General features: G+C 43.9%; 2 protein-coding genes across 2 annotated transcripts; one reads left to right on the top strand and one right to left on the bottom strand.

Annotated features, from left to right (window-relative positions):
- The first annotated feature begins 49,628 nt into the window (after positions 1-49,628).
- On the top strand, positions 49,629-54,655 carry LOC123404813. Its single transcript, XM_045098760.1, has 2 exons — positions 49,629-50,616; positions 54,142-54,655. The coding sequence occupies exons 1-2, from the start codon at positions 50,001-50,003 to the stop codon at positions 54,456-54,458; spliced, it is 933 nt and encodes a 310-aa protein (XP_044954695.1). The 5' UTR covers positions 49,629-50,000; the 3' UTR covers positions 54,459-54,655.
- A 36-nt stretch (positions 54,656-54,691) lies between these two features.
- Positions 54,692-56,677, bottom strand: LOC123404812 (RNA exonuclease 4-like). The gene is made up of 7 exons (XM_045098759.1): positions 56,602-56,677; positions 56,296-56,447; positions 56,049-56,179; positions 55,731-55,900; positions 55,407-55,616; positions 55,219-55,299; positions 54,692-55,122 (listed from the first exon to the last, which is right to left on the bottom strand). The coding sequence occupies exons 1-7, from the start codon at positions 56,634-56,636 to the stop codon at positions 54,894-54,896; spliced, it is 1,008 nt and encodes a 335-aa protein (XP_044954694.1). The 5' UTR covers positions 56,637-56,677; the 3' UTR covers positions 54,692-54,893.
- Positions 56,678-72,089: the final 15,412 nt, after the last annotated feature.

Below are 72,089 nucleotides of genomic sequence, written 5' to 3'. Positions count from 1 at the left end.
GCGATGGCGTCATCCCCGCTGAGCGCGCGGTAACCTAAATTTGAGGATCCCGGGAAATCCGCCGCTGTCAGTTGACTGGTCACGTCAGAAGATACCACGGAAGCACTCGGTTTCCGACAGTTTGTTTCGCAACTACTCCACTCGAATCATTGGTTAGAAAAGATAAAATGGATCGAGGCAAGCAACGCCAAAGTTACATCCGTATCAGTCGGGTCCGAACTTCAAGCATCGCTTCGTCGTTCCAACCCCAATCCATTCGGGGACTAATGATGGGGTTATAGTCCTAGGGTAGGGTCATAGGCCTGCCCTATAGGCCCTACCCAAGGACTACCCCTCATAAGGGACAAGGCCCTTAGTCAGTTCCGACTGAACTAAGGAGTTCCCATCGTCCAGTCGGTAACAGGTCCTCGACCATCCAGTCGGAGACTAGCATTCGGAGCGTATCAAACTAACCGACTGGATTCCACTCTGTGCATCGTAACCTCCCTAGAGGGAAACGGTCATATGTTTCCACGTGCCTTTATTAGCATTTAAGATGTACGTTACCTGTAACGTAGGCATTTAATCGCCACTACTCCACCCTTGTACACCAGACCGTTGTGGAGGGCAGCGCACTCTATATAAGCCACCCTCCCGCCACTGGTGCGGGGGTTAGCAATTCACTGTATTCTATATTCCACTCGACAGCAAGCTCCCTGAGCACTCAGACGTAGGGCTATTACCTCCACCGCAGAGGGGCCTGAACTCATACAACCTCGCCGTAGCTAAGGCTCTGCCAATCCTTTCGTACCCTACACATCTACTGTCAGGCTTAAACCCACGACACCATCATTGGAATATACAAGCCAAGTTATATAATAAAGATTCCCACTAGAATAAGGTGGTGACAAAACGAGAGGCTCTCAACCATGAAGAACATGGCGCTATTATGAAGCACAAGTGTGGAAAGAGATAGTAGCATTGTCCCTTCTCTCTTTTTCTCTCTTTTTTTTGTTTGGGCTCTTTTGCCTCTCTTTTTTCTTCTTTTTTTGTTTGTGGGCAACTTTGGCCTCTTTTTTTTATTTCCTCACATGGGACAATGCTCAAATAATGATGATCATCACACTTTTATTTACTCACAGCTCAAAGCTTAGAACGGTGATGACTCTATAGGAAATGCCTCCGGTAGTGTACCGGGATGTGCAACGATCTAGCTTGGCGTATGACGTTGAAACATCCCGCTAGCTATCTTACGATCATGCAACGGCAATATGAGAGTGATGGCACAAGTCATGAGATAGAACGGTGGGTGTTGCATGGCAATATATCTCGGAATGGCTATGAAAATGCCATAGTAGGTAGGTATGGTGGCTGTTTTGAGGAAGGCATATGGTGGGTTTGTGCACCGACGAAAATTGCGCGGTACTAGAGAGGCTAGCAATGGTGGAAGGTGAAAGTGCATCTATACCATGGACTCACATTAGTCATGAAGAACTCACATACTTGTTGCGAAAGTTTTTATTAGTAATCGAAACAAAGTGCTAAACGCATACTCCTAGGGGAAGGGTTGGTAGGTGTTAACCATCGCGCGATCCCGACCGCAACACAAAGGATGACAATCAATAGATCAATTATGCTCCGACTTCCTAACATAGCGGTTCACCATACGTGCATGTTACGGGTATCACTAACTTCAACACAAGTATTTCTAGATTCACAACACCCTACTAACATAACTTTTAATATTACCGAATCCACGTCTCAAAACTAATTGAGAGGAATCAAACTTCTCTTTCTACTCAATGCACATGAAGATGGAAGATTCATTGTATCCTCTTTGGGTACCTATCACCTTTGGTAATACTTTCATAGCACAAGCCAACTACCAAGTTACACACCGCCGTGCTGTAAAAGATCTAAGTGAAGCACATAGAGCAAAAAATTGTCTAGCTCAAAAGATATAAGTGAAGCACAATGAGCATTCTAGCAAAATCACGATGAGTGCATGTCTCTCTCAAAATGTGTGCAGCAAGGATGATTGTGACACAACAAAAAGAAAAGACTCCTATGATTCAAGACGCTCCAAGCAAAACACATATCATGTGGTGAATAAAAATATAGCTCCACGTAATGCTACCGATGGATTGAAGACGAAAGAGGGGATGCCTTCCCGGTGCATCCCCAAGCTTAGGCTTTTTTGTGTCCTTGAATTTGGCTTGGGATGCCTTCGGCATCCCCAAGCTTGAGCTCTTTCCACTCTTTATCCCTTTGTCCATGAGAACATCACCCAAAACTTGAAAACTTCACAACACAAAACTTAAACAGAAACTCATGATATCATTAGCACAAGAAAACTAACTACCACCTCTTTAGGTACTGTAGCAATCTTGATTTCTATTTATATTGGTGTTAGATTACTGTATTCTCACTTCTCCATGGCTAGTACCCCCGATACTATCCATAGTTTCATCAAAACAAGCAACCAACACAACAAAAACATAATCTGTCAAAAACAGACCAGTTTGTAGCAATCTGTATACTTCGTATACTTCAGGTACCTCAAAAATTATGAAACATTACGACAGCCTGGGAAAAAGGCATATAAACCAGAAGCAAAAAGAATCAACTCAAAATATCTTTCTGGATAAAAATGAAAAATAATTTCGTGAGCGAAAAGTTTCTGTCTTTCTCCAGCACGATCAAACAAGCAACACCAAACTAGTCATAAAGGTTTTGCTTGGCTCAAACACAAAAAGAAACACAAAAGACACAATCATAACAGAATTATGATGGTGTGGACACAACAGAACAGAAAGCAAAAAGCAAATATAAATTCATTGGGTTGCCTCCCAACAAGCGCTATTGTTTAACGCCCTTAGCTAGGCATTGATAATTCAATGATGCTCACAAAAAAGATAGCAATCGGACACGAAGAGAGCATCATGAAGCATGTGAAAATCACATCTAAGTCTAACATACTTCCTATGCATAAGCATTTTATAGGAAAACAAATTATCAAGACAAGCAATAACTGCCAAATGCAAGGAAGAAGAAAGAGACAAGAGCAATCTCAACATAACGAGAGGTGACTTAGTGATATGAAAGTTTCTACCACCATATTTTCCTCTATCATAATAATTACATGTGGGATCATATTTGAATTCAACAATGTAACTATCACATAGGATATTCTTTTGATGATCCACATGCATGGAAAGTTGACGCTCTTCAAAAATAGTGGGATTATCATCAACTAAAGTCATGACTTCTCCCAACCCACTTTCAATAATATTGCAAATATCATATTCATCATGAGGCTTAAACAAATTTTCAAGATCATAAGAAAAATCATCACCCCAATCATGATCATTGCAACCAGTAGTGGACATAGCAAAACTAGCATCCCCAAGCTTAGGATTTTGCATATTTTTAGCATGATTGTCACTAATAGAATTTATAGTGAAACCATTGCAATCATGCTTTTCATCCAAGGAGCCCTCGTGAATCACTTCATAAATTTCTTCCTCACAATTTTCAGATTCACGCATCTCAAGCAAAACTTCATAAGGATAATCTAGTAAGCAAAACTCACTAGCAATTGGTTCAACATAGTTGGACCTCTTGAAAAGATTAGCAAGTGGATGAGGATCCATATCACTAGATTCTTAGCAAGCGAAGATGCAAGCATATTGAAGGCACATAGCACACAAGCAAATGAAAGGCAAACGGAAAAGGAAAATATTTTTGTAATTTTTTGTTTTTCAGAAGAGGGGGAGAGGAAAACGAGAGGCAACAATTTAAATGGAAGAGATGAGTTTGCGACACTTACTTGGATGAGCTTCACCTAGAATAACCCCCGGTGCCAGAAATTTACACGTTGATGGGAGACTATTCTTTGACTTGATCCTCCCCGGCAACGGCGACAGAAATCCTTCTTCTACCTCTTGAGCTTGCGTTGGTTTTTCCCTTGAAGAGGAAAGGGTGATGCAGCACAGAAGCAGTAAGTATTTCCCTCAGTTTTGAGAACCAATGTATCAATCCAGTAGGAGAATCAAGCCAAGTGTCCAGAGTACCTGCGCAAACACAAACAAGCTTGCACCCAACGCTATAAAGGGGTTGTCAATCCCTTCAAGATTGAATGCAAAGTGAGATCTGAAGGCGAAAAGTGCAACGAAGTAAAAGTGTAAGGCTGAAAATATGATGTGACGTAGACCCGGGGGCCATAGTGTTCACTAGAGGCTTCTCTCAAAATAACAAATATTACGGTGGGTGAAAAAATTACTATCGAGCAATTGATAGAACCGCGCAAAGTCATGACGATATCTAAGGCAATGATCATACATATAGGCATCACGTCCGAGACAAGTAGACCGATACTTTCTGCATCTACTACTATTACTCCACACATCGACCACTATCTAGCATGCATCTAGTGTATTGCGTTCATGACGAACAGAGTAACGCCTTAAGCAAGATGACATGATGTACAGGGATAAACTCAAACCAATGATGTAAACCCCATCTTTTTACCCTTGATGGCAACAACATGATGCGTGCCTCGCTACCCCTTCTATCACTGGGTGAGGTCACCGCACGGTATGAACCCAAAACCAAGCACTTCTCCCATTGCAAGAATCATAGATCAAGTTGGCAAAACAAAACCCACAACTCGAAGAGAATTACAAGGATATGAAATCATGCATATAAGAATCAGAAGAAACTCAAATAAGATTCATAGATAATCTAATCATAAATCCACAATTCATCGGACCTCAACAAACACACCGCAAAAGAAGATTACATCGGATAGATCTCCATGAAGATCATGGAGAACTTTGTATTGAAGATCCAAGAGAGAGAAGAAGCCATCTCGCTACTGGCTATGGACCCGAAGGTCTATGGTGAACTACTCACGCATCATCGGAGAGGTCATGGTGTTGATGAAGAAGCCGTCCGTATCCGAATCCCCCTCTGGCAGGGCACCAGAACGTGCCCCAGATGGGATCTTGCGGAGACAGAAGCTTGCGGCGGCGGAAAAGTATTTTCATAAACCTCTCTCGCAGTTTTGGATTTTTCGGGAATTTATAGGCGGAAGAGGTAGGGCAGACGAGCCACTGGGGGCCCACAAGCCTGCTAGGCACGGGCCCCTGACCGCGCCTAGGGGGCTTGTGGGGTCCCCTGGTGGCCTCTGCCTTGGTTCTCACGTCCCGTGCGTATCTTCTATTCTGTAAAAAATCTTTTCGGAAGTTTTATTCCGTTTGGACTCCGTTTAAAATTCTCCTCTGAAAGGCGTCAAAAACACGGAAAAAACAGGAACTGGCACTTGACACTGAGCTAATAAGTTAGTCCCAAAAAAATATATAAAAGGCATACAAAACATCCAAAGTTTGACAAGATAATAGCATGGAACCATCAAAAATTATAGATACGTTGGAGACGTATCATGATGCTCAATCACTTTGGGTTTTTGGTTTTGGTTTGGGTGTTTGTGTTTTTTCTCACTGATGATTTTCTTTCAATGTCTTCAGAGGATGGTTTACTCTTAAATGACAAGTGTCAAGTCCTCTCTCGGAGCAGCCAACCAGCTTGTGGTTATGGGGCCGCTATTTATAGCGTGGGAGCAATCCCGACATGATTTGACATAAATTCCCCAATGATATGACCATTAGGTGGATAAGGTTTGGGGATAGCTCGTGTGTGTCGCAGCAACGATCGAAACTTTCAAGATGTGAAAGTTCTCATGTCTCTCATGTTCCTCACTTATAGGCAATTCGCACTAGCGAAATTCTAACTTCTGAGTTAGAGCAATTTCCTCAGAGACCAGAAGATCTTCGTCTCTGTCACTAAATAAATTGACTAAGTTGTAAAATATGTCCAAAGGCTTCACTCAAATGATTGGGTATGTGTAGGCTTTGAGATGAGCATCACTTGGAATCTTTTCCTTAGTATAACCTCGACCCCTTTAACAATATGGTGTTCCTATGACTCAAGAAAAGGAAAATGAAACAGTAAAAGTATAAGTCTTCATGCTTCATTGTTCATAGATCAATCCCTTGAGGGATAGACCGATTTCCTCACTTTCCAAGTCTTCAAGGTATTATCAAGTCTTCAATTGAAGACATTCGTTTTTAGGGGTCGACTTTCAACGGAGATATCAAACTCCTCAACGACTTATAGATCATGTGTACACGTACAAACATATTAGTCCCTTAACCTATAAGTCTTCAATACACCAAAATAACTAAGGGGCACTAAAACACTTACAAAAACAAAAAGTAAAAGAAAAAAATCAAGATAACTATTGGGTTACCTCCGAACAAGCAATATTGTTTTATGCCCCTGGCTAGGCATAATGCATAGTTTCAAGTGTTGTCATCCTTCATATTGATTATATAGATGACCTTCATAATAGATTCATATGGTGGTTTACTTATATTTCTAGGGAAGAGTTCCATCCCTTTATTTATTGGGAATTGAATCTTATATTTCCTTCCTTCATATCAACAATAGCACCTACGGTTCGTAGGAAAGGCCTACCAAGTATTATAGGACAAGATGGTTTGCATTCAATATAAAACACAATGAAATCTACACCCACATAATTCCTACTATCAAGTATAATCACATAATTTATTCGACCCAATGGTTTCTTAATAGTGGAATCCACTAGATGTGAGTTAAGGGAACATTCGTTCATATCGGTGAGACCTAGCACATAACATAAATATTTTTGTATAATAGAGACGCTAGCACCAAGATCACACAATACATTAAATTCATAATCCTTAACTTTAATTTTAATATTAGTTCCCATTCATCATGCAATATTTTAGGTATTGAACCTCTAAATCAAGCTTTTATCATAGCTCTTATCATAGCTTCCGCAATATGTTTAGTAAAAGCTTTATTTTGTTTGTAAGCATTAGGTGAATTTATCATGGATTACAACAAATACATGCAATCAAAGAACAACTAACATAATTAAAGTCCTTGTAATCCAAAGTAGTGGGCACATCACTATTTGAAGTTTTGACTCTCCAAACCCACTTTTATCATTTTTATTATTAAGATCATCACCCTACGAACAGTTGGGATGCCTTATAGCTAAAGTTGACTCAACTACAATCCCTTTTTCATCCGCTTTATATTACTAAATAGTTATTCAATAGGTGAGACACTAATCATTTTAATACCTTCATCATGATTACGGTAGAAACTTGGCAAAATAGTTTTTTCTAGGAATTGTCGCTTAGTTCTCAACCTAGTGGTTCTCTCCTTGCTTTCATTAATGGAGACTTAAACAGACTTAATAGACTCATTAATATCACGCTTAGGTGGATTTTTTACTTTTAAGAGTTTCCACATCATGAGCAATTCCATCCATGTTTCTAGCCAAATCATCAACTTTATGTAGTTTTTGTTCAACCATAGCATTGAAAGTCTTTTGGGAACTAATAATTTCTTTAATATGGCTCTCAAGATCAGAGGGTATCCTATTATTATTATTATCATAGTCAACATCATCATCACTATTATTATTGTTATTACTATTATTATTGTTATTATATGAATTACCAAAGGAAATACCATAATTATCAGTGGGATTACCGAGATACGTTCTAGGATTGTAATTCCTTCTATGTTCTTAAAATTATTTCTCGATATAAAATTCACATCTATAGCATCATTTTTTTATCAATCAAAGTGGATAGTGGCACATCATTAGGATCGACATGAGCATTTTTACTAGCAAACATATTCATAAGAGCGTCCATCTTATCACTCAAAGTGTAATTTCCTCGATAGAGTTTACCTTCTTACAAGTTTGTGCTCGTTCGGTGTGCCACTAGGAATAAGTTTTCATCATATTGTCAAGGAGCTTTATAGCTTCGCCCAATGTAATTCCCATGAAAGTACCACCTCCACTAGAGTCTAGACGATTTCTCGACACAAAGTATAGTCCCACATAGAAATTTTCTATTATCATCCATAAACTTAAACCATAAGTGGGACACTTTCTATCATTAATTTCAATCTCTACCAAGATTGGGAAACATGTTCTTGCTCGGGTAACTTAAAATTCATAATTTGTTTTCTCGGAGAAATAATCATAAAGAGAGGAGAATACTTGGCAATAAAGCATACATACACTTATCCCATGAATCAATACTATTGCGAGGCAAGGATGAAAACCAAGTTTTAGCATGATCTCTTAGTGAGAAAGGAAATAATTTGACCTTAATAATATAATTGTCCACATACTTTTTTCTTCTGCATATCTCATAATTTAACTAAGGCATTAATTGTGGAAAGAGAATCCTCATTAGGATTGCCACAAAATTGTTCTTTCTAACAAGATTTAGCAAGACAACATTAATATCATAAAACTCCGCACTAGTGGCGAGTGGTACGAGATTACTACTAAAATCATTGTTATTAGTATTCCAGAGGTCCCGCAATTTGGTATTTTTTTGAGAAATAGTGGCAAAGCAAGTAAACTATCAAACAAAAAAATGTGTTTTTTGATTTTTTTTGGGAAGTCGAGGGAGATGAAAAAGAGAAGCAAGACAAATAAAAAGAAGAACAAATGGATGATAGTTTGTATGTAGGTACGTGATGAGAATTTGATTATGTCTCACAGGAAACAGCGCCACAAATTCTTTGTGCCACTTGTGAGCTGGGTCAAGATTTTCCCTAAAGAGGAAGGGTGAAGAATGCAGCAGTGAATAAGCAATTACCCGGGGAGAACCAAGGTTATGGAACCAATAGGAGAACCACACAAATCCTCGTCTTCAGCAACTACACGCACAAAAGCAAATACTTGCACCCAATGCGGGCAAGAGGGTTGTCAATCTCATTGAACCCATTACTTGCAAGGGTTAATTCTGGTAGTGATATATATATATAAGTAAAAAGAAAGTAAATAAACTTGAGGAGGGTATTTTTGGTTTTTATCAATATTATTAAGTAGACCAGGGGCCCATAGTTTTTAGTAGAGGCTTCTCTCTCGAACACATACGTATGATGGGTACACAAATTAACATTGGGCAATTCATAGAAAAGAAAGTAGTTATCATGTTATTCATGGCAATGATCATGTATATAGGCATCACGTCCGAAACAAGTAGACCGACTCCTGCGTGCATCTACTACTATTAGTCCACCAATCGACCAACTCCTGCCTGCATCTATTGTAATTAATTTCATACAAACATAGTAACGCCTTAAGCAAGATGACATGATCTAGACAAAATAACCCCAATCAATATGAATAAACACCATCGTATTATCCTTAATTTCAACAATACAAATACGAGTCTTGTCCCCTTCTATCATTGGGATATAGAGAACCGCAAGGTCGAACCCATTAGAACACACCTCTACCACTGAAGATAAATCAATATAGTTGGCCAAACCAAACGGATATATCAAAGAGAAATACGAAGCTACCAGAATCATGCATAATAAAGTTTAGAAAATAATTAATTACTTTTATTGTATAATCTGACCATAAACCCACAATTCATCGGATCCCAACAAACACACCGCGAAAGGAGATTACATCGGATAGAACTCCAAGGAGATCGAAGAGAACATGGTATTTAAGAACAAAGAGAGAGCAGATGCCATCCCAACAAACTACTCACACATCATCATGGAGGCAACAAGGTTGATGTAGATGGCCTCCGTGATCGATTTATCCTCGGGCAGATTACTGGAAAAGGCCTCCACATGGGATCGCATCAGAGCAAAGGCTTGCGACAGCGAAAAAAGTATTTCGGGTGTCTCTGTGTTGGTTTCGGAGTGTATGGGAATATACAGAAGTGGAATTAGGTCGGGAGGCTCCAAGGGAGTCACGAGCCTACACGGCGTGGCCTATCCCCCAGGGCATGCCATATGTGCTTCTTGCTCTCTCGTGGCTCATATGGTCTCCTCCTGAAGCTTATAGGGTATATTTATGTCCAAAATTAATCCACATAAAGTTTCATCGTGTTTGGACTTTGTTTGGTACTGATTCGCTAAAAAGTCAAAAACATGCAAAATACAGGAACTCACCCTAGGAAGTGGGTTAATAGGTTAATCCCAAAAAATAATATAAAATAGTGTATAAATGCATATGAAGCATCCAAGATTGATAATATAATATCAAGAAACAATCAAAAATTATAGATACGTTGGGACGTATAAGTTGCTAACATAAGTGCCACTATTCAAGATATTGGACCGTGGGCCGTTCGCGGACTCGCTCGTGGCCTAAGTCGAGTCCCATCTATGTGACAACATATATATTGAAGGCATTGGCCAATATATCCAACAAACTCACTTCCTACTCATGCAACCCTAGTCGTTAACCACTGTTCCTTTGAAAGTGCGTTATATCGACTAGAGGGGGTGAATAGGAGATTTTTAGAATTTCATCACTGAGGAAATTCCTTTTGAGGAAATTCCTCACTGATGACTAACTTGCAGCGGAAACAGCAAAAGGATCAGGAGTGCAAAGTATCACTACATCAGTTTTTGAGGGTGAGGGATATGAAAAACAGTTTGCACAGTATGCAGGCACGGAGAAAACAGATGAGGATTAACTCGCATGAAGAATTTGGGGTTGAGGAATTTCAGAGAAAGTCTTCGGCAAATTCTTCAAACAGTGATAGTGAAAATCATCAACATACAATATGAGGAATTTAAAGAGTTGAAGAAATAGAACCCGTTTCACACTAAAGACACTGGTTGATGACCCAGTTCCAACTGTTGTGACAGTTGTACATCTGGTTTGGAGTGGCTTGGTATTGAAACCAAAAGACACACAGTCCCTACCGTATTCTCCTTGGGCTCAGAACACACAGTCCTCGCCCAACACTCCTGGTAAGTCTTCAGGGTAGACTTCCAAACCCTCACAAACTTGGTCACCTAGCGATCCACAATTGACTGCTGGATTGCTCTAGACCATGACGCCTAACCGTCTGGAGGATGCATAGTCCTCAAAGGTAAAATGCTTCAGTCCCACACAAGAACAACTTCTTTAGTGATGCTCAATCACTTGGTTTTCGGTTTGTGGTTTGTTGTTTGGGGTATTTTCTCACTGATGAATTACTCTCCAAGACTCTAAGGAATTTGGGTTGCTCTTATGACATGTGTCAGTTTCTAACGAAGCAGCCAACCAGCTAATGGTTGTGGGGGGGCGGCTATTTATAGCCTGGGAGCATCCCGACATGATTTCACATTAATGCCCTTAAATAATATGACCGTTGGTGTGGATAAGATCAATGATGTGGCGCGACTATCGGTAATGGTCGGGACCCTCAACAGTGAGAGTCCTCATGTCTCTCATATTCCTCACTTGAGGCTTTTGGTAGGATTAGGCTTGGGTTGAGCATCATGAGAAAATTCATTCCGAAGTGTTACCTCGACCCCCTTTAACAGTACGGTGTTCCTATTACTCAAGTGTGAAGAAAATAAAACAGAAAGGATAAATCTTCATGCTTCAAAGTCTTCAGATTGATTTTCTTCAGGACACGCCGAATTCCTCATTTTCAATATCTTCATGAGGAATATCAATTTCATCGCAATTTCTTCACGATTCAATTCTTCAGCTTCAAACCAATTTCTTCAGCCGAAGATATACATTTTTAGGGGTCGATATTCATCGAATATTTCAAACTCCTCGGCGACTTATATCTCGTGTGTATACTTATGAACACATTAGATACTAAACCTATAAGTCTTCAAACCACCAAAATCACTAAGGGGCACTAGATGCACTTACAATCTCCCCCTTTTTGGTGGTTGGTGACAATTAGGTTAAGTCTTCAATGGGGATAAAAATATGAAGTGTAAATACTCATTTGAGGAATTTGAAATCAAGATTCAGAGAGACTCCCCCTGAAGATGTGCATATCTTGAGGATTTTGCTTTTCACAGCAAATGCACATTGATGATTTATATCATGGAGATCTCCACGTGAGTCTTGTAAATCATGCATACATACGACATATAATATGAAGAAATTGAGGATGCATGATGACAAATGGTATCTGACAAATTTCAGCATGCGTGCATTAAAATTTTGAGGAATAAGCATGCGAAGAAAAACATTCAAAAGCGTCAGAGTACCATCAGGCTTAAGTTACAACTCATTACATAAAACACTTCAGAAGAGCCAAGAGTTTGTAACTTAAATAAAGTTTATAAGCCCCCAAAATATATCCCGCGTGAAGACTAACTCTCAGATTTCTCCCCCTTTGTCATCAAGTGACAAAAAGGGACAAACTAAGGACTAACGCCCGTGAAGACTTTCACTTCTTGGCAGTTGAGGAAGACGCGTGAGGATTCTTGGGAGCAGACTTCCTCCTTGGACCAGTGGCAGTATCTTGTTGATCTTCATCTGATTCAGCAGTGCGGAATGAAGAAAATGAACTACCCTCAAGGTCTGGAACTGGAATTGGCCTGAATTTCTTCTTTGGTGGCCACAACCAGTCGAAGTCCTGTACAAACTCCAATTCTTCAAGTTGTGCTGGAGTCTTCAAATGAGCCAGTGTGGCCCAGGTGCGATCAAAAACCTCATGAAGATAATGATGGTTAAGCTTCACGGCATTCTGTGTTTCATTGAGGGTTTTCACAATGGCGCCGAACTAGCATTTGACCCACTTGTGATTCCGATCAACCTTTTGGTGAAGACTGAGAAGAAGCTCTCTGGTATTCAGCACCCTTGGAGCAACAGGACTTGGTGGATGGGTTTCCGTGTCATCCCATGAGGAATAAGCATCTGGCTCTCGGAACTAGCCATCAAGGGGCCGACTCCCTTCATCAATGACAGGCTTGCCTTTTCCTTCAATAGGATCGAAAGTATTCTTGTTGACCCTTAGAGGAGGCATATAACCTATATGATTGTTGAAATCAACGTGATAGTTGATGCCTGACCTGCGTCTGATGAATCTCATGATCCATGGAGCGTAAATCTTTAGGTCAAAAGGAGACATAGCATTTTCCGCCAGAGTCCTCAAGAAGAAATCATGGATGTTGATGGGAATGCCATGGATGATGTTGAAGAGGATATTCTTCATGATGACTACGACGTCTTCTTCATCATCATGACCCTTGATAGGCGCAAGAACACTGCAGAGGATTATGTAAACCGACCTGGGTTCATACTTCAGCTCATGGACCAGGAAGGTTGTTCTTGGTGGTTGCCCCTTAGCCAAAGGCTTCATGAGGACTTCCATCAGCTTGTTTGCCAGCTCACGTTCATCATACAACTTTACTGCCTGCTCTGAGGGAATTGACACTGGAAGTTCACGCAGCAGCTCATTGGCTGGAGCCTTGAAGTGTGTGTGCTGCGTCATCCAATCCAGCACCCATGTGTTGATGTCTGTTGGATCTCCAGAGATGTGCAGAGTTGCATAGAATTTAAGAACAATGTTGTTGTTCCAATCGCAAATATCTGAGCACATGGGGAGTAGTCCTGCTTCATGAAGAACGTTGAGGACTGGAGCAAAGCATGGAATTTCTTCAAGCTCAACATGAGGAATATGCTTGTGCTGGAAAATCTTGTTTCTTCCACACAACACAGATGCATAGTAGTTGAGCTGTGTCCTTGTCCAAAACTTCAGATGCCTGATGCGAGGCTTGTCATAGGGATTTTCTCCGATGAAGTATATGCGTTCTTCAAAGAAGGATTCCTTTTGAAACTTTGGCCGCTTGGAGAACGGCTGACGCTGTATCGGCTGAAGGTTTTGCTTCTTCCCTGGAGGAGAGACAATCATCACAGTTTCTGCATTGATGACGACAAGCGCATTCTTTGGATTTGGTGCATTTTCCTCAGCATGTACCTCAGGATGAGGAATTTCATCAGCTTGTGCTTCAGGCTGGGGAGCTTGCTCTGGTTGAGGAATATCATCAACGGGAGCCTCTCATTGAGGATTTTGCTCAAGCGGAGGAATTGGTTCATCGTGAGCCTCAGGTTGAGGATTTTTCTCAGGAGGAGGAATTGGTTCATCCTGATCCTCAGGTTGAGGATTTTGCTCAAGATTTTGAGTTTCGTCAGGCTGAGGATTTTTGCTTTGTTTTTCCTCAGCTTGAGGAGCTTGCTTGGTGGAGGAGCCAGATTCATCAGCTGGTGCAGCTGATCCTTGAGCAGTTTCTTCAGGAGGAATGAAGGTCTGAGGACTGTCATCAATTCAAATTTCCTCATCACTGTGTTCCTCAGACTCAGCATTCGTCATTTCTTCATCAGCCAAGTGCTCTTTGTCTTTGCTTTCGAAGGGAGACATCTCATAAGATGGAGCAACGTTGAGAGGCACAGGATCCAGAGATGCATTTTCATCAAGAGATTTGAGGCGCTTGGCCTCAGTTGATTCTTCTACTGAGGAAGCTTTTCTCTTCTTGGCTTCCTTTTCAGCAGCTCTGGTCTTCGTCACGTCTGCTGCAGACGGAGTCATTTTCTTCACCTTTGAAGCTTTTGGTGAAGGCGTTTTCTCAGCTGAAGCAGTTTCATCAGCTGGAGCAGAGTCATCAGCTTGCTTAGAAGCAACTGGAGCAGTTTCACCAGCTGTAGCAGAGTCATCAGCTGGATTTTCCTTGATAATTTCCTCAATAGCCGGTTCATCAGCACGGCTTTCTTGAGGGATTTCCTCAGCATGAGCAGTTTCATCAGCTTGTTCCTCAATCAGAGGCTGAGGTGTTGTTGCTGGAGGGGCAGCCTTCTTGTTGTAATCATCAACTGCGCCTGTAGCAAATTTGATGAAAGTGTTTTTGAGACTTTGATGATCAGAGAGCTTAGTGTACTTGTCAGTCAAAGTCTTCAATTTAGCCTGTGTGGACACAAGTGCATCAGGCGTCAGGTTGAGGAGATTCTATCTGAGGAATTTCTCCTTTTTGAGCTTTGCAACCTTAGCTTGTTTGGCTTGCTGCTCTTTCCACTTGGCCTCATTGATGAATGTGGCCACCATGTGGCTGATGCCTGGGGGAAGCTTCAAATCGTCGATTGGAGTGTTGGGGTCCTCATACCAGATGGTGATGTAATCCAAGAGGACTTTAGGGTCCATGGCCAGAGGAATAGAGATGCCTGAAGCTTGTGATACCCTCTCCTGCTTGTTTTTGATGATGGCTTGCGGAGTCTCATCATCATATTCATCACTACCCTCTGATGCAGAAGGGACCTTGATGGTTTTGCTAGGGCTTGGTCTGGTTCCTCTCCCAGCAGTCACCTTAGTCTTCAGGGGAGTCGGTGAAGACTTTGTCTTGGAGCTTGTTGCAGATGGAACAGAGGAACTGGAGACAGTGAGCAGTTGCTTCACAATCTGCTTATGTTCATGCTTTGAAGCCTTTGGTGGTGCTGAGGGTTTTGGTGCAGATGCTGGTGCAGCTTTATGAGGCATTTTCTCTTGAGGTTTTGAAGCCTTTGTTTTTGGTTGCACAGACTTCATTTGAGGAATGGCCGTACCAGAAGTTTCAGCTGTAGAGGAGGTGGCGGCAGTTGCGGCAGCAGATTCTTCATTGAATTCCCTCACGACGGCTTCTGCTTGCTTCTAAAGCTTTGACAAATGTTTTGACTTTTCTTCAGGATAGTCATCAATTGTCTTGAGGCTTGAGGGGTGTGCATCCTGATAATCCTCAAGAGGAGGTCGTTTGCCAGGAGGCTTCAGAGCGAATTTCTTCGCATACTTGGGAGTGACGAGTCTGTATTCCTTCCACTCCTTAGCCCATCGGCGTTCTACCTTTTGAAGCCTTATCTTCCTCTTGGGCATAGTCTCTTGCTCATCAGGAGTGCAGTATTCCAAGTATATATCCTTAGGGATATCAATGGCAGTGTTCTGCTCGAGCTTCTTGCCACCCTTTTGCTTCCTTTCATCTTCCATTTTCTTCAGCTGAGGCTTTTGCTGAGGAAATTGAACTCTTGAGGATTCTGATGAAACTTGCAGATTTTCTTCAAGAAACGCTGCAAATGAGGTAAGTTGATGAGAACCTTGAGATTCATCAGCTGACATGTTTGTACCTGTGAACAGAGTATAGTTGCGAGGAATTTGAAGAGGTCATATGCGTTCTCAGATTTGATGAAATGGAAAAATTTGAAAGTTGAGGAATTTGACCAGTGGATGAGGAATTCGTCTAAGCACATTGTTCTTGGGTTCCATAGTTGTACAGATTTGAAAATTTGCACAATTGAGGAATCTCGTGAAAATTTTAGATGCTTAGTGAAGTTCATCAATAGTTGAGGAATAAGCAGTGTTTGAAGAAAAGAAATTGATGGATACTTGAGGAAAAACAGATTTCACATCTCTAAGGTAAAATAGTAGATCGAAAGAGCTGTAAAAATAGGGTTTTTATTTACCTTAGATTGGATGCACGAAGAATAGAGAAGGAAGTAGCAGTAGATGCTCTTCGGTGCGAGTCCACTGCGCCCTAACTCGGCAAGAGAGGACAGCTAGGGCGGCGGCGGACGAAGATGGTCCGGTTCCGGCGTGGTTTCGGCGACGGAGAGGTCGAGGCAGTCAAGCTTTTCCTCGCTGGCGTCGAGACTTCTAGCGATGGCGCTAGGGCTTTTGAGCTTTGCTGTAGCAGGAGGGCGATGGGACGAAGAAGGAACATATTTATAGCCAGCTGGTAACTGTTGGCGCGAAAGTATCGGACCAAATAGCCTCTCTCTCTACGTCTCCGCAAGACACGTGTAGCCCACGACCGAAGCGGTGGAGATCGTGGAGGTCGTGGTTATCCGAACTGGGAAAGTGGGGTTCAGTTACTGTGTAACAACAAAAACATATTTTTGAAGATTTAAGGATTTTGTTACAAAATCATCAGCTGACAAGGACGCAGAGAGGATTTTGAACAAAGTTTCAAGTAGAACGCATATGAAGAATTGAATAGACTGGGTGAGAGTAGCATAGAGGGAAAGTAGGGTCCGATCACATTCACTTAGATGAAATATCAAATTCAAGAAATAGCTATAAGTGAATGTTGTTGAGGACTTTGAAATCACAGTCTATCTAGGTAAACGAAAAACATCAAGTGTTTTTGAAGATTTTGATTATCTTGAGGATTTTGTGACAAAGCGTCATGATGATGAATTTCAGTTTTGAAGAAAAACAAGTTTGAAGAACAACTGTTTTGAAGAAATTCAGCTTTGAAGAAATTCAACTTGACGAATTTCAAGTTGGGTGGCGGCGTGACCCGCCATATAAGAATGTTGATTTCAGACGCCGCGTACAATTGTCGTAGGGCCCTGAGAATCAATTTCTTCGTTGATTTCCTCACAGTAAGAGTGAGATTCTTCATTGGTTGAAGAAAATCGATTCATCGTGTGTTGCACATCTAAGTCATCAATTTTGCATAAGTGTTAGGATGTGTGCATGTTTTTACAAAACATTTGAAGATACTAAGATATTTAGCTCACACCGCAACTTGCAAAACCTTTTCTCATCCAAGGGCTTAGTGAAGATATCTGCCGGTTTATCGTCAGTCTTCACATGGTCGATGAGGATATTGCCCTTGAGGACATGGTCCCGAAGAAAATGATGACGAATCTGGATGTGCTTGGTCTTCGAGTGCTGTACTGGGTTGTATGCAATCTTGATTGCACTCTCATTGTCGTAGTAGAGAGGCACATTCTTCATGTTGATACCGTAGTCCTTGAGGGTTTGCTTCATCCATAGCAATTGAGCACAGCATGAACCAGCAGCAATGTACTCAGCTTCGGCAGTGGAGAGTGAAACGCAGTTCTGCTTCTTTGAGGATCAGTAGACTAGTGATCTTCGGAGGAAATGACATGTGCCAGAGGTCGATTTGCGATCCACACGGTCACCAGCATAGTCAGAATTAGAATATCCCACAAGATGAAGATTTGAGCCCTTACGATACCATAATCCTAGTGTTGGTGTGTGAGCTAAGTATCGAAGAATATGCTTCACAGCCTTATGGTGTGATTCCTTCGGCTTTGCTTGAAAACGTGCACACATGCAAACACTAAGCATTATATCTGGCCTAGATTCACATAAGTACAGTAAAGAACCAATCATGGAGCGATATACCTGCTGATCGAATTCTCTACCATTTTCGTGAGCGCAGAGGTGGCCGTTGGTAGGCATTGGAGTCTTGGCACCTTTGCATTCATGCATGTTGAATTTCCTCAGAACATCCTTGAGGTATTTCTCCTGTGATATGAAGATTCCATTGCGTTGTTGACGAATTTGAAGACCTAAGAAGAATTTCAATTCCCCCATCAAAGACATCTGATATTCTTCACTCATCATGTAAGCAAATTCATCACTGTAACGTTTGTCAGTACAGCCAAATATGATGTCATCGACATATATCTGGCATACAAATAGTTCATTATCATAGGATTTAGTGAAAAGAGTTGGATCGAGTGAACCAGGTTTGAAGCCTTTCTTCATGAGGAATTCCTTCAATGTATCATACCATGCCCGAGGGGCTTGCTTGAGACCATAGAGCGCCTTTTTCAGTCTGAAGACTTTGTCTGGATTCTTTGGATCCTTAAAACCTGGGGGCTGAGCAACATATACTTCTTCCTCAAGCTTACCATTGAGGAATGCACTTTTCACATCAATTTGATATAAGATGATGTTATGATGATTAGCATAAGCAAGTAGTATTCGAATAGCTTCAAGTCTAGCAACAGGTGCAAAAGTTTCATCGAAATCTATTCCTCCAACCTGTGTGTAGCCTTGGGCTACAAGTCGTGCCTTATTCCTCACCACTTGACCATACTCATCTTGCTTGTTTTGGAAAATCCACTTGGTTTCGATGATATTGTGCTTGCGAGGATCTGGTCGTTTGACGAGCTCCCATACGTCATTCAGCTTGAATTGAAGAAGTTCGTCTTGCATGTCTTGGATCCACTCCGGTTCCATGAAAGCCTCAGCAACTTTTGAAGGTTCTATGATAGACACAAAGGAAAAATGCCCACAAAAGTTAACTAAGTGTGAAGCTTTTGAGCGAGTGAGAGGACCTGGCGCGTTGATGTCCTTGAGGATTTTGTCAAGTTCCACTTCATTTGCAATCCTCGGATGAGCTGGTTGAGGATTTCGTCTGGGCTGAGGAATTGGTTCTGGAGCAATTTCCTCATGAGCATCTTCTTGATTTTCATCAGTGCTGGGAATGATTTCTTCATCAATTTCCTAAGTGGGAACAATGTCTTCAGTAGCTTTGAGCTTTATTGCTTCCTCAGGAGACAACTTATCTGGATCAGTAGGCAATTGCTCTCTTTGCGAGCCATTAGTTTCATCGAACCGCACATCTACAGTCTCAACAACCTTGTTGTGATAGTTGTTGAAGACACTGTAGGTGTGCGAGTCCTCTCCATAACCGAGCATAAAACCCTCATGTGCCTTAGGTGCAAATTTTGAGTTATCGTGAGGATCTCTAATCCAACATTTTGCACCTAAGACTTTGAAATAACTTACATTGGATTTCTTGTCTGTGAGGAGTTCATGTGAGGTTTTCTTGAGGAATTTGTGAAGATATACCCTATCGATGATTGCTACTGCGGCAACAGACCTTCCCCGGCAACGGTGCCAGAAATCCTTCTGCTACTGCGACAACACACCTTCCCTGGTAACGGCGCCAGGAATCCTGCTGTTGTGGCTACGCCTATAGGAACTTCCTTGGCAAATATGCAAAGGATTTCCCTACGGCCTTGGAGACTTGCGTTGGTGTTCCCTTGAAGAGGAAAGGGTGATATAGCACAGCAGCGGTAAGTATTTCCCTCAGTTTTGAGAACCAAGGTATCAATCCAGTAGGAGGAGCGTTCACAAGTACCTGCACAAACACAAAGAGCTTGCACCCAACGCTATGAAGGGGTTGTCAATCCCTTATAGATTGTTTGCAAAGTGAGAACTGAAAGCAAAGAGTAAACAGAGCAAAGTAAAAGTGAAAGTGGAAACGATAGTTGTGAATAGTCCCGGGGGCCGTAGTGTTCACTAGTGGCTTCTCTCATGAAAGCAAGTAGACGGTGAGTGAACGAATTACTGTCGAGCAATTGATAGAACCGCGCAAAGTCGTGTCGTTATCTAAGGCAATGATTATATCTATAGGCATCACGTCCAAAACAAGTAGACCGATACTTTCTGCATCTACTACTATTACTCCACACGTCGACCGCTATCCAGCATGCATCTAGTGTATTAAGTCCAAAAGAACAGAGTAACGCCTTAAGCAAGATGACATGATGTAGATGGACAATCTCATATCTACGATACAAGCCCATCTTGTTACCCTTGATGGCAACAACACGATGTGTGCCTTGCTGCCCCTTCTGTCACTGGGAAAGGTCACCACACGGTATGAACCCAAAACCAAGCACTTCTCCCATTGCAAGAATCATAGATCTAGTTGGCCAAACAAAACCCAAGACTCGGAGAGACTTACAAGGATATCAAATCATGCATATAAGAAATCAGCAAAGACTCAAATATAATTCATAGATAATCTGATCACAAATCCACAATTTATCGGATCTCGAAAAACACACCGCCAAAGAGGATTACATCGGATAGATCTCCATGAAGATCATGGAGAACTTTGTATTGAAGATCCAAGAGAGAGAATAAGCCATCTAGATACTAACTACGGACCCGTAGGTGTGAAGTGGACTACTCACGAGTCATTGGAGAGGCGATGATGTTGATGTAGAAGCCCTCCAACTCCAAAGTCCCCTCCAGCAGGGCACCGGGAAGGGTCTCCAGATGAGATCTCGCGGAAACAGAAGCTTGCGGCGGCGGAAAAGTGTTTTCGTGGATGCCTTGTTTTTTCTGGATTTTTAGGGAATTTATAGGCCAAAGAGCTAGGGCAGGGGAGCGCCAGGGGGGCACAAGCTTGGTTGCTGCGGCCTCCCACTGGCCGCGGCAACAGGGCTTGTGGGCTCCCTGTGGGCCCACTGCCTTGGCCCTCAAGCCTCCCGATCTTCTTCCGTTCTGGAAAAAATTATTTTGGGGATTTTATTCCGTTTGGACTCCGTTCCAAAAACAGATCTGAAAAGAGTCAAAAACACAGAAAAAACAGGAACTGCCACTTGGCAATGGATTAATAAGTTAGTCCCAAAAAAGATATAAAAGGTAAACAAAACATCCAAAGTTGACAAGATAACAGTGTGAAACCATCAAAAACTATAGATACGTTTGAGACGTATCAAGCATCCCCAAGCTTAACTCCTGCTCGTCCTCGAGTAGGGAAGTGATAAAGAATGAATTTTTGATGCTTTCATGCTACCTAGCATAGATGTACTTTGTAACTCCCTTATGTGACGTGAATGTTCAGATCCATTAGATTCAAAACAATAGTTTTCTATTGATGTGGAGACAATAATAATTCAAGCAAACTAGCAAGATAATCATGAACTTTAAAAATAACAAGGCCAAAAGAAAGTTATCCCTACAAAATCATATAGTCTGGCTATGCTCTATCATCATTGCACAACGAATTTAAATCATGCACAACCACGTTATTGGCCAAGTAATTGTTTTCACACCTTTACTTTCTCAAACTTTTTCGACTCTCACGCAATACATGAGCGTGAGCCATGGTTTTAGCACTATAAGTGGTGTGGAGTGTGGTGGAGGTCGCAAGACAAACAAGGAGAAGATGGTCACATTGACTAGGAATATCAATGAGCTATGGAGATGCTCATCAATAGATATCAACGTCAATGAGTAGGGATTGCCATACAAATGATGCACTAGAGCTAAGAGTATGTGAAAGCTCTTAAAGAAAACTAGTGGGTGTGCATCCAACTTGCTTGCTCACGAAGACCTAAGGCAATTTTTAGGAAGCTTGTCATTGGAATATACAAGCCAAGTTATATAATGAAAATTTTCCGCTAGCTATATGGTGGTGACAAAACATGAGACTCTCAATCATCAAGATCATGGTGCTTAATATGCACAAGTGTGGAAAGGTGGTAGCATTATCCCTTCTCTCTTTTTCTCTCATTTTTTTTTGGTGGGCTTTTTGGCCTCTTTTTTTTCGTGGGCATCTTTGGCCTCTTTTATTTCCTCACATGGGACAATGCTCCATCAATGATGATCATCACACTTACAACTCAAGACTTAGAGCAATGATGACTCTATATGGAATGCCTTCGGTAGTGTATCGTGACAATGATCTAGCATGGCATGGAAATCAATGGAAACATCATGCTAGATATCTTACGATCATGCAATGGCAATGTAGAAGTGGTGGCACATGTCATGGTGGTAGTCGTATGGCAATATATCTCAGAATAGCTTTGAAAAAGCCATAGTAGGTAGGTATTGTGGCTGTTTTGAGGGAGGCTAATGGTGGGTTTTGTGCACCGGCGAAAGTTGCACGGCACTAAAGAAGATATGATGGTGGAAGGTGAAAGTGCATCTAAACCATGGACTCAAGATTAGTCATGAAGAACTCGTATATTTTTTGCAAAAGTTTTAGTAGTAATCGAAACAAAGCATTCGACGCATACTCCTAGGGGAAGGGTTGGTAGGTATAAACCATCTCGCGATCTCGACCGCCACACAAAGGATGACAATCAATAGACTAATCATGCTCAGACTTCATCACATAGCGGTTCACCATATGTGCATGCTATGGGAATCACTAACTTCAACACAAGTATTTCTAGATCCACAACACCTTACTAATATAACTTCAATATTACCACAACCACAACTCAAAACTGATTGAGATGAATCAAACTTCTCTAACTATTCAATGCACATGAAGGTGGAAGTTTTCATATCCCTTTGGATAACTACCCCTTTTGAGATTACTTTCAAAGCATAGATCAACTACCAAGCCACGCACCGCCATGCTCTAAAAGATATAAGTGAAGCACATAGAGAAAAAGCAACTAGCTCAAAAGATATAAGTGAAGCACATATGAGCTGACTTGTCTAACCAAAGGATATAAGTGAAGCTCGACAAAATCATGGTGAGTACATGTCGCTCTCTCTAGGTGCGCAGCAAGGATGATTGTGACACAACAAAAATAAAAGACTCCTACGATACAAGACGCTCCAAGCAAAACACATAACATGTGGTGAATAAAAATATAGCCCCAAGTAACGTTACCGATGGATTGAAGACGATAGAGGGGATGCCTTCCCGGGGCATCCCCAAGCTTAGGATTTCTCGGCATCCTTGAATCAACTTGGGTGCCTTGGGCATACCCAAGCTTGAGCTCTTTCCACTCTTTATCTTTTTGTCCATAAGAACTTCACCCAAAACTTCACAACACGAAACTTAAACAGAAACTCGTGATAACATTAGTATAAGAAAGAAAACCACCACTTCCTTAGGTACTGTAGCAAACTTAAATTCTACTTATGTTGATGTTGGGTTACTTTATTTTCAATATTCCATGGCTAATACCCCCCCCCCCCCGATACTATCCATAGTTTCATCAAAATAAGCAACCAACTCAACAAAAACAGAATATGTTAACAACAGACCAGTCTGTAGAAATCTGTATACTTCGTATACTTCTGGTACTTCAAAACTTCTGACAAATTACGAAAGGAAGTGAAGCAGGCATTCCTAGGTTGAGGTTACCATAGGATTGACCCTCAGTCAGGCCTCCGATTCCAAGGAGTTGATTCAGCAAGTTCCCCGCGCTACCCCGCGGGAAGTCTAATCGGATCAATCGGTGGTTCCGTAATGAGTAGTCGAATACACATTGAGGGGGCCTTGCCTCCTCCTTCCCGCCCACACCTTCATTCTTTTCCTCCTCTGATCTTAGAAAGCAAATCTGAAGAATTTGCGTAGAAATCATAAGCAAAAAGAATCAACTCAAAAGCTCTTACAGAACAAAAACGAAAATTATTTTCGTGAGCACAAAGTTTCTGTCTTTTCCAGCATGACCAAACGATCATCCCCAAGACTAATCATAACGGTTTTGCTTGGCACAAACGCAAAAATAAACACAAAAAACACAATCATAACAGAATTATGAAAGTGTGGAAAACACAAAACAGAAAGAAAAAGGATAGATTCGTTGGGTTGCCTCCCAACAAGCGCTATTGTTTAACGCCCTTAGCTAGGCCAAAGGTGATGGAATCACGTATAGTCATCCTTGGTGCTCAAACCATAAGTAGCCCTCATCATAGATTCATAAGGCAATCTTATTTTCTTTCTAGGAAAATTCTCCATGCCCTTCTTTAGGGAAAATTGAAATCTAATATTCCCTTCCTTCATATCGATGATAGCACCAATAGTCCTTAGGAAAGGTCTACCAAGAATAATAGGACATGAAGGATTGCAACCTATGTCAAGTACAATGAAATCCACGGGTACATAGTTCTTATTTGCAACAATAAGAACATCAACGATCCTTCCCATGGGTTTCTTGACAGTAGAATCCACAAGATGCAAATTAAGAGAACACTCTTCAATCTCATGAAAACCAAGAATATCACATAAAGACTTTGGAATCGCGGAAACACTAGCACCCAAATCACACAAAGCATTGCATTCATAGTTTTTTATCTTGATTTTGATAGTAGGTTCCCACTCATCATGAAGTTTTCTAGGTATAGAGACTTCTAATTCGAGCTTCTCTTCAAGAGATTTCATCATAACATCTACGATATGTGCGGTAAAGCCTTTGCTTTGGCTATAAGCATGCGGAGAGTTTGCAATGGATTGCATCAAAGAGATGCATTCAAACAAGGAGCAACTGTAATAATTGAATTCCTTGAAATCCAAAGTGGGAGTTTCATTACTACCCAAATTTTTGATTTCTTCTACTCCACTCTCCACACCTTTATCATCAAGATAGGTGGACTCCGAATCATTGGGGCGTTTTTTAACCAAAGTGGATTCATACCTAGCCCATTCATCAATAGGTTTGACACGCGAAAACAAAGATTCAAGAGGAGTCACACCAAGCACTTTAAGATCTTCGTGTTTTGCATCACTAGAACGCACCCTTTTAAACCATTCATGCCTAGCGCGAATTTGGGCGGTTCTTTCTTTGCCCTCATTCATGGAGACACGCATAGCTTTTAAAGTTTCATCCAAGTTGACCTTGGGAGGAGCACATCTAACTTTCAAAGCATCAATATCACAAGACATCCTATCAACGCTCATAGCCAAATCGTCTATTTTGAGTAGTTTTTCCTCTATGGACGCATTGAAAATCTTTTGAGAGTTGATGAACTCTTTGATATTACTCTCTAAATCAGAGGGTAATTTTTTATGATTTACATAAGTGTTGTTGTAGGAATTGCCATAATTGTTAGAGGAGTTACTAGGAAAAGGCCTAGGAACATAGTTTCCTCTAAAAGCATTGTTGTTGCCAAAATTATTCCTACCAACAAAATTAACGTCCAAACTAGCGTTACTACTCTCAATCAAGGAAGATAGTGGCATGTCATTAGGATCTAAAGGAGCATTTCTACTAGCAACCAAATTCATCAACTCGTCCATCTTAGCACTAAGCGAGTTAATTTCTTCTATAGCGTGTACCTTTTTGCTAGCACGTGACCTTTCAGTGTGCCACTGAGAGTAGTTGGTCATGATATTGTCTAGGAGTTTTGTAGCGTCTCCTAACGTGATTTCCATGAATGTTCCACCTGAGGTGGAGTACAAGATATTGCGAGAAGCGAAATTCAAACCAACATAAAAGATTTGTATAATCATCCACAAACTCAAGCCATGAGCGGGACAATTTCTAATCATTAACTTCATCCTCTCCCAAGATTGTGCAACGTGTTCATGATCAAGTTGCTTGAAATTCATGATATTGTTATGTAAGGATATAATCTTAGCCAATGGAAAATACTTGGATATGTAAGCATCTTTGCACTTATCCCAAGAATCGATACTATTTTTAGGAAAAGAAGAAAACCAAGTTTTTGCGCGATCTCGCAACGAGAAAGGAAAAAGCTTCAACTTAATCACGTCATTGTCCACATATCTTTTCTTTTGCATATCGCAAAGCTCAATGAAGGTATTAAGATGGGATGCGGCATCTTCACTAGGAAGGCCAGAGAATTTCTCTTTCATAACAAGATTCAGCAAAGCTGTGTTGATTTCATACGATTCCGCACTAGTGGCGGGAGCAATCGGAGTACTAATAAAATCATTATTATTGGTACTCGAGAAGTCGGAAAGTTTGGTGTTTTCAGCCATGATGACTTCAACAAACCAACAAGAACACAAGCAAGCAAGAAAACTAGCAAAGGAAAAAGGCAAAGGGCAAAAGAAAACGGCAAAGGAAAAAGGCAAAAAGGCAAATGAAAACGGCAAAGGAGAAAGGCAAATGAAAACGGCAAATGTGAAGTGGGGGGAGGAAAACGAGAGGCAACTGGCAAAAAGGTAAATGCAAGATATGAGTTTGTGACACCTACTTGGTTAGATCTCCTCCCTGGCAACGGCGCCAGAAAACCTTCTGCTACTGCGACAACAGACCTTCCCCGGCAACGGCGCCAGAAATCCTTCTGCTACTGCGACAACAGACCTTCCCTGGTAACGGCGCGAGGAATCCTGCTGCTGCGGCTATGCCTATAGGGACTTCCTTGGCAAATATGCAAAGGATTTCCCTGCGGCCTTGGAGCCTTGCGTTGGTGTTCCCTTGAAGAGGAAAGGGTGATGTAGCACAGCGGCGGTAACTATTTCCCTCAGTTTTGAGAACCAAGGTATCAATCCAGTAGGAGGAGCGTTCACAAGTACCTGCACAAACACAAAGAGCTTGCACCCAACGCTATGAAGGGGTTGTCAATCCATTATAGATTGTTTGCAAAGTGAGAACTAAAAGCAAAGAGTAAACAGAGCAAAGTAAAAGTGAAAGTGGAAACGATAGTTGTGAATACACTCGGGGGTCGTAGTGTTCACTAGTGGCTTCTCTCATGAAAGCAAGTAGACGGTGGGTGAACAAATTAATGTCGAGCAATTGATAGAACCGCGCAAAGTCATGACATTATCTAAGGCAATGATTATATCTATAGGCATCACGTCCAAAACAAGTAGACCGATACTTTCTGCATCTACTACTATTACTCCACACGTCGACCGCTATCCAGCATGCATCTAGTGTATTAAGTCCAAAAGAACAGAGTAACGCCTTAAGCAAGATGACATGATGTAGATGGACAATCTCATATCTACGATAAAAGCCCATCTTGTTACCCTTGATGGCAACAACATGATGTGTGCCTTGCTGCCCCTTCTGTCACTGGGAAAGGTCACCACACGGTATGAACCCAAAACCAAGCACTTCTCCCATTGCAAGAATCATAGATCTAGTTGGCCAAACAAAACCCAAGACTCGGAGAGACTTACAAGGATATCAAATCATGCATATAAGAAATCACCAAACACTCAAATATAATTCATAGATAATCTGATCACAAATCCACAATTCATCGGATCTCGACAAACACACCGCCAAAGAGGATTACATCGGATAGATCTCCATGAAGATCATGGAGAACTTTGTATTGAAGATCCAAGAGAGAGAAGAAGCCATCTAGATACTAACTACGGACCCGTAGGTATGAAGTGGACTACTCACGAGTCATTGGAGAGGCGATGATGTTGATGTAGAAGCCCTCCAACTCCAAAGTCCCCTCCGACAGGGCAGCGGGAAGGGTCTCCAGATGAGATCTCGCGGAAACGGAAGCTTGCGGTGGCGGAAAAGTGTTTTCGTGGATGCCCTGATTTTTTCTGGATTTTTAGGGAATTTATAGGCCAAAGAGCTAGGGCAGGGGAGCGCCAGGGGGCACAAGATTGGTTGCCGCGGCCTCCCCCCTGGTCCTCAAGATCCTACATATTGGATCCTACATATTCCCTTTGTCCTCAATGCCCATATTGGATCCTACATATTCTACGAAGATCTTATCGTTTGAACCTCAATGCCAAGGATTCATATAATCCCGTATGTCATTCCCTTTGTCCTTCGGTATGTTACTTGCCCGAGATTCGATCGTCAGTATCCGTATACCTATTTCAATCTCGTTTACCGGCAAGTCTCTTTACTCGTTCCGTAATACAAGATCCCGCAACTTACACTAAGTTACATTGCTTGCAAGGCTTGTGTGTGATGTTTTATTACCGAGTGGGCCCCGAGATACCTCTCCGTTCACACGGAGTGACAAATCCCAGTCTTGATCCATACTAACTCAACTAACACCTTCGGAGATACCTGTAGAGCATCTTTATAGTCACCCAGTTACGTTGCGACGTTTGATACACACAAAGCATTCCTCCGGTGTCAGTGAGTTATATGATCTCATGGTCATAGGAATAAATACTTGACACGCAGAAAACAGTAGCAACAAAATGACACGATCAACATGCTACGTCTATTAGTTTGGGTCTAGTCCATCACGTGATTCTCCTAATGACGTGATCCAGTTATCAAGCAACAACACCTTGTTCATAATCAGAAGACACTGACTATCTTTGATCAACTGGCTAGCCAACTAGAGGCTTGCCAGGGATGGTGTTTTGTCTATGTATCCACACATGTAAATGAGTCTTCATTCAATACAATTATAGCATGGATAATAAACGATTATCTTGATACAGGAATTATAATAATAACTATATTTATTATTGCCTCTAGGGCATAATTCCAACAGTCTCCCACTTGCACTAGAGTCAATAATCTATCCCTCACATCACCATGTGAATTACATTGTAATAAATCTAACACCCATACAGTTTTGGTGTTGATCAAGCTTTGGCCGTGGAAGAGGTTTAGTCAGCGGGTCCGCTACATTCAGATCCGTGTGCACTTTGCATATATTCACGTCCTCTCCCTCTACGTAGTCGCGGATGAGGTTGAAGCGTCGTTTGATGTGTTTGGTCTTCTTGTGAAACCGTGGTTCCTTTGCTAAGGCAATGGCACCAGTGTTGTCACAGAACAAGGTTATTGGATTCGGTGCGCTTGGCACCACTCCAAGATCCATCATGAACTGCTTCATCCAGACACCCTCCTTAGCCGCCTCTGAGGCAGCCATGTACTCCGCTTCACATGTAGAATCTGCTACGACGCTTTGCTTGGAACTGCACCAGCTTACTGCTCCCCCATTAAGAATAAATACGTATCCGGTTTGCGACTTAGAGTCGTCCGGATCTGTGTCAAAGCTTGCATCGGCGTAACCTTTTACGGCGAGCTCTTCGTCACCTCCATACACGAGAAACATCTCCTTAGTCCTTCTCAGGTACTTCAGGATATTCTTGACCGCTGTCTAGTGATCCACTCCTGGATTACTCTGGAACCTACCTGCCATACTTATGGCCAGGCTAACATCCGGTCTAGTGCACAGCATCGCATACATGATAGAACATATGGCTGAAGCATAGGGGACAGAGCGCATATGCTCTCTATCTTCATCAGTTGCTGGGCACTGAGTCTTACTCAATATCGTACCTTGTAGAACTGGCAAGAACCCTTTCTTGGACTGTTCCATTTTGAACCTCTTCAAAACTTTATCAAGGTATGTTCTTTGTGGAAGTCCTATCAGGCGTTTTGATCTATCCCTATAGATCTTAATGCCTAGAATGTAAGCAGCTTCTCCTAGGTCCTTCATAGAGAAACTTTTATTTAAGTAATCCTTTATGCTCTCTAAAAACTCTACGTTGTTTCCAATCAGTAATATGTCATCCACATATAATATTAGAAACGCCACAGAGCTCCCACTCACTTTCTTGTAAATACAAGATTCTCCAACCACTTGTATAAACCCAAATGCTTTGATCACCTCATCAAAGCGTTTGTTCCAACTCCGAGATGCTTGCACCAGTCCATAAATGGATCGCTGGAGCTTGCACACCTTGTTAGCATTCTTAGGATCGACAAAACCTTCGGGTTGTATCATATACAACTCTTCCTTAAGGAAACCGTTAAGGAACGCCGTTTTGACATCCATCTGCCAGATTTCATAATCGAAAAATGCAGCTATTGCTAACATGATTCTGACGGACTTAAGCATCGCTACGGGTGAGAAAGTTGTTGGAATTATGCCCTAGAGGCAATAATAAATGTATAGTTATTATTATAATTCCTGTATCAAGATAATAGTTTATTATCCATGCTATAATTGTATTGAATGAAGACTCATTTACATGTGTGGATACATAGACAAAACACCGTCCCTAGCATGCCTCTAGTTGGCTAGCCAGTTGATCGATGATAGTCAGTGTCTTCTGATTATGAACAAGGTCTTGTTTCTTGATAACTGGATCAAGTCATTGGGAGAATCACGTGATGGACTAGACCCAAACTAATAGACGTAGCATGTTGATCGTGTCATTTTGTTGCTACTGTTTTCTGCGTGTCAAGTATTTATTCCTATGATCATGAGATCATATAACTCACTGACACCGGAGGAATGCTTTGTGTGTATCAAACTTCGCAACGTAACTGGGTGACTATAAAGATGCTCTACAGGTATCTCCGAAGGTGTTAGTTGAGTTAGTATGGATCAAGACTGGGATTTGTCACTCCGTGTGACGGAGAGGTATCTCGGGGCCCACTCGGTAATACAACATCACACACAAGCCTTGCAAGCAATGTAACTTAGTGTAAGTTGCGGGATCTTGTATTACGGAACGAGTAAAGAGACTTGCCGGTAAACGAGATTGAAATAGGTATGCGGATACTGACGATCGAATCTCGGGCAAGTAACATACCGAAGGACAAAGGGAATGACATACGGGATTATACGAATCCTTGGCACTGAGGTTCCAACGATAAGATCTTCGTAGAATATGTAGGATCCAATATGGGCATCCAGGTCCCGCTATTGGATATTGACCGAGGAACCTCTCGGGTCATGTCTACATAGTTCTCGAACCCGCAGGGTCTGCACACTTAAGGTTCGACGTTGTTTTATGCGTATTTGAGTTATATGGTTGGTTACCGAATGTTGTTCGGAGTCCCGGATGAGATCACGGATGTCACGAGGGTTTCCTAAATGGTCCGGAAACGAAGATTGATATATAGGATGACCTCATTTGATTACCGGAAGGTTTTCGGAGTTACCGGGAATGTACCGGGAATGACGAATGGGTTCCGGGAGTTCACCGGGGGGGCAACCCACCGCGGGGAAGCCCATAGGCTTTGGGGAGACACACCAGTCCTTAGTGGGCTGGTGGGACAGCCCCAAGGGGGCCTATGCGCCAAGAGAAAGAAATCAAAGGAAAAGAAAAAAAAAAGGAGGGAAGAAGTGGGAAGGGAGGGGGACTCCTCCCACCAAACCAAGTTCAACTCGGTTTGGGGGGGGAGTCCTCCCCCCCTTGGCTCGGCCGACCCCTTGGGAGTCCCTTGGACCCCAAGGCAAGGTCCCCCTCCCTCCTCCTATATATATGGGGCTTTTAGGGCAGATTTGAGACGACTTTCTCACGGCTGCCCGACCACATACCTCCATAGTTTTTCCTCTAGATCGCGTTTCTGCGGAGCTCGGGCGGAGCCCTGCTGAGACGAGATCATCACCAACCTCCGGAGCGCCGTCACGCTGCCGGAGAACTCTTCTACCTCTCCGTCTCTCTTGCTGGATCAAGAAGGCCGAGATCATCGTCGAGCTGTACGTGTGCTGAACGCGGAGGTGCCGTCCGTTCGGTACTAGATCGTGGGACTGATCGCGGGATTGTTCGCGGGGCGGATCGAGGGACGTGAGGACGTTCCACTACATCAACCGCGTTCTCTAACACTTCTGTTGTACGATCTACAAGGGTACATAGATCACTCATCCCCTCTCGTAGATGGACATCACCATGATAGGTCTTCGTGCGCGTAGGAAAATTTTTGTTTCCCATGCGACGTTCCCCTTCAAAAGTCTCATCGTAGTCAACTCCTTGAACTTGTGAAAAACCCTTTGCCACAAGTCGAGCTTTATAAACGGTCACATTACCGTCAGCGTCCGTCTTCCTCTTAAAGATCCATTTGTTCTGAATGGCCTTGCGGCCCTCAGGCAGTACCTCCAAAGTCCACACTTTGTTCTCATACATGGATCCTATCTCGGACTTCATGGCTTCCAGCCATTTGTTGGAATCAGGGCCCACCATTGCTTCTTCATAATTCGCAGGTTCATTGTTGTCTAACAACATGATTGATAAGACGGGATTACCGTACCACTCTGGAGCAGCACGTGGTCTCGTCGACCTGCGTGGTTCGACAGAAACTTGAACTGGAGTTTCATGATCATCATCATTAACTTCCTCCTCAACCAGCGTCGCAATGACAGAGGTTTCCCCTTGCCCTGCGCCACCATCCAGAGGGATGAAAGGTTCGACAACCTCGTCAGGTTCTATCTTCCTCCCACTCAATTCTCTCGAGAGAAACTCCTTCTCGAGAAAAGCTCTGTTTTTAGCAACAAACACTTTGCCCTCGGATTTGAGATAGAAGGTGTACCCAACTATCTCTTTTGGGTAACCTATGAAGAGGCACCTTTCCGCTTTGGGTTCCAGCTTTTCAGGCTGAAGCTTTTTGACATAAGCATCACATCCCCAAACTTTAAGAAACGACAACTTTGGCCTTTTGCCATACCACAGTTCGTATGGTGTCGTCTCAACGGATTTTGATGGTGCCCTATTTAAAGTGAATGCAACTGTTTCTAATGCATAGCCCCAAAATGATAACGGTAAATCAGTAAGAGACATCATAGATCGCACCATCTCTAATAGAGTACGATTATGACGTTCGGACACACCATTACGTTGTGGTGTTCCAGGCGGTGTTAACTGTGAAACAATTCCACATTGTCTTAAGTGAGCACCAAACTCGAAACTCAGATATTCACCCCCACGATCAGACCGTAGGAACTTGATCTTCTTGTTACGATGATTTTCCACTTCACTCTGAAATTGCTTGAACTTTTCAAATGTTTCAGACTTGTGCTTCATCAAGTAGACATAACCATATCTACTTAAATCGTCAGTGAAGGTGAGAAAATAACGATATCCACCGCGTGCCTCCACGCTCATCGGACCACACACATCGGTATGTATGATTTCCAACAAGTCACTTGCACGCTCCATTGTTCCTGAGAACGGAGTCTTAGTCATCTTGCCCATGAGGCATGGTTCGCACGTGTCAAGTGAATCAAAGTCAAGTGACTCCAAAAGTCCATCAGCATGGAGTTTCTTCATGCGCTTTACACCAATATGACCTAAGCGGCAATGCCACAAAAAAATGGTGCTATCATTGTTAACTTTAACTCTTTTGGTCTCAATGTTATGTATATGCGTATTGCTATCAAGATTCAATATGAACAATCCTCTCACATTCGGTGCATGACCATAAAACATGTTACTCATAGAAATAGAACAACCATTATTCTCTAACTTAAAAGAGTAACCGTCTCGCAATAAACAAGATCCAGATATAATGTTCATGCTCAACGCAGGCACTAAATAACAATGATTTAAGTTCATCACTAATCCTGACGTTAACTGAAGTGACACTGTGCCGACGGCGATTGCATCAACCTTGGAACCATTTCCTACGCGCATCGTCACTTCATCTTTCGCCAGCCTTCGCCTATTCCGCAGTTCCTGTTTCGAGTCGCAAATATGAGCAACAGAACCGGTATCGAATACCCAGGCACTACTACGAGAGCCGGTTAAGTACACATCAATAACATGTATATCAAATATACCTGATTTTTCTTTGCCCGCCTTCTTATCTGCCAGATACTTGGGGCAATTGCGCTTCCAGTGACCCATACCCTTGCAATAGTAACACTCCGTTTCCGGCTTAGGTCCAGCTTTGGGTTTCTTCGTCGGATTAGCAACAAGCTTGCCGCTCTTCTTCGAATTGCCCTTCTTGCCTTTGCCATTTCTCTTGAAACTAGTGGTCTTATTCACCATCAACACTTGATGCTCTTTACGGAGTTCAGACTCTGCGACTTTCAGCATCGCAAACAACTCGCCGGGAGACTTGTTCATCCCTTGCATGTTGTAGTTCAACACAAAGCCTTTATAGCTTGGCGGCAGTGATTGAAGGATTCTGTCAGTGATAGCTTCTTGCGGGAGTTCAATCCCTAGCTCAACTAGACGGTTTGAGTACCCAGACATTTTGAGCACATGTTCACTGACAGATGAGTTTTCCTCCATCTTGCAAGCATAGAATTTATCGGAGGTCTCATACCTCTCGATCCGGGCGTTCTTCTGAAAGATAAACTCCAACTCCTGGAACATCTCAAATGCTCCATGACGCTCAAAGCGACGTTGAAGTCCCGGTTCTAAGCCATACAAGACTGCACATTGAACTATTGAGTAGTCCTCCTTACGTGCTAACCAAGCGTTCTTAACATCTTGATCAGCCGTAGCGGGTGGTTCATCTCCTAACGCAGCATTAAGGACATAATCCTTCTTCCCAGCTTGTAAGATTAGCTTAAGATTACGAGCCCAGTCTACAAAGTTGCTTCCATCATCTTTCAACTTAGCTTTCTCTAGGAACGTATTAAAATTCAGGATGACTGTCGTGTGAGCCATGATCTACAACACAAATATATTCGAAGTTTACTTAGACTATGTTCAAGATAATTATAGTTTAACTTAATCAAATTATACGCTAAACTCCCACTCAAAAAGTACATCTCTCTAGTCATTTGAGTGGTTCATGATCCACTTACACTAGCTCAACTTCGATCATCACGTGAGTTGAGTATAGTTTCAGTGGTAAGCATCCCTATGCTAATCATATCATCTATATGATTCATGATCGACCTTTCGGTCTCATGTGTTCCGAGGTCATGTCTGCACATGCTAGTCTCGTCAAGCTTAACCCGAGTGTTCCGCTGTGCGCAACTGTTTTGCACCCGTTGTATGTGAACGTTGAGTCTATCACACCCGATCATCATGTGGTGTCTCGAAACGACGAACTGTAGCAACGGTGCACAGTCAGGGAGAACACAATTTCGTCTTGAAATTTTAGTGAGAGATCACCTCATAATACTACCGTCGTTCCAAGCAAAATAAGGTGCATAAAAGGATTAACATCACATGCAATTCATAAGTGACATGATATGGCCATCATCACGTGCTTCTTGATCTCCATCACCAAAGCACCGGCACGATCTTCTTGTCACCGGCGCCACACCATGATCTCCATCAACGTGTTGCCATCGGGGTTGTCGTGCTACTCATGCTATTACTACTAAAGCTACATCCTAGCAAAATAGTAAACGCATCTGCAAGCACACACGTTAGTATAAAGACAACCCTATGGCTCCTGCCGGTTGCCGTACCATCGACTTGCAAGTCGATATTTCTATTAAAACATGATCATCTCATACATCCAATATATCACATCACATCATTGGCCATATCACATCACAAGCATACCCTGCAAAAACAAGTTAGACGTCCTCTAATTTTGTTGTTGCATGTTTTACGTGGTGACCATGGGTATCTAGTAGGATCGCATCTTACTTACGCAAACACCACAACGGAGATATATGAGTTGCTATTTAACCTCATCCAAGGACCTCCTCGGTCAAATCCGATTCAACTAAAGTTGGAGCAACCGACACTTGCCAGTCATCTTTGAGCAACGGAGTTACTCGTAACGATTGAAACCAGTCTCTCGTAAGCGTATGAGTAATGTCGGTCCAAGCCGCTTCAATCCAACAATACCGCGGAATCAAGAAAAGACTAAGGAGGGCAGCAAAACGCACATCACCCTCCACAAAAACTTTTGTGTTCTACTCGAGAAGACATCTACGCATGAACCTAGCTCATGATGCCACTGTTGGGGAACGTCGCATGGGAAACAAAAAAAATTCCTACGCGCACGAAGACCTATCATGGTGATGTCCATCTACGAGAGGGGATGAGTGATCTACGTACCCTTGTAGATCGTACAGCAGAAGCGTTAGTGAACGCGGTTGATGTAGTGGAACGTCCTCACGTCCCTCGATCCGCCCCGCGAACAATCCCGCGATCAGTCCCACGATCTAGTACCGAACGGACGGCACCTCCGCGTTCAGCACACGTACAACTCGACGATGATCTCGGCCTTCTTGATCCAGCAAGAGAGACGGAGAGGTAGAAGAGTTCTTCGGCAGCGTGACGGCGCTCCGGAGGTTGGTGATGACCTTGTCTCAGCAGGGCTCTGCCCGAGCTCCGCAGAAACGCGATCTAGAGGAAAAACCGTGGAGGTATGTGGTCGGGCTGCCGTGGAAAAGTCGTCTCAAATCAGCCCTAAAACCTCCATATATATAGGTGGGAGGGAGGGGGACCTTGCCTTGGGGCTCAAGGAACCCCAAGGGGGGTCGGCCGAGTCCAAGGGGGGAGGACTCCCCCCCCCCAAACCGAGTTGGACTTGGTTTGGTGGGAGGGAGTCCCCCCTTCCTTCCCACCTCCTCCTTTTTTTTCTCTTTTCTCTTGATTTTCTCTTCTTGGCGCATAGAGCCCTTTTGGGCTGTCCCACCAGCCCACTAAGGGCTGGTGTGCCACCCTCAAGGCCTATGGGATTCCCCGGGGTGGGTTGCCCCCCCCCCCCCCCGGGTGAACTCCCGGAACCCATTCGTCATTCCCGGGTACATTCCCGGGTAACTCCGAAAACCTTCCGGTAATCAAATGAGGTCATCCCTATATATCAATCTTCGTCTCCGGACTATTCCGGAAACCCTCGTGACGTCCGTGATCTCATCCAGGACTCCGAACAACATTCGGTAACCAACCATATAACTCAAATACGCGTAAAACAACGTCGAACCTTAAGTGTGCAGACCCTGCGGGTTCGAGAACTATGTAGACATGACCCGAGAGACTCCTCGGTCAATATCCAATAGCGGGACCTGGATGCCCATATTGGATCCTACATATTCTACGAAGATCTTATCGTTTGAACCTCAGTGCCAAGGATTCATATAATCCCGTATGTCATTCCCTTTGTCCTTCGGTATGTTACTTGCCCGAGATTCGATCGTCAGTATCCGTATACCTATTTCAATCTCGTTTACCGGCAAGTCTCTTTACTCGTTCCGTAATACAAGATCCCGCAACTTACACTAAGTTACATTGCTTGCAAGGCTTGTGTGTGATGTTGTAATTACCGAGTGGGCCCCGAGATACCTCTTCGTTCACACGGAGTGACAAATCCCAGTCTTGATCCATACTAACTCAACTAACACCTTCGGAGATACCTGTAGAGCATCTTTATAGTCACCCAGTTACGTTGCGACGTTTGATACACACAAAGCATTCCTCCGGTGTCAGTGAGTTATATGATCTCATGGTCATAGGAATAAATACTTGACACGCAGAAAACAGTAGCAACAAAATGACACGATCAACATGCTACGTCTATTAGTTTGGGTCTAGTCCATCACGTGATTCTCCTAATGACGTGATCCAGTTATCAAACAACAACACCTTGTTCATAATCAGAAGACACTGACTATCTTTGATCAACTGGCTAGCCAACTAGAGGCCTGCCAGGGACGGTGTTTTGTCTATGTATCCACACATGTAAATGAGTCTTCATTCAATACAATTATAGCATGGATAATAAACGATTATCTTGATACAGGAATTATAATAATAACTTTATTTATTATTGCCTCTAGGGCATAATTCCAACACAGACATGGCCTCGGAACACATGAGACCGAAAGGTCGATCATGAATCATATAGATGATATGATTAGCATAGGGGATGCTTACCACTGAAACTATATTCAACTCACGTGATGATCGGACTTGAGCTAGTGTAAGTGGATCATGAACCACTCAAATGACTAAGAGAGATGTACTTTTTGAGTGGGAGTTTAGCGTATAATTTTGATTAAAGTTAAACTCTAATTATCTTGAACATAGTCTAAGTCCACTTTGAATATATTTGTGTTGTAGATCATGGCTCACGCGACAGTCACCCTGAATTTTAATACGTTTCTAGAGAAAGCTAAGTTGAAAGATGATGGAAGCAACTTTGTAGACTGGGCTCGTAATCTTAAAGCTAATCTTACAAGCTGGGAAGAAGGATTATGTCCTTAATGCTGCGCTAGGAGATGAACCACCCGCTACGGCTGATCAGGATGTTAAGAACGCTTGGTTAGCACGTAAGGAGGACTACTCAGTAGTTCAATGTGCAGTCTTGTATGGCTTAGAACCGGGACTTCAACGTCTCTTTGAGCGTATGGAGCATTTGAGATGTTCCAGGAGCTGAAGTTTATCTTTCAGAAGAACGCCCGGATCGAGAGGTATGAGACCTCCGATAAATTCTATGCTTGCAAGATGGAGGAAAACTCGTCTGTCAGTGAACATGTGCTCAAAATGTCTGGGTACTCAAACCGTCTAGCTGAGCTGGGGATTGAACTCCCGCAAGAGGCTATCACTGACAGAATCCTTCAATCACTGCCGCCAAGCTATAAAGGCTTTGTGTTGAACTACAACATGCAAGGGATGAACAAGTCTCCCGGCGAGTTGTTTGCGATGCTGAAAGTCGCAGAGTCTGAACTCCGTAAAGAGCATCAAGTGTTGATGGTGAATAAGACCACTAGTTTCAAGAGAAACGGCAAAGGCAAGAAGGGTAATTCAAAGAAGAGCGGCAAGCCTGTTGCCAATCCGACGAAGAAACCCAAAGTTGGACCTAAGCCTGAAACGGAATGTTACTATTGCAAGGGTATGGGTCACTGGAAGCGCAATTGCCCCAAGTATCTGGCAGATAAGAAGGCGGCCAAAGAAAAATCAGGTATATTTGATATACAAGTTATTGATGTGTACTTAACCGGCTCTCGTAGTAGTGCCTGGGTATTCGATACCGGTTCTGTTGCTCATATTTGCAACTCGAAACAGGAACTGCGGAATAGACGAAGGCTGGCAAAAGATGAAGTGACGATGCGCGTAGGAAATGGTTCCAAGGTTGATGCAATCGCCGTCGGCACAGTTTCACTTCAGTTACCATCAGGATTAGTGATGAACTTAAAACATTGTTATTTAGTGCCTGTGTTGAGCATGAACATTATATCTGGATCTTGTTTATTGCCAGACGGTTACTCTTTTAAGTCAGAGAATAATGGTTGTTCTATTTCTATGAGTAACATCTTTTATGGTCATGCACCCAATGTGAGAGGATTGTTCATATTGAATCTTGATAGCAATACACACATACATAACATTGAGACCAAAAGAGTTAGAGTTAACAATGATAGCGCCATATTTTTGTGGCACTGCCGCTTAGGTCATATTGGTGTAAAGCGCATGAAGAAACTCCATGCTGATGGACTTTTGGAGTCACTTGACTTTGATTCACTTGAGACGTGTGAACCATGCCTCATGGGCAAGATGACTAAGACTCCATTCTCCGGAACAATAGAGCGTGCAAGTGACTTGTTGGAAAACATAAATACCGATGTGTGTGGTCCGATGAGCGTGGAGGCACGCGGCGGATATCGTTATTTTCTCACCTTCACTGACGATTTGAGTAGATATGGTTATGTATACTTGATGAAGCACAAGTCTGAAATATTTGAAAAGTTCAAGCAATTCCAGAGTGAAGTTGAAAATCATCGTAACAAGAAGATCAAATTCCTACGGTCTGATCGTGGGGGTGAATATCTGAGTTTCGAGTTTGGTGCTCACTTAAGACAATGTGGAATTGTTTCACAGTTAACACCACCTGGAACACCACAGCGTAATGGTGTGTCCGAACGTCGTAATCGTACTTTATTAGAGATGGTTCGATCTATGATGTCTCTTACCGATTTGCCGTTCTCGTTTTGGGGTTATGCATTAGAAACAGCTGCATTCACTTTAAATAGGGCACCATCAAAATCCGTTGAGACGACACCATACGAACTGTGGTATGGCAAAAGGCCAAAGTTGTCGTTTCTTAAAGTTTGGGGATGTGATGCTTATGTCAAAAAGCTTCAGCCTGAAAAGCTGGAACCCAAAGCGGAAAAGTGCGTCTTCATAGGTTACCCAAAAGAGACAGTTGGGTACACCTTCTATCTCAAATCCGAGGGCAAAGTGTTTGTTGCTAAAAACGGAGCTTTTCTCGAGAAGGAGTTTCTCTCGAGAGAATTGAGTGGGAGGAAGATAGAACCTGACGAGGTTGTCGAACCTTTCATCCCTCTGGATGGTGGCGCAGGGCAAGGGGAAACCTCTGTCATTGCGACGCTGGTTGAGGAGGAAGTTAATGATGATGATCATGAAACTCCAGTTCAAGTTTCTGTCGAACCACGCAGGTCGACGAGACCACGTGCTGCTCCAGAGTGGTACGGTAATCCCGTCTTATCAATCATGTTGTTAGACAACAATGAACCTGCGAATTATGAAGAAGCAATGGTGGGCCCTGATTCCAACAAATGGCTGGAAGCCATGAAGTCCGAGATAGGATCCATGTATGAGAACAAAGTGTGGACTTTGGAGGTACTGCCTGAGGGCCGCAAGGCCATTCAGAACAAATGGATCTTTAAGAGGAAGACGGACGCTGACGGTAATGTGACCGTTTATAAAGCTCGACTTGTGGCAAAGGGTTTTTCGCAAGTTCAAGGAGTTGACTACGATGAGACATTCTCACCCGTAGCGATGCTTAAGTCCGTCAGAATCATGTTAGCAATAGCTGCATTTTTCGATAATGAAATCTGGCAGATGGATGTTAAAACGGCGTTCCTTAACGGTTTCCTTAAGGAAGAATTGTATATGATGCAACCCGAAGGTTTTGTCGATCCTAAGAATGCTAACAAGGTGTGCAAGCTCCAGCGATCCATTTATGGATTGGTGCAAGCATCTCGGAGTTGGAACAAGCGCTTTGATGAGGTGATCAAAGCATTTGGGTTTATACAAGTGGTTGGACAATCTTGTATTTACAAGAAAGTGAGTGGGAGCTCTGTGGCGTTTCTAATATTATATGTGGATGACATATTGCTGATTGGAAACAACGTAGAGTTTTTGGAGAGCATAAAGGATTACTTGAATAAAAGTTTCTCTATGAAGGACCTAGGAGAAGCTGCTTACATTCTAGGCATTAAGATCTATAGGGATAGATCAAAACGCCTGATAGGACTTTCACAAAGCACATACCTTGATAAAGTTTTGAAGAGGTTCAAAATGGAACAGTCCAAGAAAGGGTTCTTGCCAGTTTTACAAGGTACGAGATTGAATAAGACTCAGTGCCCAGCAACTAATGAAGATAGAGAGCATATGCGCTCCGTCCCCTATGCTTCAGCCATAGGTTCTATCATGTATGCAATGTTGTGCACTAGACCGGATGTTAGCCTGGCCATAAGTATGGCAGGTAGGTTCCAGAGTAATCCAGGAGTGGATCACTGGACAGCGGTCAAGAATATACTGAAGTACCTAAAAAGGACTAAGGAGATGTTTCTCGTGTATGGAGGTGACGAAGAGCTCGTCGTAAAAGGTTACGTCGATGCAAGCTTTGACACAGATCCGGACGACTCTAAATCGCAAACCGGATACGTATTTATTCTTAATGGGGGTGCGGTAAGCTGGTGCAGTTCCAAGCAAAGCGTCGTAGCAGATTCTACGTGTGAAGCGGAGTACATGGCTGCCTCGGAGGCGGCTAAGGAGGGTGTCTGGATGAAGCAGTTCATGACGGATCTTGAAGTGGTGCCAAGCGCACTAATCCAATAATCTTGTTCTGTGACAACACGGGTGCCATTGCCTTAGCAAAGGAACCATGGTTTCACAAGAAGGCCAGACACATCAAATGACGCTTCAACCTCATCCGCGACTACGTCGAGGGAGAGGACGTAAATATATGCAAAGTGCACACGGATCTGAATGTAGCGGACCCGCTGACTAAACCACTTCCACGGCCAAAGCATGATCAACACCAGAACTGTATGGTTGTTAGATTTATTACAATGTAATTCGCATGATGAGGTGAGGGCTAGATTATTGACTCTAGTGCAAGTGGGAGACTGTTGGAATTATGCCCTAGAGGCAATAATAAATATAGTTATTATTATAATTCCTGTATCAAGATAATCGTTTATTATCCATGCTATAATTGTATTGAATGAAGACTCACTTACATGTGTGGATACATAGACAAAACACCATCCCTAGCAAGCCTCTAGTTGGCTAGCCAGTTGATCAAAGATAGTCAGTGTCTTCTGATTATGAACAAGGTGTTGTTGCTTGATAACTGGATCACGTCATTAGGAGAATCACGTGATGGACTAGACCCAAACTAATAGACGTAGCATGTTGATCGTGTCATTTTGTTGCTACTATTTTCTGCGTGTCAAGTATTTATTCCTATGACCATGAGATCATATAACTCACTGACACCGGAGGAATGCTTTGTGTGTATCAAACGTCGCAACGTAACTGGGTGACTATAAAGATGCTCTACAGGTATCTCCGAAGGTGTTAGTTGAGTTAGTATGGATCAAGACTGGGATTTGTCACTCCGTGTGACGGAGAGGTATCTCGGGGCCCACTCGGTAATACAACATCACACACAAGCCTTGCAAGCAATGTAGCTTAGTGTAAGTTACGGGATCTTGTATTACGGAACGAGTAAAGAGACTTGCCGGTAAACAAGATTGAAATAGGTATGCGGATACTAACGATTGAATCTCGGGCAAGTAACATACCGAAGGACAAAGGGAATGACATACGGGATTATATGAATCCTTGGCACTGAGGTTCAAAAGATAAGATCTTCGTAGAATATGTAGGATCCAATATGGGCATCCAGGTCCCGCTATTGGATATTGACCGAGGAGTCTCTCGGGTCATGTCTACATAGTTCTCGAACCCGCAGGGTCTGCACACTTAAGGTTCAACGTTGTTTTATGCGTATTTGAGTTATATGGTTGGTTACCGAATGTTGTTCGGAGTCCCGGATGAGATCACGGACGTCACGAGGGTTTCCGGAATGGCCCGGAAACGAAGATTGATATATAGGATGACCTCATTTGATTACAGGAAGGTTTTCGGAGTTACCGGGAATGTACCGGGAATGACGAATGGGTTCCGGGAGTTCACCGGGGGGGCAACCCACCCCGGGGAAGCCCATAGGCCTTGAGGGTGGCGCACCAGCCCTTAGTGGGCTGGTGGGACAGCCCAAAAGGTCCCTATGCGCCTAGGAAAGAAAATCAAAGAGAAAAGAAAAAAAAGAGGAGGTGGGAAGGGAAGGAAGGACTCCCACCCACCAAACCAAGTCCAACTCGGTTTGGGGGGGGAGCCTTCCCCCCTTGGCTCGGCCGACCCCCTTGGGGCTCTTTGAGCCCCAAGGCAAGGTCCCCTCCCTCCCACCTATATATACGGAGGTTTTAGGGCTGATTTGAGACGACTTTTCCACGGCAGCCCGACCACATACCTCCACGGTTTTTCCTCTAGATCGCGTTTCTGCGGAGCTCGGGCGGAGCCCTGCTGAGACAAGGTCATCACCAACCTCCGGAGCCCGTCACGCTGCCGGCGAACTCTTCTACCTCTCCGTCTCTCTTGCTGGATCAAGAAGGCCGAGATCATCGTCGAGTTGTACGTGTGCTGAACGCGGAGGTGCCGTCCGTTCGGTACTACATCGTGGGACTGATCGCGGGATTGTTCACGGGGCGGATCGAGGGATGTGAGGACGTTCCACTACATCAACCGTGTTCACTAACGCTTCTGCTGTACGATCTACAAGGGTACTTAGATCACTCATCCCCTCTCGTAGATGGACATCACCATGATAGGTCTTCGTGCGCGTAGGAAATTTTTTGTTTCCCATGCGACGTTCCCCAACAGCAACCACTATCAAGAACCCACTCAGTACTCTTGGGTTTGTCATCCTGCAGATGAATTAGTACAGCTTACCATCTCATATGCTTCAGCTTTGAAGAATATGATATCAAGTTCATCAGATAGGAATTTCATCATAAACAGAATTATAAGGACGTGTGAAATATTTCTATTTCATCAATATTAGCTTGCATCCTATCAATCATTTTCCTCAGGTCTCCAGCAAATTCTTCAGATGATGATTTTCATCTGGAGACGTGACCTGCAGAAGTGATTAGTTCAATTTCTTCACCACCCACATTTGAAGGGGTGGTAAAGCATTCATGATCCTGCGAGCACCATATGAGAAAGGGGGCATTGAAGCTAATGCACTTCTCTTAATAGTAGGGGGGTTAAAGTACTCAAATGAATATGCAGAGTATTTATTTGAGGATTTATGAACATAATGATTTGAAGAATAACGCTCATATTCATATTCCTTGTAATTTCCCTGCATGTTAGTAGCATTAGCACAAGTACGAGCATAGTTTTGACCAGTTGAGGATTTTGATCCTCTTGAAGACTTTGGTCCTCCTGAGGAATTTGATCTGAGGTTCAAATTCTTCATAGGTGGTGTCATGAGGACATTCACCTGAAGATTTTCAAGGCAACTTTTGGGAACCCAGATTTTCCTCAGGGGAGGCCCATTCCTGCAGTTAGTTCCAACATATCGAGCAAACACTTCACCAGATTGATTTTTGAACAGTTTATAGTTGGAGTCAAATGACTCGTCTGAGGAATAGGATAATTCACATGAAAAGCCTGTTAGATTGGATGGATCAAAAGGAGGCCCAGTAGCAGCAACCCATGAGGTTTTGGGATACTGCTCAGGTTTCCAATAAGATCCATCAGCATTCAATTTCCTCTCAAAGGCAATTCCTTCTTTCCTCGGGTTCCTGTTCAAGATCTGCTTTTTGAGCACATCACAAAGGGTTTGGTGTCCTTTGAGACTTTTGTATATGCCTGTCACATACAATTCCTTCAGCCCTGCATTTTTATCAGTGACATTTGTGGTTTCCTCAAGTGAGGAATTTGACACTACAGGAGCAGTTGAAGAATTTGTAGCAATAGAAGCATTTGATGATTCTGGTGAAGAATTAGCAGTTTCACGTTCGATGCATTTAATACATGGAGGAATGAATTCAGTTTGAGCAGCACTGATCTGTTGAGCTAGTAATGAATCATTTTCCACACGAAGATCATCATGAGAAATCCTCAGCTTCTCATATCTTCATCACGATCTTGAAGATTATCAAATATGGACTGAAGACTTTTCATATCTTCAGTGAGGATTTGGGTAAGATTCACTTCATCATTCAACAGATCATCACTTCTATCTAGCAGTTTCTGAAGCTTTTCCAGGGCAGTTTGTTGTTTGGTGGCAATGATAGCAAGTTTACTGTAACTGGGTTTTTTATAATCATCAGGTTCACAGTCACTTAAATCAAAGGAGGAAGCATCATTCGGTACCTTTGAACCTTTTGCCATGAAGTAATAGGTTGGAGCGAAGTCATGAGCATAGTCATCAGTGTGGATGGTGTTATCATTTTCTTCAAGGTTGAAGATTGACTTGCTGACGAATGTGGTTGCAAGTGCAAGGCTAGCCTGTGCAGATTCTGAGTCTTCATCAGAACCCTCCTCTTCATCACATTCCTCGGATTCTACTTCGGAGTCCATTTCCTTGCCAATAAGTGCCCGAGCCTTTCTGAAACTAGTCTTCTTGTGAGATGAGGACTTTGAAGATGAGGATTTTGAAGGTTTCTTCTTTTTCTTCGAGTCGTCAGAACTTTCATCCTTGTATTTCTTCTTCTTTGATTCCTTTCCCCAACGAGGACAATCAGCAATGTAGTGACCTGATTTCTTGCATTTGTGGTAGGTTCTTTTCTTGTAGTCCTCATATGAAGATTCTGATTTCCTCATATCTCTTCTTGAAAATTTACCAAACTGGCCATGTCGTGTAAACTTCTGGAATTTCCTCACGAGCATTACAAGCTCCTGTCCAAATTCTTTAGGATCACCAATGCTACCATCTGAGTCTTCTTCTTCAGATGAGGAAATTGCTTTGGCCTTGAGTGCACGTGGTCTAGAATAGCTTGGTCCATATAGATCTCTCTTTTTTTCTTGCTGGAATTCATGAGTATTGAGTCTTTCGAATATATCAGCTGGATCAAGCATCTTGTAGTCTGGTCTCTCTTGAATCATCAGAATTAAAGTATCAAATGAAGAATCCAAAGATCTTAGCAGTTTCTTCACAACTTCATGATCAGTAATGTCTCAAGCTCCCAGTGCTTGCAGTTCATTTGATATGTCACTGAGGCGATCAAGGGTATCTTGGCAGCTTTCATTGTCAAGCCTCTTGAAGCGATTGCGAAGAACATCAACACGAGAATCACGTTGGGTTGATACTCCTTCATTAACTTTGGACAGCCTTTCCCAGATAAGTTTTGCTGAGCCCAAAGCACTCACTCTGCCATACTGACCTTTGCTCAGATGGCCACAGATGATATTCTTCGCTTGAGAGTCAAGTTGCTTGAATTTATTCACATCAGCAGCAGAGACAGTAGCAGTGACGATAGGGACGCCATGTTCCACAATATGCCAGAGATCATTATCAATAGCTTGTAGGTGCATCTGCATCTTGGTCTTCCAGAAGGGAAAGTCCTTTCCTTCGAAAGTAGGACATGCTACAGTAACCTTGATCATTCCTGCAGTCGACATAACTTAAAACTCCAAGTGGTTAAACCAAAATCATACAGAACAAGGGAGTACCTTGCTCTGATACCAATTGAAAGTGCGTTATATCGACTAGAGGGGGGGTGAATAGGAGATTTTTAGAATTTCATCACCGAGGAAATTCCTTTTGAGGAAATTCCTCACTGATGACTAACTTGCAGCGGAAACAGCAAAAGGATCAGGAGTGCAAAGTATCACTACAACAGTTTTTCAGGGTGAGGGATGTGAAAAACAGTTTGCATCGTATGCAGGCATGGAGAAAACAGATGAGGATTAACTCGCGTGAAGAATTTGGGGTTGAGGAATTTCAGAGAAAGTCTTCAGCAAATTCTTCAAACAGTGACAGTGAAAATCATCAACATACAATATGAGAAATTTAAAGAGATGAAGAAATAGAACCCGTTTCACAGTGAAGACAGTGGTTGATGACCCAGGTCCAACTGTTGTGACAGTTGTACATATGGTTTGGAGCGGCTTGGTATTGAACCAAAAGACACACAGTCCCGGGACAAACAGTCTCTACCGTATTCTCCTTGGGCTAAGAACACACAGTCCTCGCCCAACACTTGTGGTAAGTCTTCAGGGCAGACTTCCAAACCCTCACAAACTTGGTCACCTGGAGATCCACAATTGACTGCTGGATTGCTCTAGACCATGACGCCTAACCGTTTGGAGGATGCACAGTCCTCAAAGGTAAAAGGCTTCAGTCCCACAGAGGAACAACTTCTTCAGTGATGCTCAATCACTTGGTTTTCGGTTTGTGGTTTGGTGTTTGGGGTATTTCCTCACTGATGAATTACTCTCGAAGACTGAGGAATTTGGGTTGCTCTTATGACAAGTGTCAGTTTCTAACAGAGCAGCTAACCAGCTAATGGTTGTGGGGGCGGCTATTTATAGCCTAGGAGCATCCCGACATGATTTTACATTAATGCCCTTAAATAATATGACCGTTGGTGTGGATAAGATCAATGATGTGGCGCGACTATCGGTAACGGTCGGGACCCTCAACTGTGAGAGTCCTCGTGTCTCTCATATTCCTCACTTGAGGATTTTGGTAGGATTAGGCTTGGGTTCAGCATCATGAAGAAATTCATTCCGAAGTGTTACCTCGACCCCCTTTAACAGTACGGTGTTCCAATTACTCAAGTGTGAAGAAAATAAAACAGAAACGATAAATCTTCATGCTTCAAAGTCTTCAGATTGATTTTCTTCAGGACACACCGAATCCTCATTTTCAATATCTTCATGAGGAATATCAATTTCATCACAATTTCTTCGCGATTCAATTCTTCAGCTTCAGACCAATTTCTTCAGCCGAAGATATACATTTTTAGGGTCGATATTCATCGAATATTTCAAACTCCTCGGCGACTTATAGCTCCTGTGTATACTTATGAACACATTAGATACTTAACCTATAAGTCTTTAAACCACCAAAATCACTAAGGGGCACTACATGCACTTACATCCTTTAACTGTGTTGCCTCCGACGAACCCATCCCGAAGACTGCGTCCACGGCCGATCGAGATAGCAGGGCTCCGGAACCCCGTCCTTCGAGATCCTACACTGAGAGAAGGGTCATAAGGTTACCCCATGGATGAAGAAGACGCTGGAAAAAAGAAGGCCACAGACGACGCCGAAGCCGTTCGCTCGCTGTGGCCTTAGCCTGGCCTACCGGAGGATATGATTTGTGCATCATCTATATGCTCGTTCATATGCTAGCCGTATATGTTTCGTACATAGATGTTCGGTTCTATGTTTCATATTTACTCACATGTTTACCCATCGGTATGATTTGCATACTGTCGATGCCATGTTTATCATTTACCCTCTTTTTTGAAAAGGAGGATGTACCCCCGGCCTCTACATCTGGGCGATGCATGCAACCATTCTATTAATTATTAACAAAGCCCTTACAAGGTAATATATTATTAAGCCCGAAGCCATCATGTTGACAACACCTGTCGCTACTCCTATCGCCGTGATGAATGTGTGTCGAATGTCTGAGCCTAATACCAAATAGACATCACATCAACACCTAACATCTAATGACAGATGCCCCATCCAAGCCACAGTACCTGAACTCGGTTACACACCGGTCCGGTGCATTTTCAGTGGGCACCACATGTGCACACTGCAAGGGTCGTTACCTCCTTCATCCATCGATCCATCCTTAGATCAAATACTGACGCATCAACCTTGCGAGGCCTCTTTGCCATCGACGCCACCACGACGCCAGACATTGTCGTCCTCCTGCATGAGTCCATCACCACCCATCCGATGCTGAGTATTCATTGTGCCACGCCACCGAGATTCGCTGCCATCGATGTGTAGGATGAAGCACCGCTCCACCACCTACCGACGCCCAACCACGAAGTCGTTCACATGTTCATCCAACCGACGAATGTCTCCAAAGATGATGCCCCCACGGGGGTGACGACGAAGACGTCGCCATCATCGAATCTAGGAGTCCCCTCAGCGCTACCAACGAGGGCTACGACTCCCACGGGCGCCGCCGTCAATGGAAGCCTCCTCCACATGTGAGGTTCCCCACCCCCTCAAAAACAATGGAGCAAGGAACGCCCCCACCATCGCCTCCAACGAGGAAAACGACACACACGGGCGTCGATGACGATGGTGGCATCCTCACCCACTTCGGCAGCTAGGCCACCATCTCCTCCTCCACTTGATCCGTCGCCGAAAAGCCACCACGAGGCAACACCCACCAACGAGATCCCTTTGGACCGACGATAAAGTCAACCAAAGATAGAGGAGGTCACATCGATGCGTGACCGGCGCCATGGCCATATAAATGTCGTTCCGAGATGCCCGCACAAGATCCACCGTCACAGCCCCGCCTCCAAGCAGCGACAGAGGGACATCTCGTCGCCGCCATCATCCTCCGGCACGGGCTTTGGCCAGCCGGCATCCGACGACGACTAGGGGGAGGAGGGGGGTAGAAGGAAGGGGAGGCGGAGGGAAGGGGAGGTGGAGGGAGTCGGAAGGGATCGGGAGGGGAGGGAAGGCGAAGGGAAGGGGATCGAGAGGGATCTCTCAGCTTAGAATTGAAATTTATCTAATTTGTTCAATGGCAGCATTTACTCATGAATTAAAGTAATAAAAATGTGTTAATATTTCCAGCTGTAGAGGCCTTCACTGGAGAACCTCGAGGTAACTTTTATTATGTTTAAAAAATACTTTGTACTTTCCATGAATGATGTATCGGGGGAGGGAGAAGGAGACCCACGAAAACACTCTTGGAACTTTGGAAGGAAAACCATGTCTCACAATTTGAGACAAATCAGACATGGCCCTCGTGAAATCCCAAAGAGGCAAAGAGAGGGAGAGAGGACAGTAGCCCGTACCCATATTCTATTCGTGCTCGTCTTGCAGATCGACGTGCTCGGCTTGCATATCGAATGCTTCATTGGAAGACAAAAGCTTTATTCCCCCCAAACCTTCCCCCCAAAACCACGCCTTGTGCCGTTTACGGAATACCGAATCTTTCACAAACCGTAACACCGATGCACCCTTCCCGATATAGCCGCTCGCAAAATCTCTTTTCACGAAGAGGCGCCTCGCCGCCGCCGCCTCCTCCTCCTCCTCACGAATGCCCGCGCCGCGGCAGCTGCCCCTCCTCCTCAAGATCGCCGCCGCGGCGGCCGCCGGCGCATTGGCGATCGTCGCGGCGGCGCGCCTCCTGCGGGATGACGCGGTCTCCTCCCTCCGCCGGGACATCCGCGAGGCCGTCGCCGCCCTGGTCTCCAGCGAGGACGGGGACAGCGCCGCCACCGGCGGCGACGACCAGGGGGACGAGGACGCCCCGCCGCCGTCCATCCTGATCACGGGGTTCCGGGCCCACGGGAAGAGCTCGCTCGTGAACACGGCGTGCCGCGCGCTCGCGGCAGAGGAGGGCCCGCTGCTGCTGCGCGCGGAGGCGTCGCCGCCGGGCGGCGGGTCCGACAGCACGAGGAGGAGGCTGAAGGTGAAGGCGGTCATCTCCGGCGCGGACGGGGAAATGGGGGCGGAGGAGGCGGTGGTGGAGCTGCTGGACGCGCCGCCGCTCCCTGAGGCCGCGAGGCTGACGAGGGACGCCATCGAAGCCGCGGTCAGCGTCGGGGACCCGGAGTGCGTGGTGCTGGTGCTGCGCTGCGACGCGCCCACCAAGGAGCGGAACGCGGCCGTGAAGCGCCTGCCGGAGATCTCTGCCGTCGTGAGGGCAAAAGGTCAGTTGGTTTCGAGAAGGTTCTAGAACTTTTCGTGTGACTGCTTTATTTTTGGAGAGAATTTTCGCCTGACTAGTTTGTCGTACTGTTTATGAGCCGTGAGGACACGAGTGGGGAATTCCCTGCTTGCGGTTGTGGCCCAACTAGCAGCATTCAATCCACGGATCTATATCTTGCAGATTAACAATAGGACAATGCTATGCGCGGGCGCGTCGACCGAATAGTTCGGCCGGCCCCGTGCGGCCCGCCTATCCGTCAACTGTATGCGGGCTGAACCGTTAGATCTTCATACAGCAAAAAAAATTCGATGCAGCAATTTCGTTAACGGTTGCAATAAAAAAAAAATTATTCAAAAAATTATATACGTGGTCGTAGCAAAAAACGAAGCTGATGATGCGTGGTAGCAAAAAAAAATATTGTAGCAAAACAATCCGGTAAATTCGGGTTGCAAACTCTGACGAACGTGTATGCAACTTTTTTAGTGAACGATTACAGTAAAAGATGATGCCGGTTATAGCAAAAATTAACACGGCTGTAGCAAAAATCAAACGTCGATTATAGCAAAAAATTCAACGAACTCGAGTTGCAACCAAACATTGATGCAACTTTTTTAATGAACAAGTTGCAACAAAACAGAAAAGACTTGTAGCAAATTTAACCGCGTTTGTAGCAAATCTACACTTAAAAAAAGTTACATGTGTGGATTAATTTATCAAATTTATATATGGTTACAACAAATCTGCAATAAAACAATATTTCATGCGGCCGGCGCTCCGGCTGTAAGCATTTTCCTTAACAATAGGTCAATAGTTGTGATCTGTAACCATCAAATTAATCAAGGGAAACGTTTCCCTTCGGCGCATCGGCGGAACCGACGCGCCGGTCGCTTGCTGTCTCGCGCGGGCCATACAGCATTTTTCGCGCGATGGTCAGGGCATGTAACTTTTATTCCGTATAAATTTGCTGCTACTAGTGTTTAAATTTGCTATTAGCATTTTTCATTTGTTACATCTGTTCGTTAAAAAAGCTGCATTCATGTTTGGTTGCAACTTGACTTCGTCGGTTTTTTTGCTACAAACCGGTGTTTTTTTATTTTTGCTAATTTTTCCTACAACCGTATTATTTTTTGCTGCAACCGTTCACTAGAAAGTTGCATACACATTTGTCAGAGTTGCACCTCGAGTTCATCGGATTGTTTTGCTACAACTCTTTTTTTGTTTTGCTACCACGCATCATCAGCTTCGTTTTTTTGCTACGGTCACGTAGATGTTTTTTTGGCTACAACTTTTTTTTGTTGCAACCGTTGACGAAATTGCTGCATCGTGAACGAAATTTGTTGCATCGAGGAAAATTGCTGCATGGATAGATCTAACGGTGCCCCGCACGGATCTGACGGTCGCGCTGCGACCGGCGCTCGCGCTTGCGCCTGCGCGTCGACGCCCAATACTGGCCATTAATCAACATGTATGCTCTGCTAAATGTTATGGTCCATATGCATACTTCTTAGTCAGTTTTATGTGGAGTTCACAAAAGGAGATTTATGTGAGATTAACTGTAGTTGATTTATCATTTTATAAAGGGAATATATTAATATAGCGAAGATAAAAAATTACACCCAGTCTTTACAACAACGAAATGTCCTAAAATATTATGAATGCACACAACCCAAAAACAAAAAGAAAAAAAGAAAATCTCGCTACAATGATCAATTCCTTGTAACAGCAGCACGAACCACCACCAAGACAACACCCGAAGTCCAAATTCTCCATGTGCGACGCCTCCAAGAAGGAAAGAGTGTTGAAGCGTCATCGTCATCCGATCATAGATCTTAGTTTTTCAGCCTAGAGAAAATCCGTGCTCTAAAGAAACAATACCTTCAACAAGGTTATTACCACACACAACCAGTTAAGGCCATACGTTGGGCTTTCAACCTGGAAGCTAAGATCTTGTATTCCTCATGTGTTGCCTCCCCCACTTACCGATGATGTTGCTACAAGTCATAAAACACCAAGCAAAGTCCTCATCGTCTGGAAGACCCAATCCGCCATTATTAGGCTTTAGACCCACAATGACCTTCTCCGCTATTGTCTTTACAATGGAAATCGAAATACAGACATGTCCCATAATGTCAACAGACAATGAAGCTCTGTGTCACGCCCTCCTGAATCCACACGAGCTGAAATAGGGGCGCGCATGACCGAATCTCATCCGATCCAGCAATCTACACGCGTCGAGCAGCTAAAGGAGATCTCCGACGAAGCCTTTCGAAACTCGTCAATGACCAGATCAAAGAGGGTTGACATCAAGCAGAACACCGTCTTGACGCTAGAAGAACCCTAGGACAGCCTCCATTATTGAAGCTAAACCAGCAGCCCCAGCAGAACAGTGAAGAAGGCAACTACGACACCGCATGCGCGCGCGCCACTTGCCCGTGCCTCGTCGCTCCGCCTCGCGCCTGGGCACGAGCCGAAGGGCCATGACAACCGGTGCACGATCTTCTGGCGGCAGCCGAAGAGCAGTGGTGAGGCCACGACCTGGGATTTCAAAAAGATCCCCCAAATCCACGCACCTCTACCGCCATATCGTCGCCATGGGGACCTCCTACGACGAACCTGGGCTCGGGATCCCGTGATCCACCGCTCCTAGGCGCCGCCACAAGGAGCCGCCTCTAGACCCATCATCCCCGGCGGAGGGGACACCATCACAACCATGTCCGGAGCCGCCGCTCCGGGATCCTTGCGCCGCAGATTGGACGACGCCCCCTACCGAAGTCGCCCTCCATGCCGCGCCGCCAGGAGAAGCACCCAAAGGAAGAGGGCGTGCAGCCAATCCGATCCGCTGCCATGCGATGGCCCTCCCAACCGCGCCTTGGTCACGAGGTGTCGGGGCCCCGCCGTCCCCTTCACTGGCGGCCCGCAGGATTTCCTAACGGCCTCCTCTAGGGACAACAAAGGGAGGAAGAGGGTGGCGGAGGAGGTGGCGGTGGCGGCTAGGGTTTCTCCCCTTGTCGCACTCATATGATTCCTTTTAATCAGTTGGATGTTACAAACAACATATACTAAATAGCTTATTATTGTTTTCCTTGTGTTATACTCCCTCCGTCCGGAAATACTTGTCCTAAAAATGGATATATTGGATCTATAACTAAAATAAGTCTAGATTCATCAATTCCTAGGACAAGTATTTCCGGACGTAGGGAGTATTCTTAGATCCGGGAGTTGTAATGCTCACTGTTTCTTGCATTTGTATGTATGTATCATGGTGGTTTGAGATACAGCCTTTATTGGTGATCAAAAGATTGATTATTTGATGATAAGCTTTGTACTAATCAATCACATGGATGCTCTGATAAATGCTGTTATCCTATATGTATACGTCCTAGTTAGATTTATTTGGAGTTAAGGGTGATGATAATCCAAGTTACCATATTAGGTTGGATGTTGCAAACAACATATATAACTTCTTATTATTCATTTCATATATTAGCGAGGCCTAATCTGATTGTTACTTAACATCTGTTAACAGGGCTTAATTTGATCGTTGTATTGACTTTTAAGAAGTCCGTGAGATCATTAAGGCAAGCTGAAGAGCTTTTAAAAGAGGTTTCGTTCAGGGCAAGGACGGATTGTGTATACTTCATCGAGAACTACACCTGGAGCAACAATGGCCCCAACCTCCTCCACCCTCCTGTCATCAAGAACGACTTTGGGACACATTTCACCGTGCTGACAATCATTCGACAGTGTCTTGAGTTCATCAAGCTAAATAGGAGTCAAAAGGATGAGAAAACCCCCAAGCAGGCAGACACACAGGCAGATGCTAAAACAGCACCTAAAGTTTAGTGACACAAATGTAAGGCATTTCTATAGTTGTGCGCATAGAAGATCATCACTGATTCGCACAGGTATGATCTTCTGCAGTATGATGTATATTTAGCACTGGCATAGTCTCACAAGCTGTACAAAATGTACCTTCATTATATATGTATAAATGCAATGTTATATGCCTGTTTATCTGCCTCCGCGGTGTTTATTAGCTACGGAGCTGGGTTTGTCATTTTCTAGATACATAAAGCAAAGTAGAAATCCTCTTACTATATATCATTGCTCTTAAATACGACTCATACAACTCTTGATCACCAATATTATACTCAATCCCACCATACATATATAAGTCCAAAGATAATTAGACATACGTAGTCCTTATTACTACGGATGGAGTATGACCGAACCAGCATCGGTCGGCCGGCCGGGCCTTGTTCTCTTCAGCTCATCCGTCTAGGGGTCCAGGCACCAGCAGTAGTAGTCTGATCCTGAAAGTGCCAGGAGTTCTTCCGGGCTCATCCTCTCCAGCTCCCTCTGCCTCCAGGCCGGATAGTTATTCTGCACCTCCCCTGAACCGGTGGCGTAGTCTCGCGGGTGAGCTTGTGATCTCATCCTGATATATAGTCGCATCGCCGCGACGCAATCCTCATATGGATCCTGAATGCCAGTATGGACATCATATCTACAACGCGATAGAAGGACAACCTCTTGAGGATTATGCAAAATACCAGAAAAATTCTGAGAGTTTGTTGTAATCCTCAGTTATCAAGTGACATACCCAAGATATGCTTGTGCGAGGTACTTCAGGGTGTTGCTCAGCTTGGTGGTTTTCATCAGGGGCGGGTACTTTGCGGTGTCCCTGCACGTCCATAGATAAATTGTGTTAAGAAAATAGTAGTAAATTTCGAGGGAATTCACGAAGAGATAGTAGGAACAAGCTGTAGCTCGCGGAGCAAAGATCTGTACCTGATCATGAATGCCGGGTACTCCAAACCTAGGCGCTCAAGGTCATGGTCCACGATATGTCCGACGAGGATCCTTGCCCTTCCATAGCTCCTCGGCCGTATCTTCCACAGCGGCTCCCCGTTGCACAGGATGTCCTGGATCCTCCTCTGCACAAGTTTCAGTGGCATTGCGTCCCGCAGGTACTCGGGCCTTATCCCAGTCACCTCATACCTGAAGAGCCAAATGGTCAGCTTGATCTTTTGCGCTTCAGAAAACAATCCATCTAGTTGATCTTGTCAAGCTAGTAAGCAAGAGCAGTAGTGAGTCCCAAGGTACGTAGGCTACCTGTAGTTTGTGACGGGCGCCGTGGGTTTTACATAGGTCTGGAAGATGATGTTCTCATCTTCTCCAACAAGGCACACTCTCGCGCAGAGGTCCACCGATCCGTCGCTCCCTCCCCCGACCATCTTGCAGGCCATGGCGACCGCGCGTCCACCTGCGCCACCCTTTGGCATCTGAGAAAAAAGAAGAGAAACATCAGATTCTGATTTCTGTTCTCCCAACAACATTTCTGTAAAAAGTTGGCCGGGAGCTCTAGCATCCAAGCCACGTAGAGCTCGATGGCGGCGACTGAAGGGAGTGGAGAAGGAGAACACTAATTACCGGAGCAGCGCGGGAGTACTGGCAGGTGTGACGGTGATATCTGGCGGTGGCGGGGCTGTCGAAGATGTTGAGGCAGATGCTGCAGCCCCGGGCGCTGAAGACACGCGCACATTCCGCCTTGGGCAACGGCCCTTCATTGCCAGGATCACAAGGAGCGGCGTGTTCAGTTCAGCTGTTCAGCCCAAGACATAGACGGAGGATGCCATAGCTAGAGATATGGTAGTGGTTGAGTTTGCTGGTAGCTTACCGATGAGGTGCTCCCTGAGGGACTCGAAGGAGCGGCAGTGCTTCCTGCAGGCGCCGCACTTGGGCTCGTGGACCGAGTGGTACGACACCTTCATGTGCTCCACAAGGTGCTCCATCTTGTTGTACTGCCGGAAGCAGGCCGAGCACTTGTTCCTGGTACACACACACACATGCTTCAGTCAGGCAAGCGTCCATCATCTCTCCTGGCACCCTTCCTTCGAGCTAGGCAACCCTACCGGCTACTGCTGTATGTTAGCAGGTCACTAGCTATGGTAAGGAAAAATGGCGTTTCTCAACGTCTTCATACCTCAAGGTCTCCGCGGACTCCCTTCTGCTGTCCATCGCGCTCCTGGAGATTCTTCCTGCAGGTCGATCAAGATCTCTCAAATCTCGAGGTTGGCGAGGATGAGCGGTATGGGAGCGGCTATTTATAGGCCAACTTCGTGAAGAGATGGAACCTGCACGAGAAGAGGCCTATTAGACTGCCATTGCTCCATTCCGAGTGAGGAATAAGAGTTAAACCTGCATGCAGGCGTTGTTACTACATACCATCTACTCCCTTCGTTTCTAAATATTTGTTTTTTTTAAATTCAACGAAGCAAAACGAGTGAATATACACTTTAAATTATGTCTATATACATCCATATGTAGTCCGTAGTGAAATCTCTAAAAAGACAAATATTTAAGAATGAAGGAAGTAATAAATCAATAAGAGCAAGTATAATAGAGTTGACTCAGCTGGCTGTAAGAAATAAACATATAAAGACAGCAACAAGCATTATGGTACAGGGGTAGTATATTTTTGTTCAGTTGGAGGAAAGAGAAGAAGAGAGAAGGTATCTGGGCTCTTAGTTAAGAGTCAGCTTTAGCACGTGCTCCTAAACATTTTATGAGAATAAAAGATGGACCATATAATAAAAAAGTAATACATTTTTCTAATCAACTATTGTATATGTTAATTAACTATAAAATGAGTTATAGATGACATGACAATATCTTACAGCCAGCAGGTGGTTATACTATTGACCATGCTCTAAGCTATGAGAGACTCAAATCCCTACGTGACTCCCAGTGCACGAGCATCTAAATGTCTCATATCGGTTCAGGCCATTTAAAGACGGTGTTCTCTTATACGTTTCAAGGCATATACAAATATGTGACGATTAAATTAATTAAGATAAGATTTGATGAAAAGATTCTCGCAACAAAAAAATATAATGAAAAGATAGCATATCGTACAATGATGTGAATTGTTTTGTCTTTCATTTGAAGAGATCATCTCTTAGGTAAGAGAAAAGCAAATAACTTTTTTTTGTCTATCTCTCTCCCACATCATCTATCGTCATACGATATGTGTGTCATTGCTAAGTGAACACCACTGTTGCCGTCGTCATAGTGACATTACTAAGTTAGCACCATTGTAACGTAAAAAGAATAAAAATGACATCATCACACATGCCATACAAGACAAGTTTTCTTCTAAAGAAACCATGTGTGGATGTCAGGAATTATATGTCTTACTAACTTGCAAAATTCATGAAAAATATACACCTCGTGTAAAAAGGACAAGAGATAAATAATTAATTAACGCCACTACAACGCGACGTCTATATTGTGCGGCGCCGCTGGATGTTGCAATATGAGATTATGGGGTGAACCTTTGTTCTTTAAGATTTTCGATAAATGATATGGCACAAGCAACATTGCCTTAAAACTGGTATTTATCCCACATTTGGAAACACTAGAGTGCCTCAACTCAGGATTTTTGTTTGAGTTGTTAAACTATGTCATGTGGAACTAATATCAGTTGTTGCACAAAAGTAGACATATGTTCACTTGGTTTGGCTGCAAACTGTTTTTTTTTTGAGAAAGCGCAATTGCGGTTCATTGTATTGAAAAGAAGGGTTTTAGTACACTCCTCCTAGGAGGCATATTTACAAGGTGAGCACATACACACTAGTGAACATCCCATGTTTGTGGCAAGATGGTCCGGAGCCCCAAGGCGCCCGCTCTGGCCCAGAGGGCGGCCTCTTCTTTAATCGTAGCCGCCAGGGAGGTAACCGACGGTGTTGCACCCTCAAACACGCATCCGTTGCGATGCTTCCAAATCATCCAAGGGACGAGCAAGGCGGCGGAAGCCAATCCCTTGTGCATAGGCTTAGGGGTGTCGTGTCGTGCAGAGCACCACCAGTCGTGCAGAGTGGGATCGTTATTGGGCAGCAGGCAAGAGAGGCGCAGCCATGAGAGGATCTCGTGCAAACTGTAACCTAACATACTTCTATACCTAATAATAAAGAGGCTATCGGTTCCGTCGGAAAACCCACCGCGTTATTTTTATAAAAAATTCCCTGTAATTTTTGTTATTCAACCCACGCTCCATCATTTATCTGCAACGCAAAAGGAAAAAAAGATTCGCTGCAAAAATTATACCCGTAAGCATCGCCTCCTCCCGTCGACCCTAGGCCACCCTGGCGTGTGCCCAGGCCGCCGCCACACCACTGGCCGCCGCGGCCGACCTCAACCGCCACCGCTGCCGATCTCAACCCACCCGCCTCCGCGGCCGTACCTCTCCCCGCTCACTGCCCCCGTTGCGGCGCTCAAGCGCATTGCGTCGACCCTGGTCCACCCTGGCATGTGCCCAGGCCGCTGTCATACCACTCACCGCCGCGGCCGACCTCAACCACCACTGTTGTCGATCTCAACCCACCCGCCTCCGCGGTCGTACCTCTGCCCGCTTGTTGCCCCCGTTTTGGCGCTCGAGCACAACTTCTGGATCAAATCAACGTGACGGCTACAGTGATTGGGGATGATGCGTCTGCTCGACGCAGAAGGCGGCGGCGCGCGGATAAGGCGCGGCGGAGCGAAATACTTGCAGGTGGAGGCGGTCTCCATAGCTCACACGAGGAACTCCGAGGTTATGGCGCGGCAACGGTGACTCCTTATGGCCAGATAGAGGCGCCTAACCCTTGCTCCCCTCATCGTATCCCCTCCTCCGGCAGGAACTCATCATCTGGTGAGATCCCCTCCCCATGCCTCCAACCGTGTGCCAAGCACCGGCAAGAAATTTTGTTTTGTGGGAATTCGTTTGCTGATGAATGAATGTATTGAATGTAAGATTATATTGTTGTAGAGACAGAGAATGGAACACCACCTTCAGTTTGTCATTTGATCCCACATTCTCTACCCCATGAGTGAAATAAGATAACAGACTATTGATCAATTCACGTAGCCTCTTTGTTTTGCTTTGTTTGTCCCGCTCAATTTCTCATCATGGTGGAATTAACAATGGACGGGTTGATTTCTCAACAAAATAGGATAGGACTAACTACATTAGTTAGTTAGCTTATTATTTTAATAAATCAAAATGATTATTAAAAAATTAAAAGTGTGTGGTATTTTTTCTCCAATTGCAACGCACGGACTCTTTTTGCTAGTCTAACCAAAAGCATTACACATACCAACATAGATATTTTTCCTTTTGTTTGTTCGTGAGAATAAATCATGCGTAGCAGAGGCATTTTGTACACCAAGAACATGAAAATGCTGCCTATCACTTCTCAGGGAACAACAATAATGCCCCACACAGACACACTGCCGACCAGTTAACCACAATTCAGCGGATGTTTCAACGTAAAAAAAAACAATGCACCACATACTAGCAGCGGAGCCCTTTAACATCATCGGAAATATGCCCTACACTGCCGACCAGATAACCTTAGTTCAACGGATGTCTCAACGTCAAGAAATAATGGCGCCATATATATGTATATAGCAGCAGCAGCAGCAACCCTTTAACATCACGGCCCAGGTGCACGCACGTGTCATCTTGACCAAGAATATGCAGGTTTGTGCAACTTTTTAGCTTCAAAACCAGAGGGGTTTTCGGCCTCTAGATGGGCTAAAAGTCGGGAACAATGGTTAACGTCCGAGAATGGTCTGCTAGCTTATAAGCAACGCTGGGTTAGATCCTGCGTCTCTGGAGCTCACATCCTGCAGGCACCTGATTGGCCCGTGCCGATGGATTGCCATGCAGTTGACCGCTAATGGCTCATCTGATCTACACCTGGAGCTAGCGAGCTAGTGGACAATTTACCCGGAAAGAAGAGGAGAGTATGAGAGCCGTACGTGCATGCGAGAAAGCACACGAGCATATAGGCATAGTATTATCGATATCGATGGGTCGACCTGGACAGCTCTAGGTCCGGCCGGCTTTAATCTGGCCTCCCTCTTTGGGAGGGACGGTCGTAGGGATCGGGATATATATTCCCGGTCAAAAAGATGGGCGTGGAAAGACGGAGCGGGGGATTGGGACGGACGTGCCATCGACGGCGACGGCCAGGCGAGGGTATTACCGGCCGGAATCCCGCCCGTCGGAGAAGCCGCGCTGTGGCATATCATGGGCCAAGCTAGTCAAAGGAATTATGAGCTTCTTGACGGCGACGGCGCCGGATTCCTGTCCTGTCCGGCAGGCGACACCGTGCGCGCGCTCTCGCTCCATCGCTGGCTGGCTATAGCTCCATCGTCGCCCATCTTAAACCAAACATCTCTCGTTTATTGCCTACACATGCGCGCTCGTGTCAACGATCAATCTATCGAGCCTCGGTAGTTCCTCATCTTTCAGTCAAGAGGTTAGTCCTAAGAGTTTGTTTCCCGAAGTGAGGCCCATGCATGTGAATATATATTTTTGCATATGCTTTGGGCACTGATCTATGCCGGCACCCACATGTGAGCTGTCAGATCCGTCAGATTGAATCATGTTTGGCCGTCAAATTCGTCAATGCAGCAAAAATCGTCGATGATAGCAAAAACAAGCAGCGATGTATTAAATTTCGATCACGGATACAGCAAAAACATGGTTGTAGCAAAAAAATATCAATGTGGTCGTAGCAAAAAAAAACAACGATGATGATGCGTGGTAGCAAAACAATCCGATGAACTCAGATTGCAACTCTAACGAACGTGCATGCCGCTTTTTTAGTGAATGGTTGTAGCAAAAATTGATACCGGTTTTAGCAAAAATCAAATACCGGTTGTAGCAAAAAAATCTGACAAACTCTGGTTGCAACCAAATGTGGACGCAGCTTTTTAGTGGACAAATTATAGTAAATTTGAACGCCGATTGTAGCAAATTTAGACGGTCGCCACGGGGGAAAATGTTGCATGCCTGGCCAGCCACACGCACGGGTCACGCACGACCGGCCGAAAGGTTCGGCCGGCGCGTCGGCTACAAGCATTTCTCATATGCTTTTCATACGTCCAATATGTATAAGTTTCCTGATTACTTCATTTGTTTATATCCACAAACAAATTATTTTATAACAATTATTACTAACGTCATTTTTTCAAGAAAAAAGTACTCTATTTTTGTGTAGAAATGAGTATAGTAAATAAAATAAAAATATTGGATAATAAAATAAGCATAATAGATCAAACCGACCGAAGAAAAGCCACGAGGGACAATTGTAGAGTGATAAGTCTTAAATGTATCAATCATTTTTTATGTGCATGTTGTTTTCGTTACAACAAAAATAAATGTTTTCTAGTGAAAAGGATCGAGATGAACCTAGGGGGTGAGTATACAATTCAGACCTCCTTTGAGAATTAGTTGTATGAGTATACAATCCAGACCTCCTTTGAGAATTAGTTTTGGCCGTCTCGGAAGATCCGGCTTTATCAAAATCATTGTATGAGTATACAATTCAGACCTCCTTTGAGAATTAGTTGTATCACATCATATGTGTACATGAAGTTGAATCCGAGGTGTTTTCATGATGTACCCTATGTTAATAGTGTGGCTTCCCTAAGGACTCCAGAAAGAAGAAAACACTATGGCCCATGCTTTTTACTTTTTTCGAGTAGAGGGAGGATAACCATCCAGGCTTCACTTCAGATTTGACGGTGATGTTTATACTAGATCATGTGGTTAGAAACACAAATGAAATTTTCATAGATGTGAAAAACTGTTAAGGGCGAGAATGCACTTTCATCTAGAACAAGAAAACACACCAAAAATCACTTTGATGGAAATGACCTAGGGGTCCACAGTGTGTCTCAAGGTGCAGTACCTAAGCCCCCCCCCCCCCACCCCTAGGCCTGGGTCGCACCAACTGGGTGTGTGGAGCCCATAGGCCTACCGCTCGCACTTCTTAGTGCTCATATCTTTGTAGACAGCCCCCCCCCCAATGCCCCACCCTAAAAATATGAGAATTTTTGCGTCATCTCTTCTTCGTGAACTCAGGTGATCCAGTCTTGGGGTCTTCCTCTGTACTGTATAGTAGAGGGAAATTGCAGCCGACGCGATCTTCATCAATTTTGCTACTCTGGTGACCATATGTGAATAGTCCGCCTTTGGCTATTAGTCCATAATAGTAGTTATGTGTCGTCTACTCTCTTTTGTTCTTTAATACACACGTAGTATGAGCTACTTGTTGAACCGGCATCCTCACTTAGGCCCATGGGGGCCAGCCCATATGCTAGACCTAGAAGAGGAGGGGATGGGTGTTCTCTCCTCAGGGGTGCCTCCACACACACACACACACACACACACACACACACACACACACAACGGCGGAGCTATGTGTTATCTCTGGGCGCTCCCCCCCCCCCCTCCTAGCCCATTCTTGGAGCCAACTCTTGGGGAACATTGCAAGGGAAAAAAACAAAATTCCTACGAACACCCAAGATCAAACTATGGAGATCAACAACTACGAGAGGGGACTGCATGTACATACCCTTGTAGATCGCTAAGCGAAAACATATATAATGCAGTTGATGTAGTCGTACTCTTCACGATCCAATCGCGATCCAAACTGATCTAGCACCGAACGGATGACACCTCCGCGTTCAGCACATGTGCGGCTCGATGATGTCTCATCCTTCTTGACCCAGAAAGAAAGGAAGGAGAAGTAGATGGGATCAAAACCATCATGTCGGCGTGGTGGTGATGGTGGTGGCGCTGATTCCAGCAGGGCCTCACCAAGCACTACTGAAAACTAGATGTGTGGAGGAACGGGGTAAAGGGGGGGGGGAGAGGGTTGCCGTCGGGGCATAAGATTGTTGTGTACAGCCCTCCCCTTCTCTTCTACTATATATAGGAGGCAAGGGGCATGGTTAGGTCGCAGCCCTTCGCCCCTCCTTCAAGGAGGGCCGGTGGCTAGGGTGGAGTCCTCCTCCAAGACACCTCTGAGATGCCTTGTCCCTTTGGGACTCTTGCCCCCTGGCCCAATTCGCCTCTAGGAGATGTTTCCCCTCGCCTACAGTGGCTAGGGTACCACCCCTACATCCCATGTGGGCCCACAGGACAGGTGGACCCCAAAACTGTTTCGGCACCCTGGTACACTACCGGTAATGCCCGAAACTTTTTCGGTAGGCAAAGTAGGACTCTTATATATAAATCTTTACCTCCAGACCATTTCGGAACTCCTCGTAGCGTCTGGTATCTCATCTTAGACTCTAAACAAGATTCCATCACCAACGTAAATATCTCAATACTACTCTAGCGTTAGTCGAGCGTTAAGCGTGAGGACCCTACGGGTTCGAGAATCATGTGGACATGACTGAGACACCTCTCCGGTCAATAACCAATAGCGGGACATGGATGCCCATATTGTTTCCCACATATTCCACGAAGATCGTTATCGGTCGAACCACGATGTCCAGGATTCGGTCAATCCCGTATGTAGTCCCCTTTGTCCAGCGGTATGTTACTTGCCCGAGATTCGATCATCGATATCTCCATAGTTCATTCCCATTACTGGCAAGTCTTTTTACTCGTTCTGTAATACAAGATCTCGTAACTAACTCCTTAGTCACATTGCCTGCAAGCTTCTTGTGATGTTGTATTACCGAGTCGGCCCAGAGATACCTCTCTGTCATACGGAGTGACTAATCTAGTCTCGATCCATGTCAACCCAACAAACACCCTCAGAGACACCTATAAAGCAACTTTACGATCACCCGGTTACGTTGTGACGTTTGATACACACAAGGAATTCCTCCGGTGTCACGGAGTTGCATGGTCTCATGGTTTTAGGAACAGATACTTGACATGTAGAAAGCAATAGCAATAAACTTAATGATACGATCACATGCTATGCTTACGGTTGGGTCTTGTTCATCACGTAATTCTCCTAATGATGTGATACTGTTATCAAATTACAACTCATGTCTATGGTTAGGAAACCTTAACCATCTTTGATCAACGAGCTAGTCTAGTAGAGGCTTACTAGGGACTTTGTGTTGTCTATGTATCCACACATGTATCTGAGTTTCCAATCAATACAATTATAACATGGATAATAAAAAATTATAATGAACAAGGAAACATGATAATAACCAATTTATGATTGCCTCTAGCACATATTTCTAACAGTCTCCTACTTGCTCTAGAGTCAATAATCTAGTTCACATCACCATGTGATTAACACCCAATGAGTTTTGGGGTTTGATCATGTTTTGCTTGTGAGAGAGGTTTTAGTCAGCGGGTCTTCAACATTCAGATTCGTGTGTGCTTTGCAAATCTCCATGTCATATTGTAGATGCTACTACCACATTCCACTTGGAACTATTCCAAATGACGCCTCCACTATACAAATCCAGTTTGCTACTCAGAGTCATCCGGATTGGTGTCAAAGCTTGCATCGACGTAACCCTTTACAACAAACTCTTTTATAACCTCCATAACCGAGAAACATTTCCTTAGTCCTCTAGTTACTAAGGATAAATTTGGCCGATGTCTAGTGATCCACTCATGGATCACTCTTGTACCCCCTGGCAAACTCATGGCAAGGCACACAACAGGTGTGGTACACAACATGGCATACTATAGAGCCTATGGCTAAGGCATAGGGGACGACCTTCGTCCTTTCTCTTTGTTCTATCATGGTCGAGCTTTGAGTCTTACTCAAATTCACACCTTACAATACATGCAAGAACTCCTTCTTTGACTGATTCATTTTGAACTCCTTCAAAATATTGTCAAGGTATGTATTCACTGAAAGTTTTGTCAAGCGTCTTGATCTATCTCTATAGATCTTGATACCCAATATTTAAGTAGCTTTATCAGGGTTTTCCTTTGAAAAACTCCTTTCAAACAACGCTATATGCTTTCCAGAAATACTACATCATTTATGATCAACAATATGTCATCTACATATACTTATCAGATATTCTATAGTGCTCCCACTCACTTTCTTGTAAATACAAGTTTCTTCATAAATTATGTATAAACCAAAAGATTTGGTCACTCATCAAAGCGCTTATTCCGACTACGAGATGCTTGCAGCAGTCCATAAATGGATCGCTGGAGCTCGCCTGCCTTTTACCATCCTTAGGATCGACAAAACCTTCTTGTTGTATCACATACAACCTTCCCTCAAGGAAATCGTTAAGGAAATGATGTTTCGACATCCATCTGCTAGATTTCATAATTGAAAAATGCAGCAACTACTAACATAATTCCAACAAACTTCAACATCGCTACGGGTGAGAAAGTCTCATCATAGTCAACTCCTTGAACATCTCAAAAACCTCTTTGTGACAAGCCGAGCTTTCTAAATGCTGCCATTTTCCATCATCGTTTGTCTTCCTATTCAAGATCCATTTGTACTTAATATCCTTACAACCATCAAGTAATTCTTCCAAAGTCCACACTTTGTTTTCATACATGGATCCTATCTCAGATTTCATCGCTTCTAGACATTTGTTGGAATCCGGGCCCACCATTGCTTTTCCACAGCTCGTAGGTTCATCGTTGTCCAACAACATGATCTCTTAAGACAGGATTATCGTACCACTCAAGAGGAGTATGCGTCCTTGTCAACCTATGAGGTTCAGTAGTAACTTGATCTGAAGTGTTATGATCACCATCACTAGCTTCCTCTTCACCACGTGTAGGCGCCACAAGAACAACTTCATGCACCCTGCTACTCTCTGGTTGAAGTGAAAGTTCATTAATCTCATCAAGTTCCACCATCCTCCCATTCAATTCTTTTGAGAGAAACTCTTTCTCGAGAAAGGACATGTTCCTAGGAACAAACACTTTTCGCTCGGATCTCAGATAGAAGGTATATCCAATTGTCTCCTTTGGATTGTTGGGGAACGTTGCACTCGAAACAAAAAAAATCCTATGCTCACCAAGATCAATCTATGGAGATCAACTTCTATGATAGGGGGGGTGCATATACATACCCTTGTAGATCACTAAGAGAGAAGCATTAAGAAATGTGGTTGATGTAGTCGAACGTCTTCACGATCCAATCACGACCCGTCTTGATCCAGCGCCGAACGGACGGAACCTCCGCGTTTAGCACACGTACATCTCGATGACGTCTCCACCTTCTTGATCTACAAAGCAAGGGTAGCGATGTAGAAGAGTTCTCTGGCAGCACGACGGCATGGAGGCGATGGTGGTGGAGCTGTCCTAACCGGGCTTCGCCAAGCACTACCGTAACTGATCTAATGGACAAAACTCATCTAGTGGGAGACACGGCTGCACCATGGCCTTTTCTCATGTGCGGCAGCCCTCTCTCCTCTCCACTATATATAGGGGGAAGGGAGGAGGGGTTGCGTCCTAGCGTTCCCCCCTAGGGGCGGCGGCCAAGAGGAGGAGGGGAGGCGACCCTAGGGGTGGCTTGCCACCCAAGTTATGGTGGCGCCCCTCCTAGGGTGGCCCTCCAGCAGCCTATTCGCATGGGCCTAGGTGGGGAGGGGTGCCCAGCCCACCGGGGGCTGGTGCGCACCCTTCTCAGCCCATGTGGCCCCTTCGGGGCTGGTGGCCTCTTCCCGTGGACCCCGAGAACCCTTCGGCACTCCCCGGTACACTGCCGGTGAATCCCGAATTCCTTCCGGTGATCGACATGGAACTTTCCATATGTCAATCTTCACCTCCTGACCATTCCGAAACTCCATGTGACGTCTGGGATCTTATCTGGGACTCTGAACAACATTCGGTCAGCAACATACATAACTCAACAATACCAAATCATCACTGAACGTTAAGTGTGCACACCCTGCGGGTTCGAGAACTATGCAGACATGACCGAGACACTCTCACGTCAATAACCAATAGCAGGACATGGATGCCCATACTGGCTCCTGCATATTCTATGAAGATCATTATCGGTCAAACCACGATGGCAAGGATCCAATCAATCTCGTATGCAATTCCCTTTGTCCATCGGTATGTTACTTCCCCGAGATTCAATCGTCGGTATCTCCATATCTTGTTCAATCTCGTTACCAGCAAGTCTCTTTACTCATTCCGTAACACAAGATCCCTTGACTAACTCCTTATTCACATTGCTTGCAAGCTTATTGTAATGTTGTATTACCGAGTGGGCCCCGAGATACCTCTGCGTCACACAGAGTGACAAATCCCAGTCTTCATCCATGCCCACTCCACAAACACCTTCAAGGATACGTGTAGAGCATCTTTATAGTCACCCAGTTACGTTGAAACATTTGATACATACAAGGCGTTACTCCGATGTCACTGAGTTGCATGATCTCATGGTCATAGGAACAGATACATTGACATGCAGAAAGCAATAGCAGTAAACTGGACACGATCAAACGTTATGCTTAAGGTTTGGGTCTTCTCCATCACATCATTCTCCTAATTATGTGATCCTATTATAAAATGATAACTTGTGTCTATGGCTAGGAAACCTTAGCCATCTTCGAGCAACGAGCTAGTCTAGTAGAGGCATACTAGGGACACTTTGTTGTCTATGTACCCACACATGTATTTTAGTTTCCAATCAATACAATTATAGCATGGATAATAAACGCTTATCATGAACAAGGAAATGTAATAATAACCACTTTATCATTACCTCTAGGGCATATTTCCAACAACCTCCCACTTGCACTAGAGTCAATAATCTAACACCCATAGAGTTCTGGTGATGATCATCTTTTGTCCGTGGAAGACGTTTAGTCAACAGATCTGCAACATTCAGATCCGTATGTACTTTGCAAATGTTTATGTCCTCCTCCTTGATATAACTGTGGATGGAATTGAAGTGTCGCTTTATATGCTTGGTCCTTTTGTGAAACAAGATCGCCACTCCACCATTTAGAATAAATACGTATCCAGATTGAGACTTAGAGTCATCTGAATCAGTGCCAAAGCTTGCATTGATGTAACCCTTTACGACGAGCTCTTGATCACCTCCATAAACGAGAAACATCTCCTTAGTCCTTTTTAGGTACTTGAGAATATTCTTGACCGTTGTCCAGTGTTCCACTCCTGGATCACTTTGAAACCTTCCACTCATACTTATGGCAAGGCTGACACCTGGTCTTGTGCACAACATCGCATACATTATAGAGCCTATGGCTGAAGCATAGGAGTTGGCACTCGTATTTTCTCTATCCTCTCTAGTCGCTGGGCATTGAGTCTTACTCAACTTTACAACTTGCAGGACCGGCAAGAACCCCTTCTTGGACTGATCCATTTTGAACTTCTTCAAAACCTTGTCAAGGTATGTGCTTTGTGAAAATCCTATTAAGCGCCTCGATCTATCCTATAGATCTTGATGCCTAATATGTAAGAAGCTTCTACAAGGTCTTTCATTGAAAAACTCTTGTTTAAATATACCTTCACGCTTTCCAGAAATTCTATATTGTTTCTAATCAGTACTATGTCATACATATATAATATCAGAAACGCTACAGAGATCGCACTCACCTTCTTGTAAATACAAGTTTCTCCATAAACTTGTATAAACCCAAACGCTTTGATCACCTCGTCAAAGTGATATTCTAACTTTGAGATGCCTGGACCAGTCCATAAATGGATCGCTAGAGCTTGCATACTTTGTCAGCATTCTTTGAGTCGACAAAACCTTCCGGTTGCATCATATACAACTCTTCCTTATGGAAACCGTTAAGGAATGTTGTTTTGACATCCATCTGCCAACTTTCATAATCGAAAAATGCAGTTATTGCTAACATGTGACGGACTTAAGCATCGCTACAGGTGAGAAAGTCTCATCATAGTCAACTCCTTGAACTTGTGAAAAAACCTTTGCCACAAGTCGAGCTTTATAAACGGTGACATTACCGTATGCGTATGTCTTCCTCTTAAAGATCCATTTGTTCTGAATAGCCTTCCGACCTTCAGGTAATACTTCCAAATTCCACACTTTGTTTTCGTACATGGATCCCATCTCACATTTCATGGCCTCTAACCATTTGTTGGAATCCGAGCCCATCATTGCTTCTCCATAGCTCGTAGGTTCATCGTTGTCCAACAACATGACCTCCAAGACAGGATTACTGTACCACTCAGGAGCAGTACAAACTCTTGTTGACCTACGAGGTTCGATAGTGATTTGATCTGAAGCTTCATGATCACCATCATTAGCTTCTCTTCAACTGATGTAGGTGCTAAAGGAACATCTTCCTTCATCATGCTACTCTCTGGATGAAGTGACGGTTCAGCAACCCCATCAAGTTCTATCTTCCTCCCACTCAATTATTTCGAGAGAAACTCTTTCTCGGGAAAGGACATGTTCTTAGTGACAAACACATTGCCCTCGGATCTGAGATAGAAAGTGTACCCAACAGTTTACTTCGGGTATCCTATGAAGACGCATTTATCCGCTTTGGTTCGATCTTATCAGGCTGAAGCCTTTTGACATAAGCATCACAGCCCCAAACTTTAAGAAATGACAACTTAGGTTTGTTGCCAAACCATAATTCATACGGTGTTGTCTCAATGGATTTTGATGGAGCCCTATTTAAAGTGAATGCAGTTATCTCTAATGCATAACCCCAAAACGATAGTGGCATATCAGTAAGAGACATCATATAACGTACCATATCTAATAAAGTATGATTATGACGTTCGGATACACCATTACATTATGGTGTTCTAGGTGGCGTGGGTTGTGAAACAATTCCACATTGTCTCAAGTGCATGCCAAATTCATAACTCAGATATTCTCCTCCTCGATAAGATCGCAGGAATTTAATCTTTTTGTTATGATGATTCTCAACTTCACTCTGAAATTGCTTGAACTTTTCAAATGTTTCAGACTTGTGCTTCATCAAGTAAATATACCCATATCTACTTAAATCATCGGTGAAGGTGAGAAAGTAACGATATCTACCATGCGCCTCAACACTCATTGGAACGCACACATCAGTGTGTATGATTTCCAATAAGTCACTTGCTCGTTCCATTGTATCGGAAAACTGGGTTTTAGTCATCTTGCCCACGAGGCATGGTTCACATGTGTCAAGTGATTCAAAATCAAGTGACTCCAAAATTCCATCAGCATGGAGCTTCCTCATGTGTTCTACACCAGTATGACATAAGCGGCAGTGCCACGAGAAAGTGGTACTATCATTATTAACTCTACATCTTTTGGCATCAATGCTATAAATATGTGTATCATCATTATCGAGATTCAACAAGAACAAACTGTTCACACTGGGTGCATGACCATAAAATATATTACTCATATAAATAGGACAACCATTATTCTCTGATTTAAACGAGTAACCGTCTCGCATTAAACAATATCTAGATATAATGCTCATGCTCAAAGCATGCACCAAATAACAAGTATGTAGGTTCATAACTAATACCGATGGTAATCAAAGAGCGAGTGTGCCGATTACGATCACATCAACATGGAAGCATTTCCCATGTGCATCATCACTTCATCCTTTGCTAGCCTTCATTTATTCCGTAGTCCCTGCTTTGAGTTACAAATATAAGCAACCAAGTCGGTATCAAATACCCATGTACTACTATGAGAGCTAGTAAGGTACACATCAATAACATGTATATCATATATACCTTTGTTGACGTTGTCGGCCTTCTTATCGACCAGATACTTGGGGCAGTTCCGCTTCCAGTGGCCAGTTCCCTTGCAGTAGTAGCACTTAGTCTCCGGCTTGGGTCCAGACTTGGGTTTCTTCATGAGAGCAGAAACTTCTTTACTGTTCTTCTTGAAGCTATCCTTCTTTCCCTTGCCCTTCTTGAAACTAGTGGTTTGATTGACCATCAACACTTGATGCTCCTTCTTGATTTCTACTTCTGCGACTTTCAGCATCGCGAACAGCTCAGAGACTGACTTGTTCATCCCTTGCATATTATAGTTCATCACAAAGCCCTTATAGCTAGGTGGCATTGAGTGAAGAACTCTGTTAGTGGCCATCTCACGTGGAAGCTCAACTCCCAGCTGAGTTAAAAAGTTGTAGTACCCATACATTATGAGTATGTGCTCACTGACAGAACTATTCTCCTCCATCTTGCAGGCAAAGAATTTATTGGAGGTCTCATACCTCTCGATCCGGGCATTTGCTTGAAAAATAAAGTTCAAATCCTGGAACATCTCATATGCTCGATGACGTTCAAAACGCCTTTGAAGTCCCGATTCTAAGTCATACAGCATGGCGCACTAAACTATCATGTAGTCATCAACACGTGTCCGCCACACATTCACAACATCCACAAACGACACCGGAGGGGGTGGCGCACCAAGCGGTGCATCAAGGACATGAGCCTTTTGTGAAGCCGTGAGAATAATCCTTAGATTATGGACCCAGTCCGCAAAGTTGCTTCCATCATCTTTAATTTTAGCTTTCTCTAGGAACGCATTAAAATTCAGGGGAGCTACCGCGCGAGCCATTGATCTACAACATAATTTGCAAAGACAACTTAGACTATTGTTCATGATAATGAGTTCAATTAATCATATTACTTAAGGACTCCCACTTAACTCAACATCCCTCACGTTGTTCAAGTGTGTCATGATTGAAATCCACCAACACAAGTCT

The sequence above is a fragment of the Hordeum vulgare genome, chromosome 6H (assembly GCF_904849725.1).
Source record: "Hordeum vulgare subsp. vulgare chromosome 6H, MorexV3_pseudomolecules_assembly, whole genome shotgun sequence".
In the NCBI taxonomy this organism is placed as follows: Eukaryota; Viridiplantae; Streptophyta; class Magnoliopsida; order Poales; family Poaceae; genus Hordeum; species Hordeum vulgare.
This window is presented reverse-complemented; position numbering and strand designations above follow the sequence as displayed.

Bases quoted from the DNA above. Each gene is read 5' to 3' on its own strand.
- LOC123404813 (XM_045098760.1), top strand. From the start codon at position 50,001: ATGCCCGCGCCGCGGCAGCTGCCCCTCCTCCTCAAGATCGCCGCCGCG. The intron at 50,617-54,141 runs GTCAGTTGGTTT...ATCTGTTAACAG, and splicing joins TGCCGTCGTGAGGGCAAAAG to GGCTTAATTTGATCGTTGTA.
- LOC123404812 (XM_045098759.1), bottom strand. From the start codon at position 56,636: ATGGACAGCAGAAGGGAGTCCGCGGAGACCTTGAG. The intron at 56,448-56,601 runs GTATGAAGACGT...TGTGTGTACCAG, and splicing joins GAGTCCGCGGAGACCTTGAG to GAACAAGTGCTCGGCCTGCT. The intron at 55,901-56,048 runs GTAATTAGTGTT...CTTTTTTCTCAG, and splicing joins AGTACTCCCGCGCTGCTCCG to ATGCCAAAGGGTGGCGCAGG.